Source organism: Natrix helvetica, assembly GCF_964273705.1.
Source record: "Natrix helvetica genome assembly, chromosome: Z".
Classification (NCBI taxonomy): Eukaryota; Metazoa; Chordata; class Lepidosauria; order Squamata; family Natricidae; genus Natrix; species Natrix helvetica.
The window spans coordinates 8,386,334-8,458,422 of record NC_138554.1 but is presented as its reverse complement, the minus strand read 5'-3'; the positions used below and the strand labels follow the sequence as shown (position 1 = coordinate 8,458,422).

At 42.4% G+C, this 72,089-nt stretch overlaps 3 protein-coding genes and 1 gene segment (V, D, J or C); 3 read left to right on the top strand and 1 right to left on the bottom strand.

Moving 5' to 3' along the window:
- Window positions 1-8,209: 8,209 nt before the first annotated feature.
- On the top strand, window positions 8,210-9,088 carry LOC309401254 (olfactory receptor 6X1-like; the record flags this gene model as incomplete). Its single annotated transcript, XM_081970320.1, has 1 exon — window positions 8,210-9,088. The coding sequence occupies one exon, from the start codon at window positions 8,210-8,212 to the stop codon at window positions 9,086-9,088; it is 879 nt and encodes a 292-aa protein (XP_081826446.1).
- Window positions 9,089-16,432: 7,344 nt separating this feature from the next.
- On the top strand, window positions 16,433-17,287 carry LOC309401253 (olfactory receptor 6X1-like; the record flags this gene model as incomplete). Its single annotated transcript, XM_081970319.1, has 1 exon — window positions 16,433-17,287. The coding sequence occupies one exon, from the start codon at window positions 16,433-16,435 to the stop codon at window positions 17,285-17,287; it is 855 nt and encodes a 284-aa protein (XP_081826445.1).
- Window positions 17,288-25,364: 8,077 nt separating this feature from the next.
- Window positions 25,365-26,321, bottom strand: LOC309401252 (olfactory receptor 6X1-like; the record flags this gene model as incomplete). Its single annotated transcript, XM_081970318.1, has 1 exon — window positions 25,365-26,321. The coding sequence occupies one exon, from the start codon at window positions 26,319-26,321 to the stop codon at window positions 25,365-25,367; it is 957 nt and encodes a 318-aa protein (XP_081826444.1).
- Window positions 26,322-61,785: 35,464 nt separating this feature from the next.
- LOC309401251 (T cell receptor alpha variable 18-like) lies at window positions 61,786-62,208 on the top strand. The segment is given in 1 exon: window positions 61,786-62,208.
- The last annotated feature ends 9,881 nt before the right edge of the window (window positions 62,209-72,089 follow it).

Genomic DNA, 72,089 nt, shown 5'->3' with positions numbered 1-72,089 from the left:
TATTTTTCGGACTATAAGACACACCATTTCCCCTCAAAAAAGAGGCTGAAAATCTGGGTGCGTCTTATACATTGATTACAGCATTTTTTGTCTCCTGAAACCCCGCCCCCTTCACCAAAATGGTCCTGCAGAGCCTTTAGGAGGCTTCCAGAGTGCTCCTAGGTCTGGGGAGGGCAAAATGAGTGAAAAACAGGCCATTTTTTGCTCAATTTTGCCCCCCCCTCAGGAGACCTTTATAAGCCTCCTAAAGGTTATGCATGCCCTTTTTTTAACAAAAAATGGGCTAGTTTTTGTAAAAAATGGGCCGTTTTTTGCTTGTCTTGCCCCACTCCCCCTCAGGAGCACTTTACAAGCCTCCTAAAGACTATTCATGCCCTATTTTTAAGACTATTCATGCCCTTCTAATTCTGTTATTCTTTTACATCTTCCAGGTTCCTAGGTGCTACATTTATTATTCCTTTTTTTCCACTTTGTTGTTGTTGTTAGTTGTGAAGATGTATCTGACCCATCACGACCCCATGGACAATGTTCTTGCAGGCCTTCTTATCCTCTACCATCCTCTGGAGTCCATTTAAGCTCACACCTACTGCTTCAGTGACTCCAGCCAGCCACCTCGTTCTCTGTCGTCCCCTTCTTCTTTTGCCTTCAGTCTTTCCCAGCGTTAGGCCCTTCTCCAGGGAGTCCTTCCTTCTCATTAGGTGGTCAAGTTAAGTTTCACCTTCAGGATCTGGCCTTCTCAAGAGCAGTCAGGGTTGATCTCCTCTAGGACTGACCGGTTTGATCACCTTGCAATCCAAGAGACTCGCAGGAGTCTTCTCCAGCACCAGAGTTTCAAAGGTCTCAATTCTTTGGTGCTCATCCTTTCTTATGGTCCAATTTTCACAGCCATCCATTGCAACTGGGAAAACCATAACCTTGATACATTGCAACTGGGAAAACCATAGCACTTTCATTGGCAAGGTGTTGTCTCTGCTTCTTAGGATACTGTCTAGATTTGCCATAGCTTTCCTCCCTGGGAACAAGCATCTTTTAATTTCTTGGCTCCAGTCCCCATCTGCAGTGATCTTGGAACCCAGGAAAATAAAATCTGTCGCTACCTCCATTTCTTCCCCATCTGTTTGCCAGGAATTGAGAGGGCTGGAGGACATGATCTTAATTTGTTAATGTTGAGTTTCAACCCAGCTTTTGCACTCTCCTTCTTCACCTGCATCAAGAGGTTCTTTAGTTCCTCTTTACTTTCTATCATTAGAGTGGTATCATCTGCATATCTGAGGTTGTTGATATTTCTCCCAGCACTCTTAATTCAAACTTTTGATTCCTCTAGACCCACCTTTCTCATGATATGCTCTGCATATAAGTTAAATAGCCAGGGCAACAGTATACAGCCTTGCTGGACTCCTTTCCCAATTTTGAACCAATCAGTGGCTCCGTGTCCAGTTCTCACTGTTGCTTCTTGACCTGCATATAGGTTTCTCAAGAGACAAATAAGACCGTATGGTACTCCCATCTCTTTAAGAACTTGCCACAATGTGTTGTGATCCACACAATCAAAGGCTTTAGCATAGTCAATGAAGCAGAAACAGATGTTTTTTTCTGAAACTCCCTAGTTTCTCCATAATCCAGCATATGTTGGCAATTTGATCTCTAGTTCCTCTGCCTCTTTGAAATCCTGCCTGTACTTCTGTTAGTTCTAGATCCACATAACTGCTGGAGCCTAGCTTGTAGAATTTTGAGCATAACTTTACTGGCATATGAAACGAGTTTCTTCCACTAGATGGCAACAAATATTATCTTTCTTTTTCAGAATAGCCCTGTTTATCAACCTCAAGATTCGTTTTTCTTTTCCTTTTGTAGTTGTAAAGAGTGGAAGGAACTAAATTTCACAAATTTCTTCTACATCTCTGCAGAAGTCACATTTGATTTCACTTTCTCCTTGAGTATGGCCCCACCATTTTGGGTAGCCCAGTATAACCCTCTCATCCAGATTCTTTTCTTATGTAATTGATCTCATCAGAATTAAGAAGAAATGATTAAGATATACATAAAAAAGGAAAATATATTATGTTGCTAGCTGTCATGATAAAGAGTAGCATTTTCTAACTTACTGTCTTTCTGGGAGAACTTCTAACAATATCATGACATGATTAATTGGGGAGCCAAAGTCTCCAAAAGAATATAAAATCATTTCACTGTAGCTTGGGGGATCTCAAAACACTGTCCATATTTTTGTTATGCCACATGATATATATATAAATATAAACCTTGCTATAATTCCTACTTGCAAGATAATTTGGAGTTTCCCACAGATGGATTCCGATCTCCTAGATCAGTGATTGTTGACAAGTTGGACTTCAACTCTCAGAATTGGCAAGCTGGTCTTCAGCTCCCAAAATTCTTCAGACAGCATGGCTGGATGGGGGATTCTGGGAGTTGAAGTCCACACATCGTCAACTTGCCAAGGTTGAGAAAGACCATCCTAGATTTTTCAGAGAGGTTTAGTTGTCTCATGTATTTAAGGTTTCCAGAAAGATCAATGGAAGAGATCAACCAATGGAACAGAAGTTGCCTTCAGAAGTTGTGGGAGCTTCGTCACTGGAAGCTTTCAAGAAGAGACTGGACTGCCATTGGTCAGAAATGGTGTAGGGTCTCTTGCTTGGGCGAGTGTATGTGTGTTGGACTAGATGACCCAGAAAGTCCCTTCCAATTTTGTTATTCTATTTTATGAGCAATTTGTTCATCCTTCAATGGATCGAACTTGTCCCCTGAATCTTAAGGGAGGAAGAACATCTTAATTAGGCTACATTGTCTGGTGAGTCTGTCCTTGGATCAAGGAGAGAGTCAACCGAGAAATCAGGAGCAATGTTCTGACCTTAGAAAATCCCTAGTGGCGCTAGGGATTCGAACCGCCGAACTGCTAATCTTCTGATTGACAAGCTCAGCATCTTAGCCACTGAGCCACCGCGTCCAACAATGGACAGAAAGCAATGAAAGAGAGAAGCAACCTAGAATTAAGGAGAATTTTTTCTGACAGTGAGAGCAATCCACCAATGGAACAGAAGTTGCCTTCAGAAGTTGTGGGAGCTTCATCACTGGAAGCTTTCAAGAAGAGACTGGACTGCCATCTGTCAGAAAATGTGTAGGGTCTCCTGCTTGGCCAGAGGGTTGGACTAGATGACCTACAAGGTCCCTTCCAACTCTATCCATCTGTTTAAGGTCCCTGCAGCTCTGTGTAATCTGATTGATTGGTCAAGAAAATGCATTAAATATACCCATTCTGTTGGTCAGATGTTGATCAGTTGTCCATTTTCATCTTTGTTGTAGGTTCCCTTGGAAGAGCAAAGACTATTGAACAACCTATGTCAGCAACGGCCCTGGAGAGAGAGCCATACTACCTTCGCTGCAATCTCTCTTCTGTTACTACAGAAATGATCCAATGGTATCAACAGTTTTCTGGGCAGAAACCACACTACCTCGGTGGGGCCTACCCAAACTATGAAGACGAAGTTGAAAATCCGAAGGGCAAGTTGCGTTTTTCTGAAGACAAGGCATCCAGCACGCTGGTGATCGATGAAGTCACTCTAGCAGACGCCGCTGTCTATTTCTGTGCTCTGAGTGACACACGGTGTCTCACGGATGCCTCAGTTTGCTTCACGAACCTCCTTCAGAGAGCCTGAACAGGGGAGGAGCGATTGCAAAGTGAGACGGAGCAGAAAAAGAGGAGAAGAACACCAGAAGATGTTCTTCTAAGCCACCCCTTTGTGATAGGATCAGATATGGTTGTGGCAGGCAGATTACAAAGCTACGTTTCCCCTCGAGTTGTCTGCTTCACCTGGCGATTCCACAGACACATTGCTGTGGTTTTCCTGCCAATTATCTGAACGTGGTTTGCTGTGGTTTTCTTCGGGGTTGTATTTTGTAAGTGTCACAGTTGCCTTCTTCTACAGCCCTTGGTTTCACTAGCTTCCAGCCAAGTAAACTTTAAGTTGGTAGATCAGCCAGATTCTGCTTTCAGTACAGCAGAAAGTTCAGCATTTCCCAGGGGTCCCCCGTGACTGGGGACTTAAGATCCATGGAGCTATCTTGCGACCATGGTGTTGTCCCCAGTTCGGGTCAGAGCCTGGTGCCGAAGCCAAGGATGGACGCCAGACATGAGGAACAGGTTTTCTGATTGCTTTTTATGGGAGTACTCCAAGGAATCCTGGTCAAAAGGCCAAGAAACCAAGAACAAAGGATTAAGAAAGCTTCGTACATTTTCACTAAAGGAGAAGGCGGGACAAGGTGAAATAATAAGCAATATAATCTAATAAACATTTTAGCAATGATTCTACCATTTGTTCTGTTGGTCAATAGCTGTCCTTATTCCTAAGCCTTGGCTAATGAATGCCCCTTAGATAAGGCTAATGAATGCCCCTTAGATAAGGAGTTATCTAATAGACATTTCCTTTGCTGCAGGCCATCTCTATTCCTAACTTTTAGCTGACATCTGCAAGTTGTCCAATTCTTGTTACTTTTTATCAGCTTTCTAACTACCCGTAATTGCTACAAGCTTTACACATGCACGTTTCCTGTTGATAAGCATTCTTTGTTCTTGCAAGACAGACAGACCCACAATTACAGTTTTCCTGATTTACTTTCAAGTGGGTGCCACGACCTTGCTTTAGCAGCCAGCCCATCTATGGTCCAATTCTTCTCCAGTTCCTGTGCTTTTTTCCTCCCGCAATCTTCAACGCAGGTCCTGCACCACAGAAGAAATATTTGATAACGTTGGAGGTGCAGTAGGGTAGGTTTGCGGTCAATAGACCCTGATAAATGATGGAGAAAAGGCCTCCGAACTAGGCTGCCGTTGCCAATTTCAAGCAAACCCCAGGAGTCATGATTGTGGAGTACCTCAAAGGATGGCAGATAGCAAGGTGATGATGAAATTTTTGGTAGTGCTAAAAAGAAAATAAAAGAACTTCTGTGTCATGCAGCAGGAGAAACAGATGGAGTTGTTTGCGCAGAGGTAGTTGACCAGTAGTTTAGGAATAAAGGATGTGGTGTATCCGATATCAATGCAAGAAAGGTTGCTAAGGGAGAAATACATGGGCTTCTGGAGATGATGGTCCACAATGACCATCACAATGATGAGCCCGTTGCCCATCAGACACAGGAGGTAGAGCAGAAAGATGCCTTCATGCATCACACTTTCCACTCGCCCTACACCTGGCAATCCGACCAGGATAAACTCTACCGCTCTCGTACAGTTGATCATCAGACACACGAGGTAGAGCAGAGAGACACAAGCAAATATCACATTTTCCAGTGACATGCGGTGAGGTTTATGGCTGGTGAGGCTGGTGACGTCTTCAGCGCGAGCCGCGGTCCCCTTCATGTTGACTCAGGAAGGTGGGGAATGGGACCACGTGTGCAGGAGGCTGAAGCTGCCTCAGCTTCCTGCACACGTGGTCCCATTCTCCACCTTCCTGACTCGTGAGTCAACATGAAGGGGACCACGTCTCGCGCTCTGCGGGACTGCGGCTTGCGCTCCGCGGGACTGCAGCTCGCGCTCCGTGGGACTCCGCAGGACTGCGGCTCATGCTTCCCGGTCCCTTTCATGTTGACTCAGGAAGGCAGGGAATGGGACCACGTGTGCAGAAGGCTCCTCAGCGCCTTTTCCCTTTTCCCTTTTTAAATTTATTTTAATGATGAGAGCAGTGAGGCTCTGCCTTTCCTGCCTCCCCTGACCGCACGTCCCTGATATTTTCCATTTGCCAAACACTGGGCAATCCAGGCCAAATGTTACAGCGTTATGTTTTGAGAAATATTTTCCTTAACATCTAAAGAACAGATACTGCAGCATCTTAGGAAAGTTTATTTACATCTTGTCTAAGAGACGTGGAAGACGGTTGTCTAAGGAGAGCTGTCTTTAATTTCCCATGAGCATCCATGCACTGTAGCTACACCAATTTGTTGGTTGTTTGCTTCTATTTCCATGGTGAATTGTATTTTGGGGTGTAGGCTGTTGAGATGTGTGAGGAAGTTGTCCAGTTTTTCTTTCCCATGTGGCCAAATCACAAAAGTGTCATCAACATACCTAAGCCAGAGTTTGGGTTTGTGTTGAGATTTATCTAAGGCGTTGGTTTCAAAATGTTCCATGTATAAGTTTGCAATGACAGGTGAGAGGGGTGATCCCATGGGTGCTCCTTCTATCTGTTTGTATCTTTGTCATTGTGGATGAAGTATGTGTTGGTTAGGCAGTGGTTGGTCAGGTCCAGGATGTGTTTAGGGGGGTTGTGTTTGTTCTGGATAGCTGTTGAAGACTTAATATTATATAGATGTCTCCATTTCTAAGAATCTTGGGATTTGGTCCACAAAAAAAGCAGGCCTCCTTCATGCTGATTCAAAATCATCTCTTCTGAGCAGAATCTCATGGGAACTGAGAAATATCTCTAGAGATGGCATCTCAACTTTCTGAAGAACATTAAGTGCAGACATTGAAAGTTTTACACACACTCTCTTTGCAGTGGGAGAGGAATTGGAATTAGACAAACTATGAAAGAGTTACAAAGTTTGTCCTTGTTGGGTTGCTTCCAAGGGAACCCCCTAACTTGGGATGGCACTTGAGGTTTGATTCAAATGATGTCATCCTTGAATATATTCTTCATGGATACTCATGAGAAATTAAAAGCAAGTATCCTTCGGGACTGGATCCTGAGTTTCTACAGAGAACAAGTAAATAAACTTTCTATGATGCAAACTGCTGCATTTTCTTCGGGTGTTGAGGGAAATGTTTTTCAAGAAGTCTACCACCTTTGTCCAGCATACGATGCAGTATTTTATATGGTTCTTCAAAACACTGACTTGTTGAATGGATAGAGGAAATGGAGTGAAAGGCACTTGGAGAAGACAAGGTCATGAAAGAAGAACAAGCCAAGGTAAATCTATAGAGATCCCTGGATCCACCTTTTATAGAATGGGAGCATGAGAATTTCACTGCAAAAGATACTATGTCATCCTAACATATACATATGACATCCACCTCCCATATAGAAAGAAGAATCTGGAACATAGAACATAGAATAACAGAGTTGGAATAACAGAATCAGGGTAATGATTTAAGAGCTGACCCGCTGCTACAAGGATGTAATGCTAGAAATGAGTCAGCAAGGTTTTTGGGCTGATATCATTTTAAGAGCCTGTAAAAGAATAAGCCCAGTTGGGGCATCTCTCTCTCTCTCTCTCTCTCTCTCTCTCTCTCTCTTCCTCCCTCCCTCCCTCCCTCCCTCTCTCTCTCCTTCCATGCTGTAATTGCTGATTGCTGTTATGCTTGAGGTCTGACTAAAGTACGTACATGTATATATTCTTTGTAGATAAAACCACTACTTAAAATACAAACCTCTGTTTACTGTATTTGCTCCTGGGTTTTTCTCACATAGTCACACTGTGTGCACTCTGACAGAAGAGAGGTCTTCTAATCTAACCCCCCGCCCAAGCAGGAGACTTTATACCATTTAAGACAAATGGTTGTCTGATTTCTTTTTGAAAGCCTCAAGTGTGAAGCAACCCCAACTTCTGAAGGCAAGCTATTCCTTATGTTTTTCTATTTCAGTAGACCTTCATGTACTCATATCTCCATTGTCTAAATTATCTTATTAACGTTCATTCCTAGGGATCCAGGCAAGATCTCATCTCCGAAGAGAAAAAAATGTTGCAGAGAATTAAGTTTTGATTATTTCATAACTAGATTACCACGTCCCAAAATGTTTAAGAATCCAGAAATGGCCACCGGTTTTCCAAAGGTGGCAAACGTCAGACATCAGGCTAAATCTAATCATGGCCCTTTAGTTGTGGCTTTGAAGCATTGTGGGATTCCAGGGATGGGATTTTAGAAATCATAACAGATTTTCCAACGTTCCTATTCAAAGGCTTCATTTAATTGCCATAGTTCAATAAGACATTTATTGGGAATAGTTTTAGTTAGCACGATGTGAAAATCCAGCCTTGTGTTCCATTCCACGCTGCCTTCACAGTAGTAGTGTATGAAAAAAAAAATTCTTTGGAATAGAGAATACATTTTGACACAACGGTAAATACATAAATCTCGATTCAAGCAAGATTTCAACTGTCCTCTTTTTTGTAGCAGGAGGGGAATATGAATTTGAACAACTGTACCAGAGCGACTGAATTTATTCTGGTTGGCTTGCCAAGAGTTTGGGGAATGGAAAGTGTGATGTACACTGGTATCTTTCTGCTCTACCTCCTGTGTCTGATGGGCAACGGGCTCATCATTGTGATGGTCATTTTGGACCACCATCTCCAGAAGCCCATGTATTTCTTCCTTAGCAACCTTTCTTGCATTGACATTGGACATACCACAGCCTTTATTCCCAAACTGCTGGTCAATTATGTCTCAGAGAAGAATTCCATCTGTTTCTACTGCTGCATAACACAGCTGTACTTCTACTTCCTCTTTGGGGTCACGGAATTTTTTATCATGACTTTGATATCCTTGGACAGGTACCTGGCCATCTGCTACCCCCTGAGGTATGGCACAATCATGACTTCCGGGGTCTGCCTTAAACTAGCAATAGGGGCTTGGCTGGGAGGATTTTTCTCCATCCTTTATCAGATTGTGATGATCGCAGACCTACCCTACTGCACGTCCAACATCATCAACCATTTCTACTGCGATGTGGGACCCGTGCTGAAAATTGCAGGAGGAAACATACAAGTCATCGAAGTCCTTGGATTCCTAGTGACGGTGGTGGTGATTATGTCCTCCCTGCTTTTCACCCTCGTTTCTTACCTCTTCATTATTTCCACCATTCTCCGAATGCCTTCAACCATCCGACAGCAGAGGGCTTTCTCTACCTGTGCTTCCCACCTGGTTGTGGTCTGCATATTGTATGGGTCCATCTTTTTCATCTATTTAAGACCTACTGTCAAGAACTCTTCCTTCAGTAGGTTGAAGTCAGTCTCCATACTAAACACCATGGTTGCCCCAGTGCTAAATCCTTTCATTTACACCATCAGGAACAATGAAGTCAAGGAGGCACTAAGGAGACTTTTGGAAAGAAAGACTCGACGTCCCCCACATCTCATAGCATAAGCTTTTGTTGAGAAGTGATTCAAGATGACTTTGTTGTCTTATGGGAAGCAAGAAGGTGTGGTACTTTAGAATCATCTTCAACGCTATTGTGGAGGCATCCTGTAACAAACCTACCTTAACAAAGATGGGGAAGGCAGTGTGTAACCTGGCAAGTTTGCCAATGGATGCTTTAGTTATCTTGACGTGCAATTTTGTGATGACCCCATGCCAAAAAGGATTGCCCTCTGGGGATTTATTTATTTATTTATTATCTAGTTTGTCAACTGTGTGCAAAATAACAGGTGTATGTATAAACATGGGCATGGACACAGGAAATGGGTACAAATAAATGGGGACAATAGGACAGGGATGGCAGTCACTCTGGTGTGCTTATGCACGCCCCCTACAGACTTCTTAGGAAAGGGGTGAGATCCACGCTAGACCATTTAAGCTTAAAGTAATGGGGTTTTGAAGATGTAGCAACAGTCAGGTAATACATTCCAGGCATTGACCATTCTGTTTCTAAGTTGTATTTTCTGCAATCAAGTTTGGAACGGTTTACCCTGAGTGTGTACCTCTTGTTTGCCCGTGAATTATTGCGGTTGAAGCTGAATTAGTCATTGACAGGTAGGACATTGTGGCAGATAATAGTGTCCTACGCTTAGGTCAGACCTTAATCAGCATAGTTCTAGGTTCTTCAAGCCCAAAATTTCAAGCTTGGTGGCACAAGGTATTCTATTGCGAGCAGAGGAGTGGAGGACTCTTCTCATGAAATACCTCTGGCCTCGCTTGATTGTATTAATCTGTGATAACAGTGATGTGCAGTCAGGGGAGGCAGGGGAGGCAGAGCCTCACCGCTCTCATCATGAAAATTAAAAAAAATTACTCCGGGAAGCCGTGAAAGTGGCTGGGAGAGGCGCGCGGCTTGGTTTAGCCTCCCTGAACATCTCAGCAGCAGCCTCAAGTGTGCTGATCTTGCCATTTTTTGCATCGGGCGAGCCCGGGATCCTTGCAAGGGGAATGGGACCACGTGTGCAGGTGGCTCCTCAATGCCAGCCTCAGATCAGCGCAGCCGCGGTCCCCTTTATGTTGGCTTAGGAAGGAGGGGAATGGGACCACGTGTGCAGGGGAAGGGGATCGCGGCTGTGCTAATCTGAGGCTGTGCGCTGCTGAGGAGCTGCCTGCACATGTGGTCCCATTCTCCTTGCAAGGATCCCGGGCTCGCCCGATGCAAAAAATGTCAAGGTAACATCATCAGTGCTAGAAGGGGGGGGGAGGAGGAGAAAGGAGAAGTTTCTCTTCTCCAAAATGTCTTCTCAGTGGAGCTGCTGCAGCCTGTCTGTCTCTTTCTGACATTTCTGAGAAGAGAAACTTCTCCGTTTGGACTGCGCCCGTGCGATCGGAGCAACCACGCGGTTTGATGATGTCACCAGCCTCACCAGTCATAAACCTCACCACACGTCACTGGATATACAGTGTGGATTCCAGGCAGATGAGCTGTATTCGAGAATTGGCCTGGCAAAGGTTTTGTATGCCCTAATTCGCAGTACAATGTTACCGGAGAAGAAGCTTCACAAAATTAGGTTAACAACTTTTAACGCCTTTTTGGCAATGCTGTTACAGTCAGCTCAATGGGGTTTTATGTTTGTTTCCGAATGTGATCTATTATTATAAGGTATAAAATGTTATTGCATGGTTATCAGCCACCCACTCTGAATCATAGATTTTGAATATACTTCATTCTTGATTAAAGAGATATCTCTGTAGAGGGTACAATGTTCATTTAGTATCTAGATTACTTTCCATGGCGAAGGGTGGAGTCGTGACCATTTTGATGAAGGGGGTTGGACTAGAAGACCTCCAAAGTCCCTTCCAACTCTGTATTCCTATTCTATTGATCAGGACTTCAGCATCAGAAGATTATCACCACGCACAAAAAGAAACCTTATGATCTATCCCAGAGGTTCTAAACCTGTGGTCCACAGATCCCTGAGTGCTGTGATGCCATCACAGGGAGGTCCGTGAACACTTGAAGACGTTTCTGCCCAACCTATCATTTCTGTAAAGTAATTCTCTAAAATAATGGATATTTGGAGCATCACTCCCAATGGTGAAATTCAAATTTTTTTATTGCTAGTTTTCTGGGTGCAGTTTGGTGGATGTGGCAGGGAAAGGATACTGCAAAATCCCCATTCCCACCCCACTCTTGGAGGAAAGATATTGCAAAATCTCCATCCCCCCCCCCCACTCCAGGGGGAAGGATATTACAAAATCTCCATTCCCATCCCACTCCAGGGAGAAGGATACTGCAAAATCCCCATTCCCTCCCCACGCCTGGAGAAAAGATATTGCAAAATCTCCATTCCCACCCCACTCCAGGTTAAGAATACTACAAAATCTCCATTCCCATCCCACTCCAGGGAGAAGGATACGGCAAAATCCACACTCTCCTACCACTCCAGGGAGAAGGATGCAGCAATATCCCTATTCCCATCCCACTCCAGGGACAGGACACTGCAAAATCTCCATTCCCATCCCACTCTAGGGAGAAGGATACTGAAAAATCTCCATTCCCATCCCACTCCAGGGGAAGGATAGTGCAAAATCCCCATTCCCATCCCACTCCAGGGGAAGGATACTGCAAAATCTCCATTCCCATCCCACTCCAGGGAGAAGGATACTGCAAAATCTCCATTCCCATCCCACTCCAGGGGAAGGACATTGCAAAATCTCCATTCCCATCCCACACCAGGGAGAAGGATACTGCAAAATCTCCATTCCCATCCCACTCCAGGGGAAGGATACTGCAAAATCCCCATTCCCATCCCACTCCAAGGGAAGGTTACTGCAAAATCTCCATTCCCATACCACTCCAGGGGAAGGATACTGCAAAATCCCCATTCCCTTCCCACTCCAGGGGAAGGACACTGCAAAATCTTCATTCTCATCCCACTCCAGGGGAAGGATACTGCAAAATCCCCATTCTCTTCCCACTCCAGGGGAAGGACACTGCAAAATCCTCATTCCCATCCCACTCCAGGGGAAGGACATTGCAAAATCTACATTTCCATCCCACTCCAGGGAGAAGAATACTGCAAAATCTCCATTCCCATCCCACTCCAGGGAGAAGGATACTGCAAAATCTCCATTCCCATCCCACTCCAGGGAGAAGGAAACTGCAAAATTTCTATTCCCATCCCACTCTAGGGAGAAGGATACTGAAAACTCTCCATTCCCATCCCACTCCAGGGCGAAGGATACTGCAAAATTTCCATTCCTTTCCCACTCCAGGGGGAAAGATACTGCAAAATCTCCATTCCCATCCCACTCCAGGGAGAAGCATACTGAAAAATATCCATTCCCATCCCACTCCAGGGCGAAGGATACTGCAAAATCTCCATTCCTTTCCCACTCCAGGGGGAAAGATACTGCAAAATCTCCATTCTCATCCCACTCCTGAGGGAAAGATACTGCAAAATTTCCATTCCCACCCTACTCCAGGGAGAAGGATACTGCAAAATCCCCATTCCCTTCCCACTCCAGGGGAAGGATACTGCAAAATCCCCATTCCCATCCCACTCCAGGGGAAGGATACTGCAAAATCCCCATTCCCATCCCACTCCAGGGGGAAAGATACTGCAAAATCTCCATTCCCATCCCACTCCAGGGAGAAGCATACTGCAAAATCCCCATTCCCATCCCACTCCAGGGGAAGGATAGTGCAAAATCCCCATTCCCATCCCACTCCAGGGGAAGGATACTGCAAAATCTCCATTCCCATCCCACTCCAGGGAGAAGGATACTGCAAAATCTCCATTCCCATCCCACTCCAGGGGAAGGACATTGCAAAATCTCCATTCCCATCCCACACCAGGGAGAAGGATACTGCAAAATCTCCATTCCCATCCCACTCCAGGGGAAGGATACTGCAAAATCCCCATTCCCATCCCACTCCAAGGGAAGGTTACTGCAAAATCTCCATTCCCATACCACTCCAGGGGAAGGATACTGCAAAATCCCCATTCCCTTCCCACTCCAGGGGAAGGACACTGCAAAATCTTCATTCTCATCCCACTCCAGGGGAAGGATACTGCAAAATCCCCATTCTCTTCCCACTCCAGGGGAAGGACACTGCAAAATCCTCATTCCCATCCCACTCCAGGGGAAGGACATTGCAAAATCTACATTTCCATCCCACTCCAGGGAGAAGAATACTGCAAAATCTCCATTCCCATCCCACTCCAGGGAGAAGGATACTGCAAAATCTCCATTCCCATCCCACTCCAGGGAGAAGGAAACTGCAAAATTTCTATTCCCATCCCACTCTAGGGAGAAGGATACTGAAAACTCTCCATTCCCATCCCACTCCAGGGCGAAGGATACTGCAAAATTTCCATTCCTTTCCCACTCCAGGGGGAAAGATACTGCAAAATCTCCATTCCCATCCCACTCCAGGGAGAAGCATACTGAAAAATATCCATTCCCACCCTACTCCAGGGCGAAGGATACTGCAAAATCTCCATTCCTTTCCCACTCCAGGGGGAAAGATACTGCAAAATCTCCATTCTCATCCCACTCCTGAGGGAAAGATACTGCAAAATCTCCATTCCCACCCTACTCCAGGGAGAAGGATACTGCAAAATCCCCATTCCCTTCCCACTCCAGGGGAAGGATACTGCAAAATCCCCATTCCCATCCCACTCCAGGGGAAGGATCTTAAAGTCTTCTACTATGGTGGGAATAGGATCTGGAACCCACCACTGATGTGGGGGGGGGGGTCGTGTGTGCATGCATGGGGGGTGAGGTGCACCTGGGGGGCCACATGTGCATTGCATTATAGGTGCAGGGGCACCTATAAAAAGCTTAGTCATCACTGATCTAGCCCATCAATTCAAAGATACAATATTATGTAAGTAAAAATGTATGTGGAAGATAAATTTGCTTTTTCCACATCCGCTATGAAGATTGAGGGTCAATGATAATTTCAGACCTGTGGAGAGGTTAGGTTTATCATAATGAATTGACACTGTATCCTCAGTGTCAGGGTTCCAAGTAACATCTGCCAAGGAAAGAAGACTCGGAGGCTTGAGGTTCCTCAAAGTTCCATTTTATTAGAGAAGTCCTATTGGCACATCTGGGAAAACCTGAATCTGAACGTTTCCAAGTTGTCCCCACCCAAACAAAAGTCCAAGACCCTACCAAGGCACCCACATGTCCATCACATAAGGACCATCCAAACAGGCACCATCCAAAACTGGAGATGCCTCCCAGTCCCCTCATCGCAACTGCAGGGCAAGTTGGGTTTGACCACTGAGCCTCGCCTACCCAGCTGGTCCTTAGGGCAGAGAACCAGTTCTTATGTTATTTGAATCCCACCACTGACTAAGATTCCAAGATCCCACTCACAGTTATTGCTATTAAGCCTGGTTTCACCCAGCGTTCAAAGTGACGTTGAAGACTTAATAATATATAGATGTCTCCACTTCTTGGAATCTTGGAATTTGGTCCACAAAAAAAGCAGGCCTCATTCATGCTGATTCAAAATCATCTCTTCTGAGCAGAATCTCATGGGAACTGAGAAATATCTTTAGAGATGGCATCTCAACTTTCTGAAGAACATTAAGTGCAGACATTGAAAGTTTTACACACACTCTCTTTGCAGTGGGAGAGGAATTGGAATTAGACAAACTATGAAAGAGTTACAAAGTTTGTCCTTGTTGGGTTGCTTCCAAGGGAACCCCCTAACTTGGGATGGCACTTGAGGTTTGATTCAAATGATGTCATCCTTGAATATATTCTTCATGGATACTCATGAGAAATTAAAAGCAAGTATCCTTCGGGACTGGATCCTGAGTTTCTACAGAGAACAAGTAAATAAACTTTCTATGATGCAAACTGCTGCATTTTCTTCGGGTGTTGAGGGAAATGTTTTTCAAGAAGTCTACCACCTTTGTCCAGCATACGATGCAGTATTTTATATGGTTCTTCAAAACACTGACTTGTTGAATGGATAGAGGAAATGGAGTGAAAGGCACTTGGAGAAGACAAGGTCATGAAAGAAGAACAAGCCAAGGTAAATCTATAGAGATCCCTGGATCCACCTTTTATAGAATGGGAGCATGAGAATTTCACTGCAAAAGATACTATGTCATCCTAACATATACATATGACATCCACCTCCCATATAGAAAGAAGAATCTGGAACATAGAACATAGAATAACAGAGTTGGAATAACAGAATCAGGGTAATGATTTAAGAGCTGACCCGCTGCTACAAGGATGTAATGCTAGAAATGAGTCAGCAAGGTTTTTGGGCTGATATCATTTTAAGAGCCTGTAAAAGAATAAGCCCAGTTGGGGCATCTCTCTCTCTCTCTCTCTCTCTCTCTCTCTCTCTCTCTCTTCCTCCCTCCCTCCCTCCCTCCCTCTCTCCTTCCATGCTGTAATTGCTGATTGCTGTTATGCTTGAGGTCTGACTAAAGTACGTACATGTATATATTCTTTGTAGATAAACCACTACTTAAAATACAAACCTCTGTTTACTGTATTTGCTCCTGGGTTTTTCTCACATAGTCACACTGTGTGCACTCTGACAGAAGAGAGGTCTTCTAATCTAGCCCCCCGCCCAAGCAGGAGACTTTATACCATTTAAGACAAATGGTTGTCTGATTTCTTTTTGAAAGCCTCAAGTGTGAAGCAACCCCAACTTCTGAAGGCAAGCTATTCCTTATGTTTTTCTATTTCGGTAGACCTTCATGTACTCATATCTCCATTGTCTAAATTATCTTATTAACGTTCATTCCTAGGGATCCAGGCAAACCATCTCCGAAGAGAAAAAAATGTTGCAGAGAATTAAGTTTTGATTATTTCATAACTAGATTACCACGTCCCAAAATGTTTAAGAATCCAGAAATGGCCACCGGTTTTCCAAAGGTGGCAAACATCAGACATCAGGCTAAATCTAATCATGGCCCTTTAGTTGTGGCTTTGAAGCATTGTGGGATTCCAGGGATGGGATTTTAGAAATCATAACAGATTTTCCAATGTTCCTATTCAAAGGCTTCATTTAATTGCCATAGTTCAAGAAGACATTTACTGTGAACAGTTTTAGTTAACATGATGTGAAAATCCAACCTTGTGTTCCATTCCACACTGCCTTCACAGTAGTCGTGTATGAAACAAAAATATTCTTAGGAATAGAGAATACATTTTGACACAAAGGTAAATACATAAATCCCGATTCAAGCAAGATTTCAACTGTCCTCTTTTTTGTAGCAGGAGGGGAACATGAATTTGAACAACTGTACCAGAGCGACTGAATTTATTCTGGTTGGTTTGCCAAGAGTTTGGGAAATGGAAAGTGTGATGTACGCTGGTATCTTTCTGCTCTACCTCCTGTGTCTGATGGGCAACGGGCTCATCATAGTGATGGTCATTTTGGACCACCATCTCCAGAAGCCCATGTATTTCTTCCTTAGCAACCTTTCTTGCATTGACATTGGACATACTACAGCCTTTATTCCTAAACTGCTGGTCAACTATCTCTCTGCAAAGAATTCCATCTGTTTCTACTGCTGTGTAATGCAGCTGTTCTTTTACTTCTTCTTCGGCATGACAGAATTTTTCATCATCACCTTGATATCCTTGGACCGATATTTAGCCATCTGCCATCCTTTGAGATATTCCACCATCATGACTTCTGGTGTTTGCTTTAAGCTAGCCATGGCAGCCTGGTTTGGTGGCTTTTTCTCCATCCTTTATCAGGAGATATTGACTGCCAACTTGCCCTACTGCATGTCCAATGTTATCAATCATTTCTATTGTGATGAGGGACCTTTGTTGAAGATTTCCGGGGGAGACACACATGTGATTGAAGTACTTGGATTCCTACTGACGGTGGTCGTGATTATGTCTTCCCTGCTTTTCACTCTCGTTTCTTACCTCTTCATCATTTTCACCATTCTCCGAATGCCTTCGAACACCAGACAGCAGAGAGCTTTCTCTACCTGTGCTTCTCACCTGGTTGTGGTCAGCATTTTGTACGGGTCCGTCTTTTTTGTCTATTTAAGACCTAATGTCAAGGACTCTTCTTTTAGTATGACGAAGCCTGTCTCCATACTGTACACCATGGTTGCCCCAGCGCTGAATCCTTTCATTTACACCATTAGGAACAATGAAGTCAAGGAGGCAGTAAGGAAACTTTTGGAAAGAAAGACTTGAGATCCCCCACATCTCATAGCATAAGCTTTTGTTGAGAAGTGATGCAAGATGACTTTGTTGTCCTATGGGAAGCAAGAAGGTGTTGAACTTTTGGATCATCTTCAACGCTATTGTGGAGGCATCCTGTAACAAACCTACCTTAACAAAGATGGGAAAGGCAGTGTGTAACCTGGCAAGTTTGCCAATGGATGCTTTTGTTATCTTAACGTGCAATTTTGGGATGACCCCATGCCAAAATGATTGTTGGGAAGCTTCTGTGGTCTAGCACTGCCTTGGCAACTTTAAGACTTGTGGTCCTCAACTCCCAGAGTTTCTCAGTCAGCATGGGAGTTGAAGTCCACAATTCTTATGATTCATGACAATGTATCTTTTATTTTATGTACACTGAGAGCATATGCACCAAAGACAAATTCCTTGTGTGTCCAATCACACTTGGCCAATAAAGAATTCTATTCTATTCTATTCTATTCTATTCTATTCTATTCTATTCTATTCTATTCTATTCTATCCTATCCTATCCTATCCTATCCTATCCTATCCTATCCTATCCTATCCTATCCTATCATATCCTATTCTATTCCATTCACTCTACTCTACTCTACCCTACTCTACTCTATTCTATTCTTAAAGTTGCCAATGTTGGAGCCCCCTTGATGTCAGGCATAACATTTGTAACCTATTTCATGGTCGTTAGTCACCTACCTGGAATCATTGATTTTAAATATAGTTCATTCACACACACACACACACACACACACACACACACACACACACTCCATCTTCAATTGAACAGGGTGTCATCTGGGTACAAGTATCTTTTTATCATAACAATCAAAGTTTTCAACAATATTCATTATATTAACATGGATTCTGTATTAAACATATATTAAACATAATCATTACATTTTCCCTCGCTTACCATATCTTCTTTATTTCACTGATCTTTTCCTTTTCTTTCCCTGTTTCCAACTTCCGTTTTTATTATCTAACCATTGATAAAATAATTTCCATGTCGTATAGTATTCAGTTTGTTCTTTCTCCTTGATTGCAAGCGTTAGTCTATTCATTTCTGCACATTGTAATATTTTCCTAACCGCATTCTCATCTGCAGGGATCTCTTTGCTTTTCCAATTTGATGCAAATATACAATTCTAGCTGCGTTTAATATATGAATAATTAAATATGCGTTCCCCTCACTAAAATATAGCTTATTCTTGATGATACGAATACCTCAATAAGTCTACCTTAATAAAGATGGAGAAAAACAGAGGGTAAACTGGTAGGTTACAAATGACTATGGACAATCTATTGGGGGGGGGGGAGTGTCATCCAGGTCATGGTTGTCCCAAAGATGCTTTTTGAAGGGGCATTTGTGTCTTTTTCCTTCAATACATTCTTCAGCTTTGGGTTGAAAAGCAAAACGTCTTCAAAGAAAAATTTTGTTTTCTTAATGTACAACTGTGTGATGATCACAGGATAAATGGATTGATGGGAAGCTACTGTGATTTATTTATTATTTAGTGTAGGATGAGAACACAACAAAAGAGAGGTAAACATGTACCCACAATCCATGTAATTATATAGAAAACAACTAAGTGGTTACGGCAATGGCCTCATAACTGGATGTCCATTTCAGCTATCCAGGAGATCCCCTGGGTTTGTTTGTTTGTTTGTTTGTTTGTTTGTTTGTTTGTTTGTTTGGATTTATATGCCGCCCTTGTCCAAAAGGACTCAGGGCGGCGTACAACATTCAAAAACATACATCCCAAAAGTTTTTTTAAAAATTAAATCCATATCCAAAAAAACAAACTGAATTTAAAAGACAATACATTTAAAATAAGTTAAAAACCACAGCCACTCAGTCTTGGAGGGATTGAGTTTGAGCCTGTTCCTCCCCATCCAGATCTGCACAGCCTCCAGGCATTGGGACATCACGTCGAGGGCATCGTTTGGGTGGTTTGGGGTAGAGATGAAAAGTTGGGTATCATCAGCATATTGATGATATCGTATCCCAAAACCACGGATGATCTCGCCCAGCATTTTCATGTATATGTTGAACAAGAGGGGTGAGAGAACCGACCCCTGGGGCACCCCACAAGTGACGCGCCTGGGGGTCGATCTCTGCCCTCCAGTCAACACAAACTGCGACCGATCCAACAGGTAGGAGGAGAACCACCGTACGGTGCCCCCCACTCCCAACCCCCCGAGTCGTCGCAGTAGGATACCATGGTCGATGGTATCGAAAGCCGCCGAGAGGTCTAATAGGACCAGGACAGAGGAACAGCCCCTGTCCCGGGCCCGCCAGAGATCATTGACCAACGCGACCAATGCCGTCTCCGTGCTGTACCCGGGCTTGAAACCCGACTGAAACGGATCTAGGTAGACAGCTTCATCCAGGTACTGGGGAAGCTGACGTGCTACCACACTCTCGACAACCTTTGCTACAAAGCGAAGGTTGGAGACCAGACGATAGTTGGCTAAAGAAGCTGGGTCCAGGGAAGGCTTCTTAAGGAGGGGCCTCACCACCGCCTCCTTCAAGGCAGTGGGAAAGAACCCCTCTCTCAATGAAGCGTTGGTAATCACCTGGAGCCAGCCTCGTGTCTCCTCTCGGGAAGCCGAAACTTACCAAGAGTGACACGGGTCCAGCACACAAGTGGCCGCACTGAGTCTCCCCATAATCCTGTCCATGCCTTCGGGGTCACAGGGTCAAACCCATCCCAGATTGTCTCCTCAAGATTTATATTCTTAATCTGTATAATCCAGAAAACAGGATTTGAAATATATATCAAAAAAGGAGAAAAAATAAACGAAAATGGTGTGTGTGGGGGGGTTCTGATTAGTGTACAAAGCTCTGATTCCCAAGAAAGAAGGATTTGAAAAGAGGAGTTATCTAACTTGTTGGGAGGACCCCAGGTTGAGGAAGGTAATGGAAATCTAAAGACGAGAAGAGGAAGAAGGCACCCATCAGATCTAACAGTTTATGAAGGTATGATCGCAAAAAAGGATGCAGGCAGAAGCTTTGTCCTAACAAGGATATGCAGTCATGCCCCTTCAATTCCAATGAACTGCTCTCACAACATGGCTGAAACCTATGGTGCAGTGGTGAAGTTCACATTTCTTTACTACCGGTTCTGTGGGCGTGGCTTGGTGGTGGGGTCCTGTGACTGAGTGGGTGTGGCCAATGTGATGTCACTCAGGGCCACACCCACTCAGTCACATGCCCCTACCACCACCAAGCCATGCGCACAGAACCCTGCTGCTCCCTTTATGGTCGTCCCCCCTGGGACTATCATAAAGGGACAGGCGCTGATGTGAACAGAGGAAGAAGCATTCGGATTGGGTGGGCAGGTTGAGCAGCCAGAAGAGGTGAGCGGTGACAGGGAGACCAGGCGGGCATGGGCGGGGCCACCTGGGATTTTCGCCACCGGTTTGGAGTTACTCATGCCAATCGTCCCTGCTAGTTCAGGCGAGGATTATACCCCTGCTATGGAGTTAACTATATTAGTCTCCTCCCCCCCTTTTTACCTCAAAAAGTTCTGGAACCTTTCAATATGGCAGAAGTTTAAGCTGTTCTTCTACCGTGAGTGACAGAGACAATTGAATAGATCAGTGATTCTGAAACTTTTCTTCACTGCGAACCCCTTTGAAATACTTTTTGTGCCATGGACCAGAGCTATGGACCACCAAGACTTAAGATGTAAATCATAAGACATCTTCAAGTCTTCACGGACCTCCCTGTGATGGCATCTCAGTGCTCAGTGATCTGTGGACCACAGGTTGAGAACCTCTGGGATAGATCATAAGGTTTCTTTTTGTGCATGGTGATAATCTTCTGATGCTGAAGTCCTGATCAATAGAATAGAATAACAGAGTTGGAAGGGACCTTGAAGGTCTTCTACTCCAACTCCCTGCTTAGCAGGAAACTCTACACCACTTCAGACAAATGGATATCCAACATCTTCTTAAAAACATCCAGTGTTGGAGCATTCACAACTTCGGGAGGTAAGTTGTTCCACTGATTAATTGTTACTTAATGAGCAGTGCTAATTAGGCTCATCTCTTGAACATTGGCAATAAGAAAAAAAAGTCCTAGTCTTATATACCAAGCTTTTTTCTCTAACTAAGGTGAACATCATTCAATAAAATATAATTTGAAAAAAACAGGCTGTGATCTCGTCATCAAAATGGTCACGACTCCACCCTTCGCCATGTTAAGTAATCCAGATACTAAATGAATATTGTAGCCTCTACAGAGATATCCCTTTAATCAAAATGAAGTATATTCAAAATCTGTGATTCACAGGGGGTGGCTGATGACCATGCAATAACATTTTATGCTTTACAGGAATAGATCACAAACAAAACAAACATAAAGCCCCCTAAAGCTCACTGTAACAGCATTGCCAAAAAGGCGTTAACAGTTGTTAACCTAATTTTGTGAAGCTTCTTCTCCCGTAACATTGTACTGCAAATTAGGGCATACAAAACCTTTGCCAGGCCAATTCTCGAATACAGCTCATCTGCCTGGAATCCACACTGTATATCACAGATTAATACAGTCGAGCGAGGCCAGAGGTATTTCATGAGTCCTCCACTCCTCTGCTCACAATAGAATACCTTGTGCCACCAAGCTTGAAATTTTGGGCTTGGAGAACCTAGAACTATGCTGATTAAGGTCTGACCTAAGCGTAGGACACTATTATCTGCCACAATGTCCTACCTGTCAATGACTAATTCAGCTTCAACCGCAATAATTCACGGGCAAACAAGAGGTACACACTCAGGGTAAACCGCTCCAAACTTGATTGCAGAAAATACAACTTTAGAAACAGAATGGTCAATGCCTGGAATGTATTACCTGACTGTTGTTACATCCTCAAAACCCCATTACTTTAAGCTTAAACGGTCTAGCGTGGATCTCACCCCTTTCCTAAGAAGTCTATAGGGGGCGTGCATAAGCACACCAGAGTGACTGTCATCCCTGTCCTATTGTCCCCATTTGTTTGTCCCCATTTCCTGTGTCACGCCCATGCTTATAGATATGTTATCTCGCACACAGTTGAAAAACTAAATAATAAGTAAATAAATCAATCATAGAGGGCAGAACAAGAAACAATAGATGGAACCTGATCAAGGAGAGAAGTAACCTGGAACTAAGGAGATACGTCCCAAAAGTGAGGACAATTAACCAGAAGTTGCCTTCAGAGGTTGTGGGTCCTTCATCACTGGAGGTTTTTTAAGAAGAGACTGAACAGCCACTTGTCTGAAATGGTATAGGGTATCCTGCTTGAGCAGGGGGCTGGACTAGAAGACCTCCGAGGCCTCTTCCAGCTCTTTCAATATCTGATTGATATTGTGCAAGATTACCCACAATGTGTGTTCACTGGTTCCTTAGAAAACCTACATGAAGCAACCCCAGGGGATCTCCTGGATAGCTGAAATGGACATCCAGTTATGAGGCCACTGACGTACCCCCTTAGATGTTTTCTATATCATTACATGGATTGTGGGTGTACATGTTTACCTCTCTTTTGTTGTGTTCTCATCCTACGCTAAATAATAAATAAATCACAGCAGCTTCCCATCAATCCTTTTATCCTGTGATTATCACACAGTTGAACATTAATTTTTTTTAAACAAGTTTTATTGGTTTTTACAAATTTTTTCAGGGAAAAAAAAGGGGTATAATAAATTTTGACAGCTACATCATGCGGGGGACAGCAGCCACCCCAAGTCTTGCAACTTTTACAGACAAGAATAAAAATACATCAACATTTGAATAGAAATTAGCAGTTTTACGTTTAACACTAAGTCATCAATATATTTCAATCATTTTTTTGTATCACTTCCGTAAAGGTACATTATAACAACAATTGCAATAATGTTTCAAGTCACTTTTGTGATCTGAGTCTTCTAGTTGTTGCATTCTCTCCCCCCCCCCCGTCCATTGGCAGAGCCTCAGCCCCTCCCTCCCTCCCTCGTCTCTTGTGTATCATCCCCCATTTCATCTAGGAGAGCACTATGTTTTTTAGTGAAAGCTGCCTCCACAACTGTGTTGATTCTAATTCTGCTGCCCTCCCAGAAAATCAACATGCCTTCTGGTAATAACCACCTAAACCAGACCCCTTTATTATATAATTTTTTTGCTAAAGAGGAATATTTCTTCCTCTTATCTCTTACCTTCTTTGGAATCTGTTTAAGAATGGTTATTTCTTTATCTTTATATTTTAGTGGTCCTCCCCTTTGAGCTCCTAGAACCTCATCTCTTGTAGTCTTTCTAAGAAATTTAACATGAACCTCCCTTGGAACATTGTGTGTTCTTGCATATGCTGAATTAATCCTATAAATCAAGTCTATATCCCACCACAGCTGTTGTTTATCTCTATTAATGTATTCTGCTAGTATTGTGGTCATAATCTCCGTAATATCTTCATTCTCAACTTCTGGCAAGTTTTGGAACCTAAGGAAAAAAACATCCTTTCACATTCCATTTTTATCATGTGGTTTTCAAATTCTAATTCCCCCTCTGGATTGTCTTAACCTCGTCCTTCATCTTGACCGCACCCTCCTCCAGTACATCTATTCTCCTCCAGTACATCTATTCTCTTCTTCACCTATTAAAGTTACTTTTTCAAGGGGCAAGTGGACTTTCTTTATTTTTTTCTCTGAAGATGTTTTGCTTCTCAACCCAAAAGCTGAAGAATGTCTTCAAGGAAAAAGACACAAATGCCCCTTCAAAAAGCATCTTTGGGACAACCATGACCTGGATGACACTCCCCCCCCCCCAATAGATTGTCCATAGTCATTTGTAACCTACCAGTTTATCCTCTGTTTTTCTCCATCTTTATTAAGGTAGACTTATTGAGGCATTCATATCATCAAGAATAAACTATATTTTAGTAAGGGGAATGCATATTTAATTATTCATATATTAACTGCAACTAGAATTGTATTTGCATAAAATTGGAAAAGCAAAGAGATCCCTGCAGATGAGAATGTGGTTAGGAAAACATTAAAATGTGCAGAAATGAATAGACCAATGATTGCAATCAAGGAGAAAGAACAAACTGAATACTATATTCTGGCTTAAATTTAGAGCTTTTCCACCTCTTGGGCATTTTTAATTGTTAATTTTAATTTTTAAATTTTAACTGTCATTGGGGTTTTAATTGTCTTAAAGTACTGTAATTTATTTATTTATTTTCCACCTCCTCCATATTATATTATATATTGTTGTGACTGTTGCTGTTGTACGTCGCCCCGAGTCCCTGGGGGAGAGGGGGCGACTAAGAAGTCAAATTAAATAAATAAATAAATATATGACATGGAAATTATTTTTATCAACGGTTAGATAATAAAAGCAGAAGTTAGAAACAGGGAAACAAAAGGAAAAGGTCAGTGAAATAAAGAAGATATGGCAAGAGAGGGAAATAAATGTAATGATTATATTTAATGTATATTTAATACAGAATCCATGTTAATATAATGAATATTGTTGCAAACTTTGATTGTTATGATACAAAGATACTTGTACCCAGATGACACACTGTTCAGTTGAAGATGGGATGTGTGTGTGTGTGTGTGTGTGTGTGTGTGTGTGTGTAGAATAGAGTAGAATAGAATAGAATAGAATAGAATAGAATAGAATAGAATAGAATAGAATTCTTTACTGGCCAAGTGTGATTGGACACACAAGAAATTTGTCTTTGGTTGAAATGCTCTCAATGTACATACAGTAAAAGAAAAGATACATTCATCATGAATCATAAGAATGGTGGACTTCAATTCCCATCAACTTCATGCTGACTGAAAAGCTCTGGGAGTTGAGGTCCACAAGTCTTAAAGTTGCCAAGGCAGTGCTAGACCACAGAAGCTTCCCAACAATCCTTTTTGGCATGGGATCATCACAAAATTGCACTTTAAGATAAGAAAACAAAAAACATCCATTAGCAAACCTGCCAGATTACACACTGCCTTCCCCGTCTTTGTTAAGGTAGGTTTGTTACAGGATACCTTCACAATAGCCTTGGAGATGGATTCCAAAGCTGTATGAGTAATTTTCACTTGTCAACAAATTCTATGCCAAGAGATTTGGGAGACCTGGAGTCTTCCTTTCTAAAACTTTCCTCACTGCCCCCTTGACTTCGTTGTTCCTAATGGTGTAAATGAAAGGATTTAGCACTGGGGCGACCATGGTGTACAGTATGGAGACTGACTTCAACCTACTGAAGGAAGAGTTCTTGACAGTAGGTCTTAAATAGACGAAAAACACGGACCCATACAAAATGCAGACCACAACCAGGTGAGAAGCACAGGTAGAGAAAGCTCTCTGCTGTCTGGAGTTTGAAGGCATTCGGAGAATGGTGGAAATGATGAAGAGATAAGAAACGAGAGTGAAAAGCAGGGAGGACATAATCACCACCACCGTCACTAGGAATCCGAGTACTTCGATGACTTGTATGTCTCCTCCTGCAATTTTCAGCACGGGTCCCACATCGCAGTAGAAATGGTTGATGATGTTGGACGTGCAGTAGGGTAGGTCCGCGATCATCACTATCTGATAAAGGATGGAGAAAAATCCTCCCAGCCAAGCCCCTATTGCTAGTTTAAGGCAGACCCCGGAAGTCATGATTGTGCCATACCTCAGGGGGTAGCAGATGGCCAGGTACCTGTCCAAGGATATCAAAGTCATGATAAAAAATTCCGTGACCCCAAAGAGGAAGTAGAAGTACAGCTGTGTTATGCAGCAGTAGAAACAGATGGAATTCTTCTCTGAGACATAATTGACCAGCAGTTTGGGAATAAAGGCTGTGGTGTGTCCAATGTCAATGCAAGAAAGGTTGCTAAGGAAGAAATACATGGGCTTCTGGAGATGGTGGTCCAAAATGACCATCACTATGATGAGCCCGTTGCCCATCAGACACAGGAGGTAGAGCAGAAAGATGCCTGCATGCATCACACTTTTCACTCGCCCTACACCTGGCAATCCAACCAAGATAAACTCTACCGCTCTCGTACAGTTGGTCAAATTCATGTTCTCCTATAAACAGAGAAAATGTGGAGGCTTCGCGGAGTCAGCCTTTAGCTACATTTCTAAACACCATTTTCATGTGTTACTATTGAGATTGCATCACACGATATATACTAGGATATTTAGCACGGCAAGGACACCTGCGCCATTGTCAAGACTTACTTTATTGGGATCCCAGGTCTTTCCTTTAAAACATTATCTATCCTTCTAGCTTTTGCATCTTCGGTCGATGGAAGATATTGACGGGCAAAATACCGAGTATGATGGAAGATGTTGAGAACATTAGGAGAACATTTGTAAGTGGAAACTCCTCTGGATACGCAACACAGATGTGTTGCTGAGAAAAAGAAAACGAAGAAGGGCGAATGGATAAGCGTGAACGTAAGATAGAACATTACGACATTCAACAAATAAGAAATGGGTTGAGATGTTGAAGAACAACAACAAAGAATGTCCCATCCAATCAACTATAAGATTCATGGTTGGTAGGCATCAAGATTGGTTGCAGTTTGTAGGCATCAACAGTTTGTAAATGAACATTTGGTAAATTCCTCTCTCCCTGGAGAATCTTGGTTGTGTCCTAAGCTACAGAAAGAACCCAAGTAATATATCTTCACATGTACATACCCAAGTATTCTTTGGAATAAGAAGACAAGCTCATTAACAGTGAGAGGTTGATCTCCATTTCAAGATGAGACAAGAAAAGCAGCAATAAACTATATTTCGAAAATAAATGTCCTTTTACAACTTCTCAATGGAAAGTCTAGATCCACAAACAGGAGAATCAAGTTTCAGTAGATTTCAAAGGAACATTTTATTGTCACATTCAAACAAATGATTTACCTAGTATTTCAAAGCCTTTTCTGCATATTACATCATAGGCCTGAATAGTTATGGAGTGATTTTTTTCATAGAAGCTTGGGATAGCATCTCCAGAGGAATCCCTACCCTTACCTTAATTTCCCAGGTGAATCCAGACATGATACTAGGAAGAAACTATTTTGAATCACTGTGGCATGATAGAGTTAGGATCAAATATTAACTTTTGTTCCACAATTTGTCATCTTCTGTGTATCATTACCTCTGTACAGTCTTTCAGGGACACTAAAAATGTTTTTTTTTTCTAAATTCCACATAATTTTCCTATCCTATGAAATGTTCTTTCTTTCCTATTTATCCTTTGTGATATTTGTGGTCACTCAGTGTCTAATACCAAGAAAGACAAACCGGGGGGGGGGGGAATAGAAAATGGTATTTAATCATTGGGAAATTCTTGGTTTGGTTTGGTTTGGTTTAGTTTGGTTTATTTGGATTTATATGCCGCCCTTCTCCAAAAGGACTCAGGGCGGCGTACAACATTAAAAAACACACATCCCAAAAGTTAAAAAAGATTAAATCCATATCCAAAAAACAACAACAACCCGAATTTTTAAAAAAACAATACATTTAAAATAAGTTAAAATTAAAATTAACAGGCCAGGCTGGCTTTCTGGAAAAGCCAACTTTTTAGGGCGCGTCGGAAGGACTGGAGATCAAGGATTATGCGTAGCTCCGGGGGGAGCTCATTCCAGAGGGAAGGCACTCCCATAGAGAAGGCTCTCCCCCTGGGGGTCACCAGCTGACACTGCCTGGCCGACGGCACCCTGAGGAGGCCAACTCTGTGGGATCGTACTGGATGGTGGGAGGCTACTGGTGGCAGTAGGTGGTCTCGCAGGTACCCTGGGCCTAAGCCATGGAGTGCTTTAAAGGTCATAATTAATACCTTGAATCGTACCCGGAAAACAACCGGCAACCAGTGCAGGCTGCCTAAAAGGGGTGTAACATGGGAGCACCTAGGTACCCCCATGACAACCAGTGTGGCCACATTCTGGACCAGCTGAAGCCTCCGGGTGCTCTTCAAGGGCAGCCCCATGTAGAGAGCATTTCAGTAGTCCAGGCGAGAAAGGACGAGGGCATGAGTGACTATGCACAGAGCATCCTGATCCAGGAACTGACATACCTGGTGAACCTGGTAAAAGGCCCCCTTGGTCACAGCCATCAGGTGTTCTAAACTAAGCCACGTATCCAGGAGGAACCCCAAATTGCGAGCCTTCTTTGAGGGGGCTAAAATTTCTCCCCCTATCGCCAAAGATGGAACAAGATGTACAAATCGGGATGACGGAAACCACAGCCACTCAGTCTTGGAGGGATTGAGCTTGAGCCTGTTCCTCCCCATCCAGATCCGCACAGCCTCCAGGCAGCAGGACATCATGTCGAGGGCATCATTTGGGTGGTTTGGGGTAGAGATGAAAAGTTGGGTATCATCAGCATATTGATGATACCATACCCCAAAACCACGGATGATCTCGCCCAGCGGTTTCATGTATATGTTGAACAGGAGGGGTGAGAGAACTGACTCCTGGGGCACCCCACAAGTGATGCGCCAGGGGGTCAATCTCTGCCCTCCAGTCAACGCAAACTGCGACCGATCCGACAGGTAGGAGAACCACCGTAAAACGGTGCCCCCCATTCCCAACCCCCTGAGTCGTCGCAGTAGGATACCATGGTTGATGGTATTGAAAGCCGCTGAGAGGTCTAATAGGACCAGGACAGAGGAGCAGCCCCTGTCCCGGGCCCGCCAGAGATCATCGACCAACATGACCAATGCCGTCTCCGTGCTGTACCCGGGCCTGAAACCCGACTGAAACGGATCCAGGTAGACAGCTTCATCCAGGTACTGGGGAAGCTGACATGCTACCACACTCTCGACAACCTTTGCTACAAAGCGAAGGTTGGAGACCGGACGATAGTTGGCTAAAGAAGCTGGATCCAGGGAAGGCTTCTTGAGGAGGGGCCTCACCACCGCCTCCTTGAAGGCGGTGGGAAAGAACCCCTCTCTCAATGAAGCATTGGTAATCGCCTGGAGCCAGCCTCGTGTCACCTCCCGGGAAGCCGAAACTAACCAAGAGGGACACGGGTCCAGCACACAAGTGGCAGCACTGAGTCTCCCCATAATCCTGTCCATGCCTTCGGGGGTCACAGGGTCAAACCCATCCCAGATTGTCTCCTCAAGATTCATCCCCGTCGGCTCGCCCAAATCTACCCAGTCAGAGTCCAAGCCTGTCTGGATCTGAGTGGTTTTATCCTGCAGATACTGAACAAATTCTTCAGCCCTACACTGCAAGGGGTCTTCCCCAGTTCCTTGGTTAAGTAAGGAGCAGGTCACCCTAAACAGGGCAGCTGGGCGGTTATCTGCAGACGCGATAAGAGCGGAAAAATATTGCCTTTTTAGCGCTTCTATCACCACTAAGTAGGATTTAATATGAATTCTTACTAGTGTTCGATCAGATTCGGACCAGCTGGCCCTCCAGCCACTCTCTAGGCATCTTTTCTGGAGTTTCATCTCCCGGAGCTCCTCGGTAAACCAGGGAGCCATCCGGGATCAACACCGGGTCAGAGGCCGAAAAAGGTACAACACGATCCAAAGCCCCAGCGGCAGCCCTATCCCAGGCTTCCACTAGGGCTTCGGTTGAGTTGTGAGCAAAGGATTCAGGAAAAGTCCCAAGCTCCATCAGGAACCTTTCACGGTCCATCAGGTGCCTGGGGCGGAACCATCTAGTCAGTTCCGCCTCCTTGCGGCGAGGGTTAGCGGTATGGAAGTCAAGCCTGATGAGGAAATGATCACACCATGACAAGGGTTGAATAGAAATATCCTCTAAATCTAGATCATTCATCCACTGCCCAGAGACAAAAATCAGGTCGAGCGTGTGTCCCCCATTATGGGTGGGGTCTTGAATTAACTGAGTTAGGTCCATAGCTGTCATGGAAGCCCTGAATTCCCGAGCTGACTCGGATGTCTTGCTAATGGAAGGCAGATTGAAATCCCACAGGACCATGAGCCTGGGTAAATCAACCGCCGATCCAGCTAATACATCCAGCAGCTCTGGCAGGGCCGATGAAACATAGCAGGGAGACAGGTATGTAACAAAAAGGCCCACCTGAGCTCCAAGACCCCACTTCACAAAGAGGGACTCACACCCGCCTATCTGAGGCACAGTGACCTCCTGAGGTCTGAGACTTTCCCTGATAACCACCCCCACCCCCCCGCCCCTGCCCTGGGCTCTCGGCTGGTGAAAGACCTGGCGTTAAGCGACACCAGCCTGAGACCAGGGTCCTGTAATCCTGAGCACCCGGGGGTGCGAGAAGGGCGATGAGGGTCGGAACGCACGATCGCTCTTAAACAGCAAACCCGCGTCCTCCGAACATCATTTGGCCCTCTGCCCCCACCATATCTGCCTCTCCCACAAACAGTAGAGATGGTGAACCCCCCCAATGGAATGGCTTAATCTCTCCCCCGGAATCCCAACCCTTCCTAGCCCTCCCAACCCGCGCCCATTAGTTTTTTACAGGTGTTTTTAAACCAAATTTTAAGTGGGGGGAGACAGGGGTTGATTCAGATGGCTCAGACAGGCTTGGGGGGGGGGAGTCTGCCCCACTTAAAATTTGGTTTAAAAACACCTGTAAAAAACGCTGAAGAAGTCTCTTCTTTGCATGCCACCTCTTGGGATCCCAAGATCCATCATTAAGGAAGCGTCTTGATAGGTCAGAAGGCCATCCCCAGGAAAGGGGGAGTTCCCGGAGGGAATAAAGTTCTGTCGCAGTATAGCATAGAAGAGAGTGTGGCATCAACAAAACGGGATGACATCATGGGGAGATGAAGCAAGGAGATGACATGTCCACGGGGGGGCAGCCGGCAGTGTTCAAGGGGGTAGCAGGAAGCTTATGTCCATCATAAAAATAGTCGATGTTGGGGACAATATGTAAGGGTAACGGACAGCTGTCCAAAATCGCAGCAGATGGTAGCTTGCAAGGTGGTGAAGCGGCCAGTGATGGTGGCAACGAGGACAGCGACGGCATCGGCAGCATCTCCAGCTTCAACTCCAACAGCTAAGCTCCACCCACACCAGCCGCACTCACATCCATCGCCAGGGCCGCACTCCGTTGACCCAGTCCATAATATCACAGGAGGGGGGAGCAAATGGCCAAATGGCACAGTACGGTGGCCCAGGCAATAGTGGTAACACTGGGGGGGGGGCAAAGCAAAGGACCTCCCCCCCACTCCAACCACCCCCACACCAACTCCCGAAGCCATCTTCCACTGGCGTTAGTATCCATGCCAGCTGCCTCAGCCCCTCCCCGCTGATCTAATTTATAATGTTCATAAGCAAGGAGGGGGGGAGCAACCGGGATAACATCACAGCATGCTGGGGCAGCAGCTGTAGAGACCCCAGACCGCCGACCACACCCACGCCGTCTGCAGAGACCCCAGGCCGGGCGTCCTGCCGCAGCTGCTGACCACACCCACGCCGGCAGCCGCTGACACTCTCCATTCTCCTTTCACCGCTAACCGCCCCATTTCACTCACGATGTTCCGGCTATAAGGCAGGACATCGCAGCTCAAGGGTATCCCCCGAGGTCCCAGGTAGTTCTCATAGCTGGACCTGGAATCAACGATGGAATAGGGTACCCCTGCAAGCCCCAAGACGGACAATCATCTCCCCGAAGCTCTCCTCAAACACGACAGGACACCATCTTTGGTATGCGTAGTAGGATTCTTATCCTACTTATTTCCATAGTCATGCAAAGAAGGCTTTCATTTCATTTAGGTCCAAGTTTTGTGTGAGTTTTCCATTTCAACACTGGGATTCATCTTTCCATTTTTAACCCTTATAGACACTAAAATGATTCCAACTCACATTTCATATGAAGAACATCTCTCTCTCTCTCTGACACTCTCTCTCCTATATATCCTCCAAGTTCCTTCACCATTCACCTGGCCAATAACACATTGTTCTTTCGAAAATCACAATCAATGCTATGATCCTTCCTTCAACCCGTTTTCTTATGTCTGCTTTAAAACACAGGGTGGCAAGCTTGAGATAACTTGAGTCTGACACATGACCCTCTGTAGCAGATATGGTCTCTGAACTATTTCCTGTGGTTTGTCTTCCTTTTACCACCAAAAGTACATGTTAGAAGACAATTCCTTTGAGAAAGGAAATAACGTGTAGCCTCTAATCTCTGTTGCAGCAAAGTTGGCAGCAAACATCTGAAGGTGACCACACCAATTTGAAGTTCACCAAAGATCATTTTGGGAGGGTTTAGTCCCCAAATTCTTAATCTGAAAAATGTGGCTATACTTCTTCTTCATCATCATCGTCTCCCTTCTAAGTATGTATTTATTCCTAACAATGGTAGACTATATGTTTTAGCTGGGCATGTCTTCAATTCTTTAGGTTCCATCAAATCAAGTCAATCCCATCGAAGTTGTTTACCTAGAAATTGGCAGTAAATTATTTCCAGGAAATTACAATAACTGAAGTATTCAGTTGAAATGAAATCTCCCACCCTCCCTCTCTCCCTCCCTCTCCCCCCTTCCTCTCTCCCTTCTCCCTTTCCCTCCCTCCCACTCACTCTTCCCCCCTCTCTCTCCCATCTCCCTCTCTCTCTGTGTTCAGTGTGTTTGGTGATGGGCATGACGGAAAGAATGTAAAACTGGAAATTCTTTTACACAGGGCAGCCCTCATAATTAGAAGTGATGTTTGAAAACAGCTGGAAAGTAAGTCCAAACAAGTCAGAGGTTGCTTCCAAAAAGAAGGAGGAGACCTACTTGTCCACCTCTCCAACTAACCTCATGAATTCTCTTATCATTTTCTGTCTAGGAGGAATGACAGGACAGTCAGTGAAGCAAACAACTGGCATTGTGACTGTTACTGAAGGACAACCTGTTTATCTCAATTGTTCTTATGAAGAAGTGCTTACTGGGTATTACACTCTACTGTGGTACATTCAATCTCCTGATCAGCCTCCAAAACACCTTCTGAATTCATATTTGAAAGCAGCTGAAGGATTCCAAGCTACTTACAATGACAATAAAAAAGAGAAAAAGGGGACTTTCAACATGCAGAAACCAGATGTCCAATTGAAAGACTCTGCTGTCTACCTCTGTGCCTTCAGAGACACAGTGAGAGAAAGGAGAGGAGAAGCCAACAAAAAAGGCACAAAGGGGAAGAAAAGCAGTGACGGTGAGCTCAGAAATGAAAATTCCAATAGTCCCTTTGAGATGAAGGTCCATAAACATAGTAGGACATAATCCAGATCAACTTTGAAATGGAAGTGAGACGTAGGAAATTGGAATATTTCTGGTCACTCGGTGTCTGATGCCAAGAAGAAAGACCACCTGGGAAAATATCTGATTAATGGTTATCTGAACATTTGGAACCATTTATCTCCATAGTCACAGAAATAAGATTTCATGTCACTTAGGTTCTAGCATTGTGAGTTTTCCATTCAACACTGGGATTCATCTTTCCATTTTTAACCCTTTCAGATTCTAAAATGATTCCAATTCACAATTCCTATGAAGAACATCTTTCTCTCTGTGTGTCACTGTTCCTCTGTCTCTTTCTCTCCTATTTATCCTCCATGTTCCTTCTCCATTCACCAGGCCAATAATACATGGCCTCTTTCAAAAACCATCTTCAACACTGGGATCCTTCCTTCAACGGAATCGTTTTCTTACACCTACTTTAAAACACAGGGTGGCAACCTTGAGATAGCTTGAGTCTTACCAGGAGACACACATGACCTTCTCTAGCTCTCTGAACCATATCCTGTGGTTTCTCTTCCTTTTACCACCAAATTTACATGTTTGGAGACAACTCCTTTGCAAAAGGAAAGAATATGTAGCCTCTAGGTCTTTGTTGCAGCACAGTTGGCAGCAAACATCTGAAGGTGACTACACCCATTTGAAGTTCTCCAAAGATTATTTTGGGAGGGTTTAGTCCCCAAATTCTTAATCTGAAAAAAATGTGGCTATTTTTCTTCTTCTTCATCATCATCGTCTTCCTTCTAAGTATGTATCTACTTTTTAATAATGGTAGACTATAGGTTTTGCTGGGCATGTCTTCAATTCTATAGGTTCCTTCAAATCAAGTTGATCCCCTGGATGTTTTCCTAGATATTGGCAGTAAATTATTTCCTGGAAATTAGAAGAACTGAAGTATTCATCAGAAATTAAACGTGTGCATGTGTCTGTGTGTTCAGTCAGTTTGGTGATGGGCATGAGGAAAGAATATAAAACCGGGGAAGATTTTACACTGTGCAGCCCTCATAATTAGAAGTGATGTTTGAAAGCAGCACGAAAGTAGGTCCAAGGATGTCCAAGGTTGCTTCTTAAAAGAGGAAGGAGACCTCCTTGTCCACCTATCCAACTAACCTCATGAATTCTCTATTATTTTCTGTCCAGGAGGAAGCACAGGACAGTCGGTGAAGCAAACAACTGGCATTGTGACTGTTACTGAGGGACAACCTGTTTATCTCAATTGTTCTTATGAAGCAGTGGTTACTGGCTCATACGTCCTATTCTGGTACACTCAGTCTCCTGGTCAGCCTCCAAAACACCTTTTAGATTCCTATATGCAAACAGCTGAAGGATTCCAAGCTACTTACAATGACAACAGAAGAGAGAAAAAGGGGACTTTCAACATGCAGAAACCAGCTGTCCAACTGAAAGACTCTGCTGTCTACTTCTGTGCCTTGAGTGACACAATGAGACAAAGTAGAGGAGAAGGCAACCAAAAAGGCACAAAGGAGGAGAACAGCAGAAAAGGTGTGCTCAAAAATGAAATTTCCAATAATTCCTTTGAGATGAAGGTCCATGAACGTAATAGGACTTTATACAAATTGAAACGGAAGTGAGAGGTAGGAAATTAGAATATTTCTGGTCACTCAGTGTCTGATGCCAGGAAGAAGGACCACCTGGGAAAAGTTCTGATTAATGGTTATCAAAAAATTTGGAACCATGTGTCTCCATAGTCATGGAAAGAAGGTTTCATGTCATTTAGGTTTCAGCATTGTGAGTTGTCCATTCATCTTTTATCTTTCCATTGTAACCCTTTCAGACTCTAAAACAATTCCATCTCATATTTGATATGAAGAACATCTTTCTCTCTCTCTGTCCCTCACTCTCTTTCACTCCTATTTCTCCTCCTTGTTTGTTTATTGGATTTATATGCCGCCCTTCTCCCAAGGGACTCAGGGTGGCGTACACCATTAAAAAAACACATATTACAAAAGTTAAAAAGGAAATTAGATAGAGTATCCAAAAACAAACCCAATTAATATTAACAATAACATTTTAAAAAATAGATTAAAATTGACAATTAAATCAATCATTTATTTTACTTTGTTCAGGCCAGGCCGGCTTGCTGGAAAAGCTAACTTTTTAGGGAGCGTCGGAAGGACCGGAGGTCAGGGATTATGCGAAGCTCCTGGGGCAGCTCATTCCAGAGGGAAGGGACTCCCACAGAGAAGGCTCTCCCCCTGGGGGTCACCAGCTGACACTGTCTGGCCGACAGCACCCTGAGGAGGCCAACTCTGTGGGATCGTACTGGACGGTGGGAGGCTACTGGTGGCAGTACGTGGTCTCGCAGGTACCCTGGGCCTAAGCCATGGAGCGCTTTAAAGGTCATAATTAGTACCTTGAATCGCACCCGGAAAACAACCGGCAACCAATGCAGGCCGCCTAAAAGGGGTGTTACATGGGAGCACCTAGGTACCCTCATGATAACCCTGGCAGCCGCATTCTGGACCAGCTGAAGCCTCCGGGTGCTCTTCAAGGGCAGCCCCATGTAGAGAGCATTGCAGTAGTCCAGGCAAGAAAGAACAAGGACATGAGTGACTGTGCACAATCTAATTATGAGGGCTCCTTCTACATTCTACATTCACCTGGCCAATAACATATTGTTCTTTCAAAAATCACCGTCAACACTGGGATCCTTCCTTCAACCAAATTGTTTTCGTACACCTATTTTAAAACACAAGGTGGCAACCTTGAGATAGCTTCAGTCTTACCAGGAGACACATGTGACCTTCTCTAGCTCTCTGAACCATATCCTGTGGTTTGTTCTCTTTTTACCACCAAATTTACATGTTAGAAGACAATTCCTTTGCGAAAGGAAAAAAAATGTGTAGCCTCCAAGTGACTCCTGCAGCAACGTTGGCAGCAAACATCTGAAGGTGACTACACCCATTTGAAGTTCTCCAAAGTTTATTTGGCGAGGGTTTAGTCCCCAAATTTAAAGCGGAAAAAAATGTGGGTCTTCTTCTTCTTCATCATCGTCATCGTCTCCCTTCTAAGTATGTATTTATTCCTAAAAATGGTAGACTATACATTTTGTCTGAGCATGTCTTCAATAAGGTTCCTTCAAGTCGATTCCCTGGAAGCTTTCCTAGAAATTAGCATTAAATTATCTCCAGGAAATTACAAGAACTGAAGTATTCAGTTGAAATGAAATCAATCTCCCTCCCTCCCTCTCTCCCACTCCCTCTCTCCCACTCCCTCTCCCTCTCTCCCTCTCTCTCTCCCTCTCTCTCTCCCTCTTTCTCTCCCTCCCTCTCTCTCTCTCTCTCTCTCTCTCTCTCTCTCTCTCTCTCTCTCTCTCTCTCTCCAGTGTGTTTGGTGAGGGGCATAATGGAAAGAATATAAAACTGGAGAGGAATTTGTAAAGCGGAGCCCTCATAATTAGAACTGATGTTTGAAAACAGCGAGAAAGAAGGTTCAAAATGGCCTCTGAAAATCGGGAGGAGACCTACTTGTCCACCTCTCCAACTAACCTCATGAATTCTCTATTATTTTCTGTCCAGGTGGAAGCACAGGAGATTCAGTGAAGCAAACAGCTGGCATTGTGACTGTTACTGAAGGACAACCTCTTTATCTCAATTGTTCTTATGAAGCAGGGCTTCCTGGCACATACGTCCTATTCTGGTACATTCAGCCTTCTGGTCAACCTCCAAAACTTCTTCTGGATTCATATTTCAACAAAGCTCAAGGATTCCAATCTACACACAATGATAATAAAAGAGAGAAAAAGGGGACTTTCCACATGCAGAAACCAGATGTCCAATTGAAAGACTCTGCTGTCTACTTCTGCGCCTTCAGAAGCACAGTGAGACAAAGTAGAGGAGAAGCCAACTAAAAATGTGCAAAGGGGGAGAAAAGCAGTGAAGGTGAACTCAGAACTGAAAATTCCAAAAATTCCTTTGAGATGAAGGTCCATAAACATAATTGGATATTATCCAGATCAACCTTGAAATGGAAGTGAGATGTAGGAAATCGGAATATTTCTGGTTACTCGTTGTCTGATGCCAAGAAGAAGGACCACCTGGGAAAATATCTGATTAATGGTTATCTAAACATTTGGAACCACTTATCTCCATAATCATGGAAAGAAGATTTCATGTCACTTAGGTTCTAGCATTGTGAGTTGTCCATTCAACATTGGGATTCAACTTTCAATTTTTAACCCTTTCAGACTCTAAAATGATTCCAACTCACATTTCGTTTGAAGAACATCTTTCTCTGTGTGTGTCTCTGTTCCTCTGTCTCTTTCTCTCTTATATGTCCTTCAAGTTCATTCTCCATTCACCTGGCCAAGAGCACATTGTTCTTTCAAAAATCTCCTTCAACACTGGGATCCTTCCTTCAACCAAATTGTTTTCTTAAACCTACTTTAAAACACAGGGTGGCAACCTTGAGATAACTTGAATCTTATCAGGAGACACACATGACCTTCTCTAGCTCTCCGAATCATGTCCTGTGGTTTGTCTTCCTTTTACCACCAAATTTACATGTTAGAAGACAATTCCTTTGCGAAAGGAAAGAACGTGTAGCCTCTAAGTGTCTGTTGCAGCAAACATCTGAAGGTGACTACACCCATTTGAAGTTCTCCAAAGATTATTTTGGGAGGGTTTGGTCCCCAAATTCTTAATCTGAAAAATGTGGCTATTCTTCATCATCATCATCATCGTTTCCCTTCTAAGTATGTATTTATTTCTAACAATGGTTGAGTATAGGTTTTGGCTGGGCATGTCTTCAATTCTATAGGTGCCTTCAAATCAAGTCGATCCACTGGAAGCTTTCCAAGAAGTTGCAGTAAATTATCTCCTGGAAATTATAAGAACTGAAGGATTCAGATTGAACGAAATCCCTGTGTGTTTCTCTTCCTTTGTGCGTTCCGTGTGTTTGGTGATGGGCATGATGGAAAGAATATAAAAGTGGAAAGGATTTTTCACAGGGTAGCCCTCCTAATCAGAACTGATGATTGAAAGTAGCAATAAAATTTGTTTATTTCATATTACTTATTTATTTATTTGTCAACATCTACAAGGTAACAGATATAGATATGGCACATTTGCACATGAGATTGGTGCCAGTAGATAAATAAGTATAACATGGTCATGAACACATAAAATGAGTACATATCAGTTGGGACAGTAGGACATGGACGGTAGGCATTCTGTGTGTTTACGCATGCCCCCTTAGGGACCTCTTAGGAAATGTGTGAGGTCCATGGTGGACAGTTTAAAGTTAAAAATATGGGGTTTGAGAAACTAACAACAGAATCAGAGTATTCCAGGCATTGACCAGTCTGTTTCTGAAGTCGTATTTTCTGCAATCGAGTTTGGAGCAGATTACTTTGAGTTGGTATCTATTGTTTGCCTGTGTGTTACTGCGGTTGAAGTTGAAGTAGTTGTTTACAGGTAGAACGTTATAGCAGATAATTTTGTGTACTATGCTTAGAGCAGAACGTAGGTGGCTTACTTCGAGGTTATCCAGGCCTAAAATTTAAAGCCTGGTGGGGTAAGGTATTTTATTGCGAGCAGAGGAGTTAAGTACTCTTCTTGTGAAATACTTCTGGACCCTCTCTATTGCATGAATGTCCGACATACAGTGTGGATTCCTGGCAGGTGAGCAGTATTCAAGGATTGGTGCTGCCCTAGTAAGCAGCACCAAGGTTCCATCTGGAAAGAGGGAGAAGACCTACTTGTCCACCTCTCCAACTCACCTCATGAATTCTCTAATTATTTTCTGTCCAGGAGGAATGACAGGACAGTCGGTGAAGCAAACAACTGGCATTGTGACTGTTACTGAAGGACAACGTCTTTATCTCAATTGTTCTTATGAAGCAGGGCTTACTGGGACATACTACCTATTCTGGTATGTTCAGTCTCCTAGTCAGCCTCCAAAATACCTTTTGGATTCACGTTGGAAAATAGCTGAAGGATTCCAAGCTACTTACAATGACAATAGAAGAGAGAGAAAGGTGACTTTCAACATGCAGAAACCAGATGTCCAATTGAAAGACTCTGCTGTCTACTTCTGCGCCTTCAGAGACACAGTGAGAGAAAGTAGAGGAGAAGCCAACAAAAAAGGCACAAAGGGGAAGAAAAGCAGTGACGGTGAGCTCAGAAATGAAAATTCCAATAGTCCCTTTGAGATGAAGGTCCATGAACTTAGTAGTACGTAATCCAGATCAACCTTGAAATGGAAGTGAGACGTAGGAAATTGGAATATTTCTGGGCACTCGGTGTCTGATGGCAGGAAGAAACACCACCAGGGAAAATATGGGATAATGGTTTATGTAGGCATTTGAAACCACTTATCTCCACAGTCCTGCAAAGAAGGTTTCATGTTGTTTAGGTTCTAGCATTGTGAGTCATACATTCAACACTGACATTCATCTTTCCATTTTTAGCTCTGTCAGTCTACAAAATGATTCCAACTCATATTTCATATGAAGAACATCATTCTCTCTCTCTTTCTCTCCTATTCATCCTACAAGTTCCTTCTCTGTTCACCTGGCCAATAATACATTGTTCTTTCAAAAATCTTCTTCAACACTTCTTCAAAAATCTTCTTCAATCAACTGAATTGTTTTCTTAAACCTACTTTAAAACACAGGGTGGCAACCTTGAGATAGCTTCAGTCTTACCAGGAGACACACATGACCTTCTCTAGCTCTCTGAACCATATCCTGTGGTTTGTCTTCCTTTTACCACCAAATTTACATGTTAGGAGGCACTCCTTTGCGAAAGGAAAGAATATGTAGCCTCTAAGTCTCTGTTGCAGCAAAGTTGGCAGCAAACATCTGAAGGTGACAACACCCATTTGAAGTTCTCCAAAGACTATGTGGCTATACGTCTTCTTCATCATCATCATCGTCGTCTCACTTCTAAGTACGTAGTTATTCCTAAAAATGGTTGACTATAGGTTTTGGTTGGGCATGTCTTCAGTTCTATAGGTTCCTTCAAATCAAGATGATCCTCTGGATGTTTTCCTAGAAATTGGCAGTAAATTATCTCCTGGAAATTACAAGAACTGAAGTATTTATCTGAAATGAAATCTGTCTGTCTCTCTCTTTCTCTCTCTCTCTGAATGTGTGTGTGCGTCTGTATGTGTCTGTGTGTGTTTTCATTGTCTTTGATGATGGGCATGATGGAAATAATATAAAACTGCGGAGGAATTTATAAAGGACAGCCCTCATAATCAGAACTGAAAAAAGCAAGAAAATATGTCCAAGGAAGTCCAAGGTTGCTTCTGAAAAGAGGAAGGAGACCTTCTTGTCTACCTCTCCAACTAACCTCATGAATTCTCTATTATTTTCTGTCCAGGTGGAAGCAAAGGACAATCGGTGAAGCAAACAACTGGCATTGTGACTGTTACTGAAGGACAACATCTTTATCTCAATTGTTCTTATGAAGCAGGGCTTACTAGTACATTATTCTGGTACACTCAGTCTCCTGGTCAGCCTCCAAAATACCTTTTAAATTCCTATATGCAAACAGCTGAAGGATTCCAAGCTACTTACAATGACAACAGAAGAGAGAAAAAGGGGACTTTCAACATGCAGAAACCAGCAATCCAATTGAAAGACTCAGCTGTCTACTTCTGTGCCTTGAGTGACACAGTGAGACAAAGTAGAGGAGAAGCTAACAAAAAAGGCACAAGGGGGTAGAAAAGCAGCGTAGTTGAGCTCACAAATGAAAATACCAACAGTTCCTTTGAGATGAAGGTCCATGAATGCATTCAGACAAAAATCCAGATCAACCTTGCAATGGAAGTGAGTGGTAGGCAATTGGAATATTTCTGGTCACTCAGTGTCTGATCCTAGGAAGAAGGACCAACTGGGAAAAGATCAGATTAATGGTGATCTAACCATTTGGGACCACTTATCTCCATCTTTATGCAAAGAAGGTTCCATGTCATTTAGGTTCCTGCATTGTGAGTTGTCCATTCAACACTGGGCTTCATCTTTCCATTTTCAACCCTTTCAGACTCTAAAATTCCTCACATTTCATATGAGGAACATCTAATGCTTTTGTGCTCTGTGCTTAGAGCTCAAAGCATTTGTTAGAGCCCCCCACCAGCCATTTCACTGTCTGTTTCCATGCCCCCCCCCCTTTGGGAGGAGGTTTGGAAGTATTTATAGAAGGACTATCCAACTGTATAACAGCTTTGTTCCTTATGCCATCTGTCTGGTAAACTTGCAAGATTCCTTTTTCTCACCTTGTATATGTACACATCCAAACTAGACTGTGTGGTTTCTCCATGTCACATAATATATGTGGGTATATCCTGTTGTTACATCCGCAAACCCCCATAACTTTAACATTAAACTCTCTAGCGTGGACCTCATCCCATTCCTAAGAGGTCCGTAAAGGGGGCATGCAGAAGCGCTCCAGAGTGCCTACCGTCCCTGTCTTATGGTGTCCATTATTTGTCCACTTTTCCTGTGTTCATGTCCCTGTTTCTACTTATACCTGTTATCTCATACATGTTTGACAAATGAAATACATTAAATAAATAAGTAAATAAAATATGCCTTGTTTGTATTTATTTATTTATTTTGTCCTGTTCACGCAATGTATATTAGAAGCAGAGACCCTTTGAGCGACAAAATTAAATTATAATGTATGCCAATTAGTGTACATTCAAAGTGAAAATAAAGTTATTATTCTATTCTATTCCATTCCATTCCATTCCACCCCAATCCCCATTCTATTCTATTCCATTCCATTCTCTGTTGTCCTATTCTATTCTATTCTATTCCCAATCCCCATCCCCATCCCCATCCTCATTCCTCTCCTCTCCTCTCCTCTCCTCTCCTATCCAATCCAATCCAATCCAATCCAATCCAACCCATCCATTCTGTTCAATGCTCTATTGTCCTATTCTGTTCTGTTCTCTTTCTGTTCTATTCTATTCTATTCTATTCTATTCTATTCTATTCTATTCCATTCTATTACCCATCCCCATCTCCATTCCTATCCAATCCAATCCAATCCAATCCATCCATTATATTCCATTCCCTATTGGCCTATTCTGTTCTGTTCTGTTCTGTCCCATTCTATTCCCCATCCCCATCCCCATTCTTATCCAATCCAATCCAATTCATTCTATTCCATTTTCTATTGTCCTATTCTGTTCTGTTCCCTTTCTGTTCTGTTCTATTCTATTCCATTCCATTCTATTCCCCATCCCCATCCCCATTCCTATCCTATCTACTTTAATGCAATGCAATGCAATCCATTCATTCTATTTCATTCTCTATTGTCCTATTTTGTTCTGTTCTATTCTATTCTATTCCCCATCCCCATCCCCATCCCCATCCCCATCTCCATCCCCATCCCCATCCAATCCAATCCAATCCAATCCAATCCAACCCAACCCAATCCATCCATTCTATTCCATTCTCTATTGTCCTATTCTGTTCTGTTCTCTTTCTGTTATATTCTATTCTATTCCATTCTATTCTAATCCCTATCCCCACCCCCATCCCCATCCTATCCAATGCAATGCAATGCAATCCAATCCATCGATTCTATTCCATTCTCTATTGTCCTATTTTGTTCTGCTCTATTCTATTCTATTCTATTCTATTCCATTCCATTCCATTCCATTCCATTCTATTCTATAGACATCAGTGTCTGATACCAGGAAGAAGGACCACCTGGTAAAAGTTCTGATTAATGGTTATCTAACCATTTGGGACCACTTATCTCCATATTTATGCAAAGAAGGTTCCATGTCATTTAGGTTCTAGCATTGTGAGTTGTCCATTCAACACTGGGATTCATCTTTCCATTTTTAACCCTTTCAGACTCTAAAATGATTCCAATTGACAATTCATATGAAGAACATCTTTCTCTCTGTGTGGCTCTGTCCCGAGTTCCTTCTCCATTAACCTGGCCATTAACACATTGTTCTTTCAAAAATCACCATCAACACTGGGATCCTTCCTTCAACCGAATTGTTTTCTTACACCTACTTTAAAACACAGGGTGGCAACCTTGAGATAGCTTGAGTCTTACCAGGAGACAAACATGACCTTCTCTAGCTCTCTGAACCATATCCTGTGCTTTGTCTTCCTTTTACCACCAAATTTACATGTTAGGAGGCAACTCCTTTGCAAAAGGAAAGAACATGTAGCCTCTAAGTCTCTGTTGCAGCAAAGTTGGCAGCAAACATCTGAAGGTGACTACACCCATTTGAAGTTCTCCAAAGATTATTTTGGGAGGGTTTAGTCCCCAAATTCTTAATCTGAAAAAATGTGGCTATTCTTCTTCTTCATCATCATCATCGTCAATCTTCTAAGTATGTATTTTCTTCCTAACAGTGGTGGATGATGGGTTTTGGTTGGGCATGTCTTCAATTCTTTGGGTTCCTTCAAATCAAGCCGATTCCCTGGAAGCTTTCCTAGAAATTGGCAGTAAATTATCTCCTGGAAATTACAAGAACTGAAGTATTCAGTTAAAATGAAATTGCTCCCTCCCTCCCTCCCCCTTCTCTCTCTCATTCTCTCCCCTCCTCTCTCTCTGTGTATTCAGTGTGTTTGGTGATGGGCATGATAGAATGAATATAAAACTGGGGAGGAATTTATACAGGGCATTCCCAATAATTAGAACTGAAACCTGCAAGAAAGTAGGTCCAAGCAAGTCCTAAGTTGCTTCTGAAAAGAGGAAGGAGACCTCCTTGTCCACCTCTCCAACTAACCTCGTGAATTCTCTATTATTTTCTGTCCAGGTGGAAGCACAGGACAGTCGGTGAAGCAAATAACTGGCATGGTGACTGTTACTGAAGGACAACCTCTTTATCTCAATTGTTCTTATGAAGCAGGGCTTACTTCCCAATACGTCCTATTCTGGTACATTCAGTCTCCTGGTCAGCCTCCAAAACACCTTTTAGATTCCTATAGGCAAACAGCTGAAGGATTCCAAGCTACTTACAATGACAATAGAAGAGAGAAAAAGGGGACGTTCAACATGCAGAAACCAGATGTTCAATTGAAAGACTCAGCTGTCTACTTCTGTGCCTTGAGTGACACAGTGAGACAAAGTAGAGGAGAAGCTAACAAAAAAGGCAGAAGGGGGTAGAAAAGCAGCGTAGTTGAGCTCACGAATGAAAATCCCAACAGTTCCTTTGAGATGAAGGTCCATGAATGTATTCAGACAAAAATCCAGATCAACCTTGCAATGGAACTGAGTGGTAGGCAATTGGAATATATCTGGTCACTCAGTGTCTGATCCTAGGAAGAAGGACCAACTGGGAAAATATCTGATTAATGGTGATCTAACCATTTGGGACCACTTATCTCGATCTTTATGCAAAGAAGGTTCCATGTCATTTAGGTTCTAGCATTGTGAGTTGTCCATTCAACACTGTGTTTCATCTTTCCTTTTTAACCCTTTCAGACTCTAAAATTCCTCACATTTCATATGAAGAACATCTAATGCTTTTGTGCTATGTGCTTAGAGCTCAAAGCTTTTGTTAGAGCCCCCCACCAGCCATTTCACTGTCTGTTTCCATGCCCCCCCCCTCTGGAAGGAGGTTTGGAAGTATTTCTAGTAGGACAATCCAACTGTATAACAGCTTTGTTCCTTATGCCCTCTGTCTGGTAAACTTGCAAGATTCCTTTTGCTCACCTTGGATATGTACACATCCAAACTAGACTGTGTGGTTTCTCCATGTCATATAATATATGTGGGTATATCCTGTTGTTACATCCACAACCCCCATAACTTTAACATTAAACTCTCTAGCGTGGACCTCACCCAATTCCTAAGAGGTCCGTAAAGGGGGCACGCAGAAGCTCTCCAGAGTGCCTACCGTCCCTGTCTTATGGTCTCCATTATTTGTCCCCATTTCCTATGTTCATGTCCATGTTTCTACTTATACCTGTCATCTCGTATAAGTTTGACAAATTAAATAAATTAAATAAATAAGTAAATAAAATATGCATAGTTTGTATTTATTTATTTATTTTGTCCTGTTCATGCAATGTATATTAGAAGCAGAGACCCTTTGAGCGATGGATGCAACAAAATTAAATTTTAATGTATGCCAATTAGTGTACATTCAAAGTGAAAATAAAGTTATTATTCTATTCCATTCCATTCCATTCCATTCCAATTCCATTCTAATTTCTATTCCCATTCCCATTCTCATTCCCTATTCTATTCTGTTCCATTCCATTTCATTCTCTGTTGTCCTATTCTATTCTATTCTATTCCATTCTATTCCCAATCCCCATCCCCATCCCCATTCCAATCCAATCCAATCCAATCCAATCCCTCCCCTCTATTTCATTGTCTATTGTCCTATTCTGTTCTGTTCCATTCTATTCCATTCTATTCCCCATCTCCATCCCCATCCCCATTCTATCCTATCCTATCCTATCCTATCCTATCCTATCCTATCCAATCCAATCCAATCCATTCATTCTATTCCATTCTCTGTTGTCCTATTCTGTTCTGTTCTATTCTATTCTGTTTCATTCCATTCCATTCTCTGTTGTCCAATTCTATTCTGTTCTGTTCTCTTCTGTTCCATTCCGCTTCATTCCATTCTCTGTTTTCTGATAACTGAATGTGCCATACCACATTCAGACCCCAGATGGCAGCACTGAGATGCCACAGCTTTGCCTTTCTCTTCTTAAAAGCCAAATGTTGAATTTCCTATAGGGCTTTGAGGTGACCTCACCACCAACCAGATCCATTGGTCTACCGAACTGTACCTAAAGCTCTTTAGAAAAAGAACCTAGCTACCTTGAGAAGAAATCCGCTGGTTGCCATTGATCTTTCTCATCCACCAAAACCGTTGATCAGGATTCCACCAAGCCTTCAGATCTATTTTGGGTGTGCTGATCTCCTCTCCTCCATCCATGTCCCTCATCGGGGTATGCATTGGGTTCCTCCTTTGTCTCTTAAGTAAGTGATTGCTTTCCATAATTTATGAATAAATTAAGTATTTATTTCCACTCCATATTAGACCATAGTTTTTGATTGGACATATCTTCAGTTGTTCAGGTGCCTTCAAATCAAGATCAAGTAGATCCTTTGGAAGAGTCCTTTGAAATTGATAGTAAATTACTTGCCAGGATTTACAAGAAGAACACGTGTAACCATTTTATTTATTTTATTTATTTCTTAGATTTTTAGACCGCCCCTCTCCCAAAAAGGGATTTGAAATGGTGTGTGTGTGTGTGTGTGTGTGTGTGTGTGTGTCCAGCATGTTTGGTGGTGGGAGTGATGATGGAGAGACTATAAATTTGAGAAATAATTTGTACAGGGTAGACTTCATAATCAGCGTAATATTTGTAGAGAAGGTTGGTCCCAGAAACACCCTGGTTGTTTTTGAAAAGAGGGAGAAGGATATACTTGTCCACCTCTCCAGCTCAACTCATGTCTTCTTCATTATCTTCTGTCCAGGAGGAAGCACAGGGCAGTCAATGGACCAAACATCTGGCACTGTGATTGTCATTGAAGGACAACTGGCCTCTCTCAATTGTTCCTATGAAGGAACGAATTACCCATTCTATCCTATCCTATCCAATCCATCAATTCTGTTCCATTCCCTATTGTCCTATTCTGTTCTGTTCTGTTCTATTCTATTCTATTCTATTCTATTCTATTCTATTCTATTCTATTCTATTCTATTCTATTCTACTCTACTCTACTCTACTCTACTCTACTCTACTCTACTCCATCCATTCCATTCCTTCTCCATCTTTTCAAAAACAACCAGGGTGTTTCTGGGACCAACCTTCTCTGCAAATATTACGCTGATTATGAGGTCTACCCTGTACAAATTATTTCTCAAATTTATAGTCTCTCCATCACTCCCACCACCAAACACATTGGACACACACACACACACACACACACACACACATCATTTCAAATGGTTACATGTGTTCTTCTTCTTGTAAATCCTTGCAAGTAATTTTCTATCAATTTCAAAGGACTCTTCCAAAGGATCTATTTGATTTGAAGGCACCTGAACAACTGAAGATATGTCCAACCAAAAACTATGGTGTAACATGGAGTGGAAATAAATTCAGAAACCAGATGTCCAACTGAAAGACTCTGCTGTGTACCTCTGTGCCTTCAGAGACCCACTGAGACACAGGAGATGAGAAGTCAACTAAAAAGGCACAAAGGGGGAGAAAAATAGTGAAGGTTAGCTCAGAAATGAAAACTCCAATAGTTCCTTTGAGAGGAAGGTCCATGAATGTAGTTGGATGTAATCCAGATCAACGTTGCCATGGAAGTGAGAGGTAGGAAATTGGGATATTTGTGGTTACTCAGTGTCTAATACTGAGAAGGACAAATGGGGGAAAATAGAACATGTTATCTAATCATTCAGAATGCAATAGGACTTTATGGAAATTGAAATGGAAGTAAGAGGTAGGAAATCAGAATATTTCTGGTCACTCAGTGTCTGATGCCAGGAAGAAGGACCACCTGGGAAGATATCTGATAATGGTTATCTAACCATTTGGAACCATGTATCTCCACAGTCATTCAAAGATAGCTTTCATGTCATTTAGGTTTTAGCATTCTGAGTTGTCCATTCAACACTGGGATTCATCTTTCCATTTTTAACCCTTTCAGACACTAAAATGATTCCAACTCACATTTCATATGAAGAACATCTTTCTCTCTGTGTGGCTCTGTCCTTCTGTCCTGAGTTCCTTCTCCATTCACCTGGCCAATAATACATTGTTCTTTCAAAAATCACCATCAACACTGGGATCCTTCCTTCAACCGAATTGTTTTCTTACACCTACTTTAAAACACAGGGTGGCAACCTTGAGATAGCTTCAGTCTTACCAGGAGACACACATGACCTTCTCTAGCTCTCTGAACCATATCCTGTGGTTTGTCTTCCTTTTACCACCAAATTTACATGTTAGGAGGCAACTCCTTTGCAAAAGGAAAGAACATGTAGCCTCTAAGTCTCTGTTGCAGCAAAGTTGGCAGCAAATATCTGAAGGTGACAACACCAATTTGAAGTTCTCCAAAGACTATGTGGCTATACTTCTTCTTCTTCATCATCATCATCGTCTCACTTCTAAGTACGCAGTTATTCTTAAAAATGGTTGAGTATAGTTTTTGGTTGGGCATGTCTTCAGTTCTATAGGTTCCTTCAAATCATGTTGATCCTGTGGATGTTTTCCTAGAAATTGGCAGTAAATTATCTCCGGGAACTTATAAGAAATGAATTATTTACTCTCTCTCTCTCTCTCCCTCTCTCTCTCTCTCCCTCCCTCCCTCCCTCCCTCTCTCTCTCTGTGTGTGTGTGTGTGTGTGTGTGTGTGTGTGTTTTCAGTGTCTTTGGTGATGGGCATGATGGAAAGAATGTAAAACTGAGGAGGAATTTATAAAGGACAACCCTCATATTTAGAACTGAAAAAAAGCAAGAAAATATGTCCAAGGAAGTCCAAGGTTGCTTCTGAAAAGAGGAATGAGATCTCCTTGTCCACCTCTCCAACTAACCTCATGAATTCTCTATTATTTTCTGTCCAGGTGGAAGCACAGGAGATTCAGTGAAGCAAACAGCTGGCATTGTGACTGTTACTGAAGGACAACTTCTTTATCTCAATTGTTCTTATGAAGCAGGGCTTACTAGCACATACACCCTATTCTGGTACATTCAGCCTCCTGGTCAGCCCCCAAAATACCTTTTAAATTCCTATATGCAAACAGCTGAAGGATTCCAAGCTACTTACAATGACAATAGAAGAGAGAAAAAGGGGACTTTCAACATGCAGAAAGCAGATGTTCAATTGAAAGACTCAGCTGTCTACTTCTGTGCCTTGAGTGACACAGTGAGACAAAGTAGAGGAGAAGCTAACAAAAAAGGCACAAGGGGGTAGAAAAGCAGCGTAGTTGAGCTCACGAATGAAAATCCCAACAGTTCCTTTGAGATGAAGGTCCATGAATGTATTCAGACAAAAATCCAGATCAACCTTGCAATGGAAGTGAGAGGTAGGAAATTGGAATATTTCTGGTCACTCAATGTGTGATCCTAGGAAGAAGGGCCACCTGGGAAAATATCTGATTAATGGTGATCTAACCATTTGGAACCACTTATCTCCATCTTTATGCAAAGAAGGTTCCATGTCATTTAGGTTCTAGCATTGTGAGTTGTCCATTCAACATCTTTCCATTTTTAACCCTTTCAGACTCTAAAATTCCTCACCTTTCATATGAGGAACATCTAATGCTTTTGTGCTATGTGCTTAGAGCTCAAAGCATTTGTTAGACCCTCCCACCAGCCATTTCACTGTCTGTTTCCATGCCTCCTCTCTGGAAGGAGGTTTGGAAGTATTTCTAGAAGGATTATCCAACTGTATAACAGCTTTGTTCCTTAGGCCATCTGTCTGGTAAACTTGCAAGATTCCTTTTTCTCACCTTGTATATGTACACCAGTGACGTGCGGTGAGGTTTATGACTGGTGAGGCACTGACACAGTGCTGGGTTTCAGATATTTTTAGACTTGTGGACTTCAACTCCCAGAATTCCACAGCCAGGCATGCTCAGTTCCAATTTAAAGCGACAGCATTTGTTTTTCTCCTTTGCTCCTTCTTTCTTTTTCTTTTTCTTCTCCTTCCCCTCCTTCCTCCCTCTCTCCCTTCCTCCCCCTCTCTCAAACACACACACACACACACACACACACACACACACACACACACACACAGAAGTTGGATTGGACTATCTCTCCTACCCCTTCCCTCTCTCACTCACTCTCAAACAAACCCCCCCACCCACACACAAAAGTTGGATTGGACTATCTCTCCTACCCCTTCCCTCTCTCACTCACTCTCAAACAAACCCCCCCCCACACACACACAAAAGTTGGATTGGACTATCTCTCCTACCCCTTCCCTCTCTCACTCACTCTCAAACAAACCCCCCCCCCACACACACAAAAGTTGGATTGGACTATCTCTCCTACCCCTTCCCTCTCTCACTCAGTCTCAAACAACCCCCCCCCACACACACAGAAGTTGGATTGGACTATCTCTCCTACCCCTTCCCTCTCTCACTCACTCTCAAACAAACCCCCCCCACACACACAAAAGTTGGATTGGATATCTTTTCCAGTGGCTTGAAAGCAGCTCCTCTGCCATCCCCCCCCCCATTCCCCTGCTGCCTTTCCCAAACACCTCCACCATTGCAAATGCAGCCTGCTGTCTGGGTGGGAAATGCCTGGAACACAATAAAGCCCACCCACCACCTCCTGCTGGCAGGCTGGGGTGAGAGGAGAGGCAGAGAAGCCGGAGGGGAGCCGAGCCTTCCAAAAGAAAGAGGCTGGGGGGAAGTGTGTGTACTACAGCATGGCTCTTTGCCTGGCTTCCTGCCTCCTCCTGTGGTCTCCTCAGTGCTTGCTTGTGCTCTCCCTCCCCAAGTGTAGTTTGATTGCAGGTGGAGCCACGTTGCCTTTTCAAACTTGTAATCAGTGAATCTGGGCTAGATTTTTATATAGTTTTATCCAGCTGTGTGTGTGAGAGAGAGAAATGAATGGGGGCCTGGGGAGGAAGTCACTACACTTGGGGAGGGAGAGCACCAGTGAGGTTAAGCAGAGTCATCCACGGTGAGGCAGCAACTAGCTCAGCTTTTTCCTTTTACTTTTTTTTTTCATGATGAGAGTGGTGAGGCTGTGCCTCACTTGCCTCACCTGACTGCACGTCACTGATGTACACATCCAAACTAGACTGTGTGGTTTCTCCATGTCACATAATATACGTGGGTATATCCTGTTGTTACATCCGCAAACCCCCATAACTTTAACATTAAACTCCCTAGCGTGGACCTCACCCCATTCCTAAGAGGTCCGTAAAGGAGGCACGCAGAAGTGCTTCAGAGTGCCTACCATCCCTGTCTTATGGTGTCCATTATTTGTCCCCATTTCCTGTGTTCATGTCAATGTTTCTACTTATACCTGTTATCTCGTACATGTTTGACAAATTAAATAAATTAAATAAATAAGTAAATAAAATATGCATAGTTTGTATTTATTTATTTATTTATTTTGTCCTGTTCAGGCTATGTATATTAGTAGAGCCCCTTTGAGCAATGGATGCAATAAAATTAAATTTTAATGTATGCCAATTAGTGTACATTCAAAGCGATAATAAAGTTATTATTCTATTCTATTCCATTCCATTTCCTATTCTATTCTATTCCATTCCATTCTCTGTTGTCCTATTCTATTCTATTCTATTCTATTCCCAATCCCCATCCCCATCCTCATTCCTATCCAATCCAATCCAATCCAATACATCCATTCTATTCCATTCTCTATTGTCCTATTCTGTTCTGTTCTGTTCTCTTTCTGTTCCATTCCATTCCATTCTATTCTCTTCCCCATCCCCATCCCCATTCCTATCCTATCCTATCCTATCCAATCCAATCCAACCCAATCCAATCCAATCCAATCCAATCCATCCATTCTATTTCATTGTCTATTGTCCTATTCTGTTCTGTTCTGTTCTATTCCATTCTATTCCCCATCCCCATCCCCATCCCCATTCCTATCCAATCCAATCCTATCCATCCATTATATTCCATTCTCTATTGTCCTATTCTGTTCTGTTCTGTTCTATTCTATTCCATTCTATTCCATTCTATTCCATTCTATTCCATTCTATTCCCCATCCCCATCCCCATCCCCATTCCTATCCAATCCAATCCAATCCAATCCATCCATTATATTCCATTCTCTATTGTCCTATTCTGTTCTGTTCTATTCTCTTCCATTCTCTCCCATTCTATTCCCCATCCCCATTCCTATCCAATCCAATCCAATCCATCCATTCTATTCCATTCTCTATTGTCCTGTTCTGTTCTCTTTCTGTTCTGTTCTGTTCTGTTCTATTCTATTCCATTCCTCATCCCCATCCCCATCCCCATCCCCATTCCTATCCTATCCAATGGAATACAATACAATCCATCCAATCTATTCCATTCTCTATTGTCCCATTTTGTTCTATTCTATTCTATTCTATTCTATTCTATTCTATTCTATTCTATTCCATTCCATTCCATTCCATTCCATTCCATTCCATTCCATTCTATTCTATTCTATTCTATTCTATTCCATTCCATTCTCTGTTGTCCAATTCTATTCTGTTCTGTTCCGTTCCATTCCATTCTCTGTTTTCTGATCACTGAAAGTGCCATACCATATTCAGACCCCAGATGGCAGCACTGAGATGCCACAGCTTTGCCTTTCTCTTCTTAAACGCCAAATGTTGAATTTCCTATAGGGCTTTGAGGTGACCTCACCACCAACCAGATCCATTGGTTTACCGAACTGTACCTAAAGCTCTTTAGAAAATGAACTGATTTACCTTGAGAAGAAATCCACTGGTTGCCATTGATCTTTCTCATCCACCAAAATCGTTGATCAGGATTCCACCAAGCCTTCAGATCTATTGTGGGTGTGCTGATCTCCTCTCCTCCATCCATGTCCCTCATCGGGGTATGCATTGGGTTCCTCCTTTGTCTCTTAAGTAAGTGATTGCTTCCATAATTTATGAATAAATTAAGTATTTATTTCCACTCCATGTTAGACCATAGTTTTTGGTTGGATATATCTTCAGTTGTTCAGGTGCCTTCAAATCAAGTAGATCCTTTGGAAGAGTCCTTGGAAATTGATAGTAAATTACTTGCAAGGATTTACAAGAAGAAGAACACATGTAACCATTTGAAATGAAGTGTGTGTGTGTGTGAGTGTGTGTGTGTGTGTGTCCAGCGTGTTTGGTGGTGGGAGTGATGGAGAGACTATAAATTTGAGAAATAATTTGTACAGGGTAGACCTCATAATCAGCGTAATATTTGCAGAGAAGGTTGGTCCCAGAAAGACCCTGGTTGTTTTTGAACTTCCCTGGAAGCTTTCCTAGAAATTGGCAGTAAATTATCTCCTGGAAATTACAAGAACTGAAGTATTCAGTTAAAATGAAATTTCTCCCTCCCTCCCTCCCTCCCTCCCCCTTCTCTCTGTCATTCTCTCCCTCCCTCTCTGTATTCAGTGTGTTTGGTGATGGGCATGATAGAAAGAATATAAAACTGGGGAGGAATTTATACAGGGCACCCCCAATAATTAGAACTGAAACCTGCAAGAAAGTAGGTCCAAGCAAGTCCAAGTTTCTTCTGAAAAGAGGAAAGAGACCTCCTTGTCCACCTCTCCAACTAACCTCGTGAATTCTCTATTATTTTCTGTCCAGGTGGAAGCACAGGACAGTCGGTGAAGCAAACAACTGGCATTGTGACTGTTACTGAAGGACAACCTCTATATCTCAATTGTTCTTATGAAGCAGTGGTTACTGGCACATACGTCCTGTTCTGGTACATTCAGTCTCCTGGTCAGCCTCCAAAATACCTTTTAAATTCCTATATGCAAACAGCTGAAGGATTCCAAGCTACTTACAATGACAATAGAAGAGAGAAAAAGGGGACTTTCAACATGCAGAAACCAGATGTTCAATTGAAAAACTCAGCTGTCTACTTCTGTGCCTTGAGTGACACAGTGAGACAAAGTAGAGGAGAAGCTAACAAAAAAGGCACAAGGGGGTAGAAAAGCAGCATAGTTGAGCTCACGAATGAAAATCCCAACAGTTCCTTTGAGATGAAGGTCCATGAATGCATTCAGACAAAAATCCAGATCAACCTTGCAATGGAAGTGAGTGGTAGGAAATTGGGATATTTGTGGTCACTCAGTGTCTGATGCCAGGAAGAAGGACCCCCTCTGGGAAAATATCTGATTAATGGTTATCTAACCATTTGGAATCCCTTCTCTCAAAGTCCATGAATGTAGTTGGACGCATTCCATATCAACTTTGTAATGGAACTGAAGTGTAGGAAATTGGAATAGCTGATGCCACGCAGTGTCTGATCCCAAGAAGTAGCATCACCTCGGCTGAGATGATGAAAAATATTGTCCAACCATTTGGAAGTACTTACTCCATTGTCATGCAGAGATTCCCCAGTCTTTGCCTTCCTGACTAGCATTGCATTTAACTTGTCCTGTTGTTCATATCTCTACATAGGAATGTCAGGATAGTGATTCAAATTTGACTATAAAAAATGAATGTAATGTGTCCAATATCTCAGGGGTTGCCACAAAGAAGAGGGAGTCAAACTATTCTGCAAGGCACCTGAGGGTAGAACAAGAAGCAATGGGTGGAAACTAATCAAGGAGAGAAGCAATTTAGAACTGAGGAGAAATTTCCTGACAGAACAAATAATCAGTGGAACTGAGTGAATGCCCCAACACTGGAAGTCTTTAAGAAGATATTGGATAGCCATCTGTCTGAAATGGTATAGGGTTTCTTGCCTAGGCAGGGGGTTGGACTAGAAGACCTCCAAGGTCCCTTCCAACTCTACTATTGTATTATTGTATTGTATTGTATAGTCCACCTGCCACTATTATTGTGAATATTTTCCATTTGAAAAGATAACAACAGGGTACATTTTTCTCTAGACAAAGATGAACACCCGAACGCCAGAGAGAGATTTTAATATAGAAAATATGCTGCCCTGTCAGTAATGCCAAGAGGTGTAGCAAAGTGGAATGCAGAATTCTCATATAAATTGAGAATTGAGTATGATTCTTTTTTTTTTAAGATAACAGCTGAAAAATATCATGGTTTTATTTCAGCTCCTTTCATATTTTGTGATTTCTTTAAGGAATCAAACCATGAAATATGACTAACCCACAACTTCTGAAGGCAAGCACTTCTGCATGGTTAATTGTCCTCAAAGTTGGGAGATTTCTCATTAATTCCAGTTTACGTCTCTCCTTGATTAATTTCTATCCATTGTTTCTTGTCCTGCCTTCTGGTGCTTTGGAAATGAAGCTGAGCTGACCCTTCCTCTTTGTGGCAGTCCCTCAAATACTGGAATACTGTGCCACCCCTAATCCTTCTCTTTTCTAGACTAGCCAAACCCAAATCCTACAACCATTCTTTACATGTTTTAGTCTCCAGGCCTTTAATCCTCCTAGTTGCTCTTCTCTGCACTTTTTCAATATCTATTTTTGTAACATGGTGAACAAAACTGGAGTCATTATTCAATCACAAATAATAGTCAATCAAAAACAGCAGAGTAAAACCATGAGGGACACCTTTACACCATTCATTAAGAAGAGGAAGAGGAGGAGGAGGAGGAGGAGGAGGAGGAGGAGGAGGAGGAGGAGGAGGAGGAGGAGGAGGAAGGAGGAGGAGGAGGAGGAGGAGGAGGAGGAGGAGGAGGAGGAGGAGAAGAAGGAGAAAAAGGAGGAGGAGAAGAAGAAGAAGAAGAAGAAGAAGAAGAAGAAGAAGAAGAAGAAGAAGAAGAAGAAGAAGAAGAAGAAGAAGAAAAGACAAAAAAAAAACAATGGATGGAAACTTGTTCTGACCCCCATCTGCATACACCAAAGCACTCCGAGACAAGGATTCTGGTTTTTCTTTGAAGACCTTTCACTTCTCATCCAAGAAGCTTCTTCTGTTCGGTGTATAGCTAAACGTCTTCTCAATCATACAGGTCCTCGTTGTCCCAAAGGTGCTTTTTCAAGAGGCAATTGGACTTTTGGGTGAGAAGCAAAACCTCTTCAAGGAAAAACAAAGTCCGGTTGCTGTTTGGAAAAAGCACCTTTGGACTTCACCTACTGATCTGCTGTAAACAATTCTGGGTCTTCTCAAAGACATAATCAATACAGAAGAAGAAGAAGAAGAAGAAGAAGAAGAAGAAGAAGAAGAAGAAGAAGAAGAAGAAGAAGAGGAAGAGGAAGAGGAAGAGGAAGAGGAAGAGGAAGAGGAAGAAGAAGAAGAAGAAGAAGAAGAAGAAGAAGAAGAAGAAGAAGAAGAAGAAGAAGAAGAAGAAGAAGAAGAAGAAGAAGAAGATGGAGCAAATGAAGAAGAAGAAAATGGAAAATTCCAGCTCTGGTAAATATGTTGATTCCTGCAAACAGCTTCCGGAAAGTCATTCCTTATATACAGTCTTGATAGGTGCCTAATTGCAACCACCTGGGTCCAATTATCTCCTGTAACTGCGTAGCTGTTCTCTGCGTCTATCAGCCCTCCACTGCCGAGCATCCAGAACCCACTCCCTTGTCTCCTCCCCACTGCTCCAAGGCATGACATAAGGAGCACACTCCCTTTGGCTTTCACCGCTGCTCCATGCCTCAGGCGCCTCCTGGTGGCCAACCAGCCTCTCTGATCGCTGCTCAGAGTTGGAACCCTTTCCAGGGTCCTCTACATCTTCCAGAGCTGACTCATAAGGCCCCTCACTGCCAGAGTCTGGTTGCAGCCCCAACAACTCCTGCTGGCCAGAACAGAAACTAATCCGGGAGAGAAGTAACCTAGAACTAAGGAGAAATTTCCTGGCAGTTAGAGCAACTAACCAGTGGAACGACTTGTCTCCAGAAGCTGCAGGTGTCCAATATTAGGTTTTTAGGAAGACACTGGATAACCACTTCTCTTAAATGGTATAGGGCTTCCTGCCTGAGCAGGGGGTTGGACTAGAAGATCTTCAAGGTCTCTTCCAACTCTGTTATTCTGTATTATGTAAGAATGCTTTCATGTCCTTTAGTTGATAGCATTGGCAGTTGCCTATCTTTGAATATTTATTTATTGATCAAATTTATAAAATTCTCTTCACCCTCACCGAGGGACTGAACAAATAAAGTAGTAAAGCATACAATATCAGGATTCAATTTCCCAGTTTAATTCTTTCAGACTCAAAAAGAACTCTTCAATTCACATTTCATTTTATCCAGATCCCTCCCACCCCTTCTCCCTCTCCCTTTCCTCTCTCCCCCTCCCTCCCTTTCTTTCTCTCTCCCTCTCTCCTCTATTTATTCTACCACAGCCTCTCATTTCAACTGGCTAATAATGCTTGTAAGAAAAAAAAATAAACACTTCCAACCCTGGGATCCTTCCTTCAACCCAGCTGCCCTTCTTACACCTCCTTTCAAACACAGGGTGGCAATCTTGAGACAACAGGAGTCCTACCAGGTTACATACAAGATAACTTCTGTAGCACATACGCTTTGTAAACCATACCCTGTGGTTTGTCTTCTTTTTACCGCCAAATTTACATATTCGAAGCCAATTTGTTTGCGAAGGGAAAGAGCTGTGTAGTGTCTTTGATAGTGTATAGAGTCTTTGATAGCAAAGTTGGAAGGGAACCTCAGAAGCCTTACACCAGCATTGAAGTCCTCCAAAGTTATTTTTTGGGGGAGGGATTATTACGCCCATTCTTCATCAGGAAAATGTCCCTGTGGTCTGTCCTATTCCTCCTCATCCTCATCTCATTTTCAAGTAAGTATTGGTTTTCTCATAACGTTAGACTCTTATGTTTTGACTTGTTTTAAATTCATTGAGTTCCTTGCAATCAGGTAGAATACGATCTCGTGGAAGATCTCTAGGAATTTGGCACTAGATTTCCTGCCAAGAATGTCAAGAACAACAGAGGTATTCAGCTTCAATGAAGGCAGATCACATTAACGGTCCGTGGGATTAAAAATTATGAATTTGGGGTCCAAAAGGTTGGGGACCCTTGTTTTGGATGATTTCTTGGAAATGGAGACCAAATTATTTGCAAGGAATGACAAGAACAGATGCAATCAGCTGGAATGAAGAAGATGTGTAGGCTTGCCGAGGGTGCTTGGCGATGGGAATGATGGAGATAATATAAATCTGAGAAGGAATTTCTACAGATTCACCCTCATGATATTTACAGAGAGCAGCACCCAGGATGTTTCTGAAAAGAGGCAGAGGGACTATTTGTCCACCTCTTCAACTCACCTCATGCCTTCTGCATTTATCTTCTCTCCAGAAGGAAGCAGAGGACAGTCAGTGGACCAAACATCTGGAATTGTAACTGTTACTGAAGGACAATCCCTTTCTCTCAGATGTTCCTATGAAGCACAGTTCAGTGACCAAAATTATCCATTCTGGTACATTCAGCATCCTGGTCAGCCTCTAAAGATCTTACTGACCAGTTTTCAGAACAATGCCCAAGGCTTCCAGGCTACTCACTATGATAACAAGAAAAATGGCACTTTTAATATGCAGAAAACAGCCATCCAGTTGAAGGACTCTGCTGTCTACTTCTGTGCCTTCCAAGATGCACAGTGACAGGAAGCAGATGGGCAGACAATCAAAAACAGGAGAAAAAAGTATTAAGAGCAGAGACAGGGGGAATCCTGCAATTGTCAACTGATTCACTTCACCATAAGGATTTTTATAGAGTTACGTCTCATGTTAATTTTGAGAAGTGGTCAAAATAGGGAGCTTCCTATCAAATCCTGCCCCTGTAAACAGTGGTGTCCCCCAAGGCAGTGTTTTAAGACCAACACTCTTTATTTTTAACATGAATGAACTTTGAAATCATAGCATAAGCAACTGTGTTCTCTTCGCTGATGATGTAAAACTATTTAACGCAACCAGTTATGCTGCTACCTTTCAAAAAGACCTTGACTATCTGTCCGAATGGTCAAACAATTGGCAACTTCAACTCTCAACCAATAAATGCTCTCTCTTACACATTGTCGAAAAAAATCAGAACACAAAATACAAGCTGGGTGGACACAACCTTGTAGATTGCCCCCACTCTGTCAAGGACCTTGGAGTACTCATATCTAATGATCTAAGCGCCAGAGCCCACTGTAATAACATTGCCAAAAAGGCATTAAGAGTTGTTAACCTAACCTTGTGTAGCTTTTTCTCTGGTAATATTGTACTGCTAACCTGAGCATACAAAACCTTTGCTAGACCAATTCTCGAATACAGCTCATCTGTCTGGAACCCACACTGCATATCGGACATTCATACAATTGAGCAAGTTCAGAGATATTTCACGAGAAGAGTCCTCTGCTCGTTTACGCGCAACAGAATACCTTATGTCGCAAAAACCTGAAATTTTGGGATTAGGCAAGTTAGAATTATTCAGTCTGACCTAAGTGTAGTACATAAAATTATCTGCTACAATGTCCTACCTGTCAATGACTACTTCAGCTTCAGCTGCAACAACACACAAGCACACAATAGAGACAAAGTTAAGGTAAACCACTCCAAACTCGACTGCAGAAAATACGACTTCAGCAACAGAGTGGTCAGTGATTGGAATGCACTCCCTGACTCTGGGGTTTCCTCCCCAAACCCTCAAAACTTTAACCTTAGATTGTCTACTGTTGACCTCACCCCAATCCTAAGAGGTCTGTAAGGGCCGTGCATAAGTGCACCAAAGTGACTCCTAATGTTCCCATTTATTCATATACATTTCATGCATTCAAAATCATATTTATACTTAAATATGTTAGCTAATACATTCTTGATGAAATAAATAAAATATGAAGATCTCTTTTTCTCTCTCCCTCTCACTTGTATTTATCCCCCAGTTTCCACTCAATTCACCTGACCAACAATATATTTTTCTTTCATTTTTTAAAAAATTCATGAACACTTTGAATACAGTGTATTGTCAGGGCATATCATTTACAGAAAAGCAAAGAAAGAACAAAGAAATATTAACACATTTGTTAATAAGGATAATCATAGTGTAACAGAATAATTTTAACTAGATTTATCTTGATATTAGCTTATTTGTAATTCTGTTAATTATATAGCAGAGTAAAACCAGGAGGGACACCTTTACATCACTCATTAAGAAGAGGAGGAGGAGGAGGAAGAAGAAGGAGAAGGAGTAAAAGAAGAAAAAGAAGAAGAAGAAGAAGAAGGAGAAGGTGAAGAAGAAGAAGAAGAAGAAGAAGAAGAAGAAGAAGAAGAAGAAGAAGAAGAAGAAGAAGAAGAAGAAGAAGAAGAAGAAGAAGAAATGGAGCGATATGATAGCAGCATTTCAATATTTGAGGGGCTGCCCCAAGGAAGAGGGGGTAAACCTGTTCTCCAAAGCACCAGAAGGTAAGACAACAATGGATGGAAACTAATCCAGGAGAGAAGCAACATAGTACTAAGGAGAAATTTCCTAGCAGTTAGAGCAACTAACCAGTGGAACGACTTGTCTCCAGAAGCTGCAGGTGCTCCAATATTAGGTTTTTAGGAAGACACTGGATAACCATTTCTCTTAAATGGTATAGGGCTTCCTGCCTGACCAGGGGCTTGGACTAGAAGATCTTCAAGGTCTCTTCCAACTCTGTTATTCTGTATTCTGTAAGAATGCATTCGTGTCCTTTAGTTGATAGCATTGGCAGTTGCCTATCTTGAAATATTTATTTATTGATCAAATTTATAAACTTCTCTTCACCCTCACTGAGGGACTGAACAAATAAAGTAGTAAAGCATACAATATCAGGATTCAGTTTTCCAGTTTAATTCTCTCAGACTCAAAAATAACTCTTCAATTCACATTTCATTTTATCCAGATCCCTCCCTCCCCCTCTCCCTCTCCTCTCTCCCCTCCCTCCATTTCTTTCTCTCTCCCTCTCTCATCTATTTATTCTACTACAGCCTCTCATTTCAGCTGCCTAATAATGCTTGTAACAAAAAACACACACAACCCTGGGATCTTCCTTCAACCCAGGTGCTTTCTTACACCTTCTTTCAAACACAGGGTGGCAATCTTGAGACAACAGGAGTCCTACCAGGTTACATACAAGATAAAGCCGGTAGCACATATCCTTTGTAAACCATACCCTGTGGTTTGTCTTCCTTTTACCACCAAATTTACATATTCGAAGCCAATTTGTTTGTGAAGGGAAAGAGCTGCGTAGTGTCTTTCATACTGTATTGAGTCTTCGAAAGCAAAGTGGGAAGGGAACCTCAGAAGCCTTGCACCAGCATTGAAGTCCTCCAAAGTTATTTTTTGGGGGGGGGATTATTACGCCCATTCTTCATCAGGAAAATGTCCCTGTGGTCTGTCCTATTCGTCATCATCCTCATCTCATTTTCAAGTAAGTATTGGTTTTCTCATAACGTTAGACTCTTATGTTTTGACTCGTTATAAGTTCTTTGAGTTCCTTGCAATCAGGTAGAATACGATCTCGTGGAAGATCTCTAGGAATTTGGCACTAGATTTCCTGCCAAGAATGTCAAGAACAACAGAGGTATTCAGCTTCAATGAAGGCAGATCACATTAACGGTCCGTGGGATTAAAAATTATGAATTTGGGGTCCAAGAGGTTGATGACCCCTGCTTTGCATGATTTCTTGGAAATTGAGACTAAATTATTTGCAAGGAATGACAAGAACAGATGTAATCAGCTTGAATGAAGAACATGTGTAGGCTTGCCGAGGGTGCTTGGCGATCGGAATGATGGAGAGAATATAGATCTGAGAAGGAATTTTTACAGATTGACCCTCATGATATTTGCAGAGAAAGTCGGTCCAAGCAGCACCCAGGATGTTTCTGAAAAGAGGCCGAGGGAGTATTTGTCCACCTCTTCAACTCACCTCATGCCTTCTGCATTTATCTTCTCTGCAGGTGGAAGCACAGGACAGTTGGTGGACCAAACATCTGGAATTGTGACAGTTACTGAAGGACAATCCCTTTCTCTCAGATGTGCCTATGAAGCACAGTTAAGTAGCACAAATTACCCATTCTGGTACATTCAGCATCCTGGTCAGCCTCCAGAAATCTTGCTGACCAGTTTTCAGAACAATGCCCAAGGCTTCCTGGCTACTCAGTATGTTAACAAGAAAAAAGGCACTTTTAACATGCAGAAAACAGCCATTCAGCTGGAGGACTCTGCTGTCTACTTCTGTGCCTTCCAAGAGACACAGTGACAGGAAGCAGAAGGGCAGACAATCAAAAACAGGAGAAAAAGTATTAAGAGCAGAGACAGGGGGAATCCTGCAATTGTCAACTGATTCACTTAACCAGAATGATTCTTTCAGAGTCACATTATATGTTAGTTTTGAGAAGTGGTGAAAATAGGGAGCGCCCTATCAAATCCTGCCCCTGTAAACAGTGTCCCCCAAGGCAGTATTTTTAGACCAACACTGTTTATACTTCACATGAATGACCTTTGCGATCATAGCATAAGCAACTGTGTTCTCTTCACTGATGATGTTGGACTATTTAACGCAAGCAGCTATGCTGCTACCTTTCAAAAAGACCTTGACTATCTGTCCGAATGGTCAAACAATTGGCAACTTCAACTCTCAACCAAAAAATGCTCTAACTTACACATTGTCAAAAAAAATCAGAACACAAAATACAAGCTGGGTGGACATAACCTTGTAGATTGCCCCCACTCTGTCAAGGACCTTCGAGGACTCATCCCTAATGATCTAAGTGCCAGAGACCACTGTAATAACATTGCCAAAAAGGCATTAAGAGTTGTTAACCTAACCTTGCGTAGCTTCTTCTCTGGTAATATTGTACTGCTAACCAGAGCATACAAAACCTTTGCTAGACCAATTCTCGAATATAGCTCATCTGTCTGGAACCCACACTGCATATCGGACATTCATACAATTGAGCAAGTTCAGAGATATTTCACGAGAAGAGTCCTCTGCTCCTCTACGCACAACAGAATACCTTATGTCGCAAAAACCTGAAATTTTGGGCTTAGGCAACTTAAAACCATTCAGTCTGACCTAAGTGTACTACATAAAATTATCTGCTACAATGTCCTACCTGTCAGTGACTACTTCAGCTTCAACTACAACAACACACAGGCACACAATAGATACAAACTTAAGGTAAACCTCTCTAAACTTGACTGCAGAAAATACGACTTCAGCAACAGAGTGGTCGAAGACTGGAATGCACTACCTGAATCTGGGGTTTCTTCCCCAAACCCTCAAAACTTTAACCTTAGATTGTCTACTGTTGACCTCACCCCAATCCCAAGAGGTCTGTAAGGGCCGTGCATAAGTGCACCAAAGTGCCTCCCGTCCCAGTCCTAATATTCCCATTTATTCATATACATTTAATGCATTCAAAATCATATTTATACTTAAATATGTTATCTAATACATTCTTGACGAAATAAATAAAATAAAATATGAAGATCTCTCTTTCTCTCTCCCTCTCACTTGTATTTATCCCCTCAGTTTCCACTCAATTCACCTGACCAACAATATATTTTTCTTTCATTTTTTAAAAAATTCATAAACACTTTGAATGCAGTGTATCGTCAGGGCATATCACTTACAGAGAAGCAAAGAAAGAACAAAGAAATATTAACACATATGTTAATAAGGATAATCATAGTGTAACAGAATAATATTAACTAGATTTATCTTGATATTAGCTTATTTGTAATTCTGCTAATTATATAGCAGAGTAAAACCAGGAGGGACACCTTTACATCACTCATTAAGAAGAGGAGGAGGAGGAGGAGGAGGGGGAGGAGGAGGAGGAGGAGGAGGAAGAAGAAGAAGAAGAAGGAGAAGGAGAGGGAGAGGGAGAGGGAGAAGGAGAAGAAGAAGAAGAAGAAGAAGAAGAAGAAGAAGAAGAAGAAGAAGAAGAAGAAGAAGAAGAAGAAGAAGAAATGGAGCGATATGATAGCAGCATTTCAACATTTGCGGGGCTGCCCCAAGGAAGAGGGGGTAAACCTGTTCTCCAAAGCACCAGAAGGTAAGACAACAATGGATGGAAAGTAATCCAGGAGAGAAGCAACCTAGAACTAAGGAGAAATTTCCTGGCAGTTAGAGCAACTAACCAGTGGAATGACTTGTCTCCAGAAGCTGCAGGTGCTCCAATATTAGGTTTTTAGGAAGACACTGGATAACCATTTCTCTTAAATGGTATAGGGCTTCCTGCCTGAGCAGGGAGTTGGACTAGAAGATCTTCAAGGTCTCTTCCAACTCTTTTATTCTGTATTCTGTAAGAATGCTTTCATGTCCTTCAGTTGATAGCATTGGCAGTTGTCTATCTTTGAATATTTACTTATTGATCAAATTTATAAATTTCTCTTCACCCTCACCGAGGGACTGAACAAATAAAGTAGTAAAGCATATAACATCGGGATTCAGTTTTCCAGTTTAATTCTTTCAGACTCAAAAATAACTCATCAATTCACATTTAATTTTATCCAGATCCCTCCCTCCTCCTCTCCCTCTTCCTCTCCTCTCTCCCCTCCCTCCCTTTCTTTCTCTCTCCCTCTTTCCCCTATTTATTCTACTACAGCCTCTCATTTCAGCTGCCTAATAATGCCTGTAACAAAACACACACACACACACACACAACCCTGGGATCCTTCCTTCAACCCAGGTGCTTTCTTACACCTCCTTTCAAACACAGGGTGGCAATCTTGAGACAACAGGAGTCCTACCAGGTTACATACAAGATAACCTCTGTAGCGCATATGCTTTGTAAACCATACCCTGTGGTTTGTCTTCCTTTTAACACCAAATTTACATATTCAAAGCCAATTTGTTTGCGAAAGGAAAGAGCGGCCTAGTGTCTTTGATAGTGTATTGAGCCTTTGATAGCAAAGTTGGAAGGGAACCTCAGAAGCCTTGCACCAGCATTGAAGTCCTCCAAAGTTATTTTTTGGCGGAGGGATTATTACGCCCATTCTTTATCAGGAAAATGTCCCTGTGGTCTGTCCTATTCGTCATCATCCTCATCTCATTTTCAAGTAAGTATTGGTTTTCTCATAACGTTAGACTCTTATGTTTTGACTCGTTTTAAATTCATTGAGTTCCTTGCAATCAGGTAGAATACGATCTCGTGGAAGATCTCTAGGAATTTGGCACTAGATTTCCTGCCAAGAATGTCAAGAACAACAGAGGTATTCAGCTTCAATGAAGGCAGATCACATTAACGGTCCGTGGGATTAAAAATTATGAATTTGGGGTCCAAAAGGTTGGGGACCCTTGTTTTGGATGATTTCTTGGAAATGGAGACCAAATTATTTGCAAGGAATGACAAGAACAGATGGAATCAGCTGGAATGGAGAACATGTGTAGGCTTGCCGAGGGTGCTTGGCGATGGGAATGATGGAGAGAATTTAAATCTGAGAAGGAATTTTTACAGATTAACCCTCATGATATTTGCAGAGAAAGTCGGTCCAAGCAGCACCCAGGATGTTTCTGAAAAGAGGCAGAGGGACTATTTGTCCACCTCTTCAACTCACCTCATGCCTTCTGCATTTATCTTCTCTCCAGGAGGAAGCACAGGACAGTCAGTGGACCAAACATCTGGAATTGTAACGGTTACTGAAGGACAATTTCTTTCTCTCAGATGTTTCTATGAAGCACAGTTCAGTACCATAAATTACCCATTCTGGTATATTCAGCATCCTGGTCAGCCTCCAGACATCTTACTGACCAGTTTTCAGACCACTGCCCAAGGCTTCCAGGCTACTCACTATGAAAGGGAGAAAATTGGCACTTTTAACATGCAGAAACCAGCCATCCAGTTGAAGGACTCTGCTCTCTACTTCTGTGCCTTCAGAGATACACAGTGACAGGAAACAGAAGGGCAGACAATCAAAAACAAGAAAAAAAGTATTAAGAGCAGAGACAGGGGGAATCCTGCAATTATCAACTGATTCTTTTAACCATAGTGATTTTTTCTGAGTCACATTTCATGTTAATTTTGAGAAGTGGTCAAAATAGGGAGCTCCCTATTAAATCCTGCCCCTATAAACAGTGGTGTCCCCCAAGGCAGTGTTTTAAGACCAACACTCTTTATACCTTACATGAATGACCTTTGAGATCATAGCATAAGCAACTGTGTTTTCTTCACTGATGATGTAAAACTATTTAACGCAACCAACTATGCTGCTACCTTTCAAAAAGACCTTGACTATCTGTCCGAATGGTCAAACAATTGGCAACTTCAAATCTCAACTAATAAATGCTCTAACTTACACATTGTCAAAAAAATATCAGAACACAAAATACAAGCTGGGTGGACACAACCTTTTAGATTGTCCCCACTCTGTCAAGGACCTTGGAGGACTCATCTCTAATGATCTAAGTACCAGAGCCCACTGTCATAACATTGCCAAAAAGGCATTAAGAGTTGTTAACCTAACCTTGCGTAGCTTCTTCTCTGGTAATATTGTACTGCTAATCAGAGCATACAAAACCTTTGCTAGACCAATTCTCAAATACAGCTCATCTGTCTGGAACATGCATATCGGACATTCATACAATTGAGCGAGTTCAGAGATATTTCACGAGAAGAGTGCTCCACGCCTCTACGCTCAACAGAATACCTTATGTTGCAAAACCCTGAAATTTTGGGATTAGGCAACTTAAAACCATTCAGTCTGACCTAAGTGTAGTACATAAAATTATCTGCTACAATGTCCTACCTGTCAGTGACTACTTCAGCTTCAACTGCAACAACACACAAGCACACAATAGATACAAACCAGGGGTGGGTTCCTGCCACTTCTAACCTCTTCTATAGAAGAGGTTCCACAAATCTACAGTGCCGTTTAGAACCGGTTCCAGCTCCCTCCCTCCCCCCGCCCGTCCACACATCATCAAGATGAAAAGCAAGAGGAGGAATTCTGAGAGTTGAAGTCCACGAGTCTTAAAGCTGTCAAGTTTGAACACCCCTGGGTTTTTTTTTTCTGAAGGGTTAGGGGTGCAAGGGTCTTGTAACTTGACAGCTTTAAGACTTGCGTGCTTCAGTGCCAGAGTTCCTGAGCCAACATCACTGGAGGAGGAATTCTGGGAGTTGAATTCCACCCTGTCACATCCCTGCCAAGCCACTCCCACCCAGTCACGTGGCCAGCAAGCCACTCCCACAAAGCAGGTCACACCTACAGAAGAGGTTCTAAAAAATTTGAAACCCACCACTGATACAAACGTAAGGTGAACCACTCTAAAGTTGACTGCAGAAAATACGACTTCAGCAACAGAGTGGTCAGTGACTGGAATGCACTACCTGACTCTGTGGTTTCTTCCCCAAACCCTCAAAACTTTAACCTTTGAGTGTCTACTGTTGACCTCACCCCAATCCTAAGAGGTCTTTAAGGGGCATGCATAAGCACACCAGCCTGCCTACCGTCCCTGTCCTAATGTTCCTTTTTATTGATATCCTTTTCATGCATTCAAAATCATGTTTGTACTTATATATTTTATCTAATACATTCTTGATGAAATAAATAAAATAAATAAAATAAAATATGAAGATCTCTCTTTCTCTCTCCCTCTCATGTGTATTTATCCCCGCAGTTTCCACTCAATTCACCTGACCAACAATATATTTTTCTTTCGTTCTTTTAAAAAAATCATAAACAATACAGATAATTTTATGTACTACACTTAGGTCAGACTGAATAGTTCTAAGTTGTCTAAGGCCTAAAGACCTCTTAGGAATGGGGTGAGATGATAGAGTGTATCATCAGGGCATATCATTTACAGAAAAGCAAAGAAACACCAAGGAAATATGAGCATATACATTAATAAGGATAATCATGGCATAACGGAATAATTTTAACTAAATTTATCTTCATATTAGCTTATTTGTAATTCTGTTAATTATACTAGCATAATTATAATTATAAACCACCTTGATTTTTAATTCATACATAGCAATGATCTGTCTTCATCTAATTTCTACCTCTTATCTCTAACCACTCATAAAGTCTATTCCATGTTACATCATATTCTGTGCCCTCTTTTCTTTATTTTTAATGTCAATCTGTCCATCTCTGCACAGTCTAATATTTTCCGAATTACATCTTCATCTAATGTTCTCATTTTCCCAAACTTGTGTAAATACAGACTTTGCTGCTATCAATAAATACATGCAAAACTAAATATGTAGCGTCCCTGCGGGGAGAGGGGGTGGTCTATAAATTTAATAAAACCTAAACCTAAAACCTAAACCTTTATCATAGCCCTTCGGCATTATATCCAACAAGAATATTTCTGCTTTCATATCTATATGTTGCTTGATCATCTTTTCCAACCAAGTATATATATTTTCAATACTCTCAATATTTCCAGTAGTCTCTTCCTTTCATACAAGTCCACCACATATGGTGATAGGTACCAGGAGTTTCTATTACGCTTCCAACATTGGGCGGAGATATTGCTCGATTTTTCCTTCAGAAACCACCTTCAACACTGGGATTCTTCCTTCAACCAAACTGTTTTCCTATAGCTCCTTTAAAACACACGGTGGCAATCTTGAGACAACATGAGTCTTACCAGGTGACACACATGATATCCTCTGTAGCACATATGCTCCGCGAACCATATCCTGTGGTTTATATTTCCTTGGCCACCAAATTTACATATGAGAAGTCCATGTCTTTCTTGAAGTGACATTTCTGTCTCTCTTCTACAGCCAAGTTGGCCAAGAAAATGTGGCTGTTTACCATCACCATCCTCTCATTTTTAAGTAAGTATTTATTTCCTCACAATGTTTCTTTAAGTATTTTATTGAATAGAATAGAATAGAATAGAATAACAGAGTTGGAAGGGACCTTGGAGGTCTTCTAATCCAACCTCTGCTCAGGTAAGAAAACCTACACCACGTCAGAGAAACAATTATCTAACATAACTGCCCTCAGGTGCTTTGGAGAATACCTTGATTCCATCTTCTTGGTGGCAGCACTTGCGATATTGGAACACTGCTAATACAATACAGATATACGATGTAGAAGACCCTGTGCAGGTTTCAGATTCAGAGCAGGGACCAGAGGGGCTGCTTGGCCACCTGGAGGCACTTGAAGCATGGAGCAATGGGGAAGATCAAAGGAAGTCAGTCCCTGATGCAAGAGTAAGACGGGCTGAGAAGCGAAAGCAGCAGCTTCGTAGGCAGACTCACAGACGATAATTAGCACAGGTGGTTTTAGATTGGCCCTTCCCAAGGGAGCTGATAGGTGAGGCGTTGGGAGGGGACATTTGCAGGAAACAACAGTTCGAAATTAGCAGTGAAGAAAGTCGATGTCTTAGAGCCGTGTCTGAATAGCTGGTTTGTTTTCTTGTATTCTGAATTATCTGAGCCTTCGGTCAAAAGGTTTGTTATCTGCAATTAAACAGTGGCAACCAGCCAAGCCTGTGTTTTGGCTTGTTCACAGGTGTGGAGGGGTGTGTGTGTCAGAACAGCTAGGTATATATTTGAGTTGTTTAGGTTCCTTAAAATGAGGTAGAGTAGGATGCCCTGGAAAATGCCTGGACAAACGGACAGAAATATTGCAAGAACATGGACGGAAGCATTTAACTGGAATGAAGGATCTTTTGTGTAAATGTTCAATATGTTTGATGGTGAGCATGGTAGAAAGGATATAAAACCAGGAAGGATTACTTTCCATAGTTGATGAACATATTAAACATTTATTTCCATTCCATAATTAGCATAGATGTTTTGACACAGCAATAAAAATGGTCCAACCAGCAGCAAAATTGTCTCTGAAATAGGGAAAAGGACCTATTTATTCACCTCTGTTGACCTGCACTGATCCTTCAGATCTATTTTCGGATGTGCTGATCCCCTCTTTCATCCATGTCCCTCATCGGGGTATGCATTGGGTTCAAACTTTGTCTCTTAAATAAGTGATTACTTTTCATAGTTGATGAACATATTAAACATTTATTTCCATTCCATGCTAAACCATGGTGTTTGGTTGGACATATCTCCAGTTGTTTAGGTTCCTTCAAATCAAGTAGATCCTTTGGAAGAGTCCTTGGAAATTGAGGGTAAATTATTTACAAGGATAAGAACAAATGTAATCATCTGGAATGAAGAGGGTGTATGTGTGTGTTTGTCCAGTGTGTTTGGTGGTGGGAATGATGGAGAGACTATAAATCTGAGAAATAATTTGCACAGGGTAGACCTCAAAATCAGCATACTATTTTCAGAGAAGAATATTTGGTCCCAGAAACACCCTGGTTGTTTTTGAAAAGGGGGGAGAAGGATAGACTTGTCCACCTCTCCAGCTCACCTTGTGTCTTCTTCATTATCTTCTGTCCAGGAGGAAGCACAGGACAGTCCGTGGACCAAACATCTGGCACTGTATTTGTTACGGAAGGACAACTTGTCTCTCTCAATTGTTCTTATGAAGCACAGTAATCTGTGCACACACTATCAATTTTGGTACATTCAGTTTCCTGGTCAACCTCCAGAATTCCTTTTGGCATCGTATTCGAACCAAGCTCAAGGATTCCAAGCTACTCACATTCGCCATGAAAACAAGCAAAAAGGGACTTTCAACATGCAGAAACCAGCCATCCAGTTGAAGGACTCTGCTGTCTACTTCTGTGTCTTTCAGGATACACAGTGACAGGAAGCAGAAGACAGCCCAATCAAAATCACGAAAAAAGAATGAAGTGAAAAGGAAAATGTTGTCATTGATGGCCCTGCGCTCCAAAATTCTTTTCAAGATTGAAAATAGTTCTTGATCTCCTTGTCCATGATACCAGCAGGGCCAGGCAAGAAAGCTGCCCCCCCCCCCCCAATTTTTTGGCTAATTGAGCACAAACTGCTAAAATCCTCACCTTTTCTTTCTTTCTCATTTCTGAGATGTTGTTCTGAGGTTTCCCAAGAGCATGAAGCAAACTCCTTGTCCCAAATAAAAAACCCTTTTACTAATTGATTGTGAATTCTGCTCATTCCCATCCAGCAAAGTCTTTCAAGGGAGGATTTACAGTCACAGGCCTTCTCTGGCTTGGAGAGCTGCCAGGCTGATATCTGCAAAACAAGGCAAGGAGTATTGGAGAGTCACAAACCAATTAAGTGAAATAAATGTCTCCTGCAAACTCCACTCCCATTTGCTCCTTTTTTATTTCCTCTGGGAGGGGCCATTTATCGTCCACCTGCGGCCTTACTCCCAAGTCAACCCCTGTTCTTCAGCTGTTCCCTTCATCTGGCAACTCTACGTATGCGCACACTGGGAACAGGCTCCAGCCCAGTGGTGGCTTCCAGATCCCATTCCAAACGGTATGGTTGGAATGGGCCCGGCGGCATCCATATGGGTGCGTGTAGTGCGCGCATGCGTCTTAGCGCCTCTGCAAGCCTCCACAATGCTCCAGCTGCTCAGTGAGGTTGGGCAGGCAGATGGGCCCTCTGGAGCACCGTACCGGAATTTTATCCAGTGCTCCGGGCAGCCTCCACTATGTCCATACTGGAGCGTACCGCCTGCCAACCACCACTCCTCCAGCAGTTCATCTTAAGGTAAAGCACTCTAAACTTGACTGCAGAAAATACGACTTCAGCAACAGAGTGGTCGGTGACTGGAATTGCACTACCTGACTCTGTGGTTTCTTCTCCAAACCCTCAAAACTTTAACCTTAGATTGTCTACTGTTGACCTCACCCCAATCCCAAGAGGTCTGTAAGGGCCGTGCACAAGCGCACCGAAGTGCCTCCCATCCCTGTCCTAATGTTCCCATTTATTCATATACATTTCATGCATTCAAAATCATATTTATACTTAAATATGTTATCTAATACATTCTTGACGAAATAAATAAAATAAAATATGGAGATCTCTTTGTCTTTCCCTCTCACGTGTATTTATCCCCTCAGTTTCCACTCAATTCACCTGACCAACAATATATTTTTCTTTCATTTTTTAAAAAAATTCATAAACACTTTGAATACAGTGTATCGTCAGGGCATATCATTTACAGAAAAGCAAAGAAAGAACAAAGAAATATTAACACATATGTTAATAAGGATAATCATAGTGTAACAGAATAATATTAACTAGATTTATCTTGATATTAGCTTATTTGTAATTC